Below are 72,089 nucleotides of genomic sequence, written 5' to 3' on the forward strand. Positions count from 1 at the left end.
AATATGTCCCTATTCAGATATATTAATAGGGTGGCGACTTCAAAGTTTTCTAAAATGCAAAGTCCAATGAGAGAATTTCGTGGGGTTCAGACCGTTAGTTAAGACAGTAAAAAATCGGATACTACAGTTTCCCATTGAGCGAACGGTATAGGACATAGTATAGGTTACAAGTCATTAGCAGGTCATTTGATTAAGGAAGCAAAGCTTTGGCATTTATCACACTTATTCATATAACTCCGAGCGTCTGCCAACATACTTGGCTAGTAAAAGCCCGCTCTAAATACCTTCAATGTAAAGTCCGCTTTGGATACCTTAATGGATTTCTTATATTATCTTGGCAGACTCCCAAGCTATTGCGGTATTTCAACAATGGGTAGGCTGAAAGATTTCTTGTACAATTCATCCTGATATATGATAATTTACCAACTTGCTTGCCGCTTCAGCTTCTTAGCTGACGTTGGATTCTCGAGAAGTTCTCCTGTCAACTTGTATGCTACCAACTTGTCGAACCATTTCCCCATGCTGGTTTATTCTATTGACGGTCATGCCTTTATCTTCGATGCTTTTCTCCTTTGGGACATCTATTGTGCTGGTCCTCTGAATACAAAATGAATCAGAGCTGGCTAATTTAGACAATGCATCTGCTTTCATGTTTTGAGCCTTAGGAATTGGTTGTACCTCAATGTGATTTAATTGAGCAATCATTTCCTTAGCTTTTTCAACATATTTGTGCATGTTGGCTTCTCTAACTTCAAATTATCCTTTATGATGTCCGCTAACCAACTGCGAATCCATTTTTTAGTGACACACTTTTGGCACCTGCTGCCAAGCACATTCTGAGATCGGTAATAGCTGCTGCTTCATACTCAGCCTCATTGTTTGAGACTGGGAAGGGAAATTTAATGGCGTACTCGTAGGTGTTCCCTCTAGGCTGGTCATTACAATCTCAGCTCCCGATCCGCTAACAGCAAAAGAGCCGTCCACTTTCAGCCACCAAGTTTCTTTTTCTTTCACCTCTCCCTCTTCATAGGAATAGGGATGGCAACAGGTGGGATTTAGGTCGGGTGAGTCATCACCCGCATCGATTACCCGGTTAGAGTGACTCTCATCCATCCATCCGTCACCCGTTTTACTCATCACCCGAAATCTATCCATCCATCACAACCGGTGATTCGGGTGCTTAACCGGGTGGTGGATCGAATGATGGGTGAGAAATGATCACCCGCATCCCACCCGGATCCGTCACCCGGTCTTCATCCGTTTATTACGGTTTTTTCACCCTTTTATTTAAACAGGATGGAGTGGGTTACTGGATATATACTGGATATTGCCAACCCTACATACGAAGCTTCTACGATGAAGACTTCTAGGGCCTATACCTTGATGGAGGTTATGGACTTGTACTGTAGATCATATTCTGACAACTCAACGACCCACTTTAGCAAACGGCTCGAGCTATCCATTTTATTTTCAAAGCTTTCTCTAATGGCTGGTTTTGTCAGGACTTGGATAGGATGACAATCAAAATATGGCATGAGCTTAATTCCTTGCGGCAATTATAACAGCTAATGTAGTCTTCTCGACCAGCTGATAGCGGCTCTCAAGATCGTTAAAAATTTGGCTGACAAAGTATATTGGTTGATGTCTCTTCTCCTTCTCCACTAACAAGACGACCGCGATCTTTTTGGACGAGGCCGAGATGTATAATTGTAATTTGTCCCCAACTTAAGGCCTTGTAATTGTGGGGAAGCTCTTCAAATATTCCTAGACGCTGAAAAAGCTTCAATTTACTCTTTACCCCACTCGAACATCTTGTTTCCTCTTAGCAGCGCCTAGAAAGGTAAGGCTTTGTCTGCTTACCTGGAGATGAATCGGTTGAAGGCCTCCATTCTTCTTGTCAACCTCTGGATGTCTTTAACACTCTTTAGCTTAGGTAAATCCATGATGGCTCCAACTTTGTCAGGATTAGCGTCAATTTCTCTTTTACTTACCATAAGCGCAATAATTTTCCAGCCCCTACTCCAAAGACACATTTCGTTGGGCTAAGCTTCATGTTATATCTTCTTAATGTGCTGAAAGTTTCTTCAAGGTCGCTTAGGTGTTCACGGTCAGTTTTTCTCTTGACAATGGAGGCGTCAACGTAAACTTCTATGTTCCACCCCTTTGGATCCATGAAGACCATATCGACCAACTTTTGATATGTTGCTTCTGCATTGCGGAGACTAAATGGCATAGTCTTGTAATTGTATACACCAAAATCTGTGATGAATGCTGCTTTTTTCCTGTCAGCCTCTAGTAGGCTGATCTGATGATGTCTAGAAAACGCATCCATGAAACTTAATAGAGCATGACCACTAGTGAATTCCACCAACTGATCTATTCTCGGAAGAGGATAACAATCTTTTGGACAAGTTCTGTTTAGATCTGTGAAATCTACGCATATTTTCCACTGGCCATTAGCTTTTTTCATCATGTCTACATTAGCCAACAATTCTGGATAATCACAAGATTCAATAAAGTCAGCTGCCAACAGTTTATCTACTTCATCTTTGATGGCTTTGTTTTTCTCAACGGAATAGCTCCGCTTCTTTTGTTTGACAGGACGGACTGCACTTTCAACGTTCAGTCGATGTACCATCATGGTCCGGTCTATTCCTGGCATCTCATCCGCCAAGAACGCAAAGACGTTAACGTTTTCTCAAAGGAGAGTCACCAGGTCGACTCTGACCTCTAGGTCCATGTCAATCCTGACAGCTAAAAGCTCTTGTTTTGTCTCCCCGTCAAGTTTACGTCTTGGCGTATCATCAGGCCTAGACTCCAACTCTTCCATATATACTTCCAACAATTCTTCATCTACCTTCTCAGATTCTTTTTCGTTTACTAGAGCTTTACTCTAGGCTCGCTTCTGCTTCCGCATTGGAGGACATAACTCTTCCACTGGGATTCTTCTTGTCAGCTGTTTTAGGGTGGTAAGACAACATGATTTTGCCATCTCCTGATTTCCTCTCATTTTTGTTGTCATAACTAGATTGGACACGTACAATAATATCAAATGGTAAGTAGATACTACATCTTGGACGTCATGGACAAAACTGACGCCCCACTATAGCATTATAGGCTCCTGGTACATCATTACCAAAAACTCTACCATTACATCCCTGACATCCTCATTTTCTCCACCCATGACCGACAACATTATGAGACCTTGATCACTGATGCTCCCGTGAACCCTATCACCGAATAGCGAATAAGCTTCAGATATTCTCGTCCAATCATCCATTTCTCAAAAGTTGACAAATAGGGTATGTTTGCAGAACTTCCTCCATCCACAAGGAGTCTATGAATTAGACCATTTGGTACCTTCAAAGTGATCACTGGAGGGTCATCATGGGGTTAGACAACATGCTTGGTGTCCTCCACAGTCAAAGACATGACTGGCATCACTAGTGGCTTTCTCCACTACATACTCTCATTGAAGTTTAATTGCTACCTAAACTCTTTTAGGCTTGCCTTAGCTCTATTCACACTGCCACCATGAATAGGGCCGCCACTTATGGATTTCTCCAATCCGTGACTGAACATTCTAGTTCCTTGGCTTTACTAAATCTCCATCCTTTGTCTGGGCCTTATACTGAATGAAGTAGCCCCTTCTTATCAGATCCTTTAAGTTATTTTTGAAGTGCCTATAATCCCCAGTAGTGTCTGTGATCACCATGAAAGTCACACCACTTGCTTTTGTTACGATTTTTATGGAACATCTGCTTTAGATGTTGCCACTTGTCACTGTTCTTGTTCATTGTATTTATTCGTGCTCTAGAGGTTATGAGCTAAGTGTACAAGTTAAATTTTTCTTTTCGTTCACCCCTATCAAAGTCATTCCCCTTCTTGACTACATTAGATTCTTGCTTCCTTTCTTCTCGGCCACGATCACCATCGCTAACCTTATATTTCTTCGTTTTCTCTTCCTTCATTTTTTACAGGCTCGCGGTGCTGACTGCTCGCGGCCTTATCAAATTCTTCACTCTTTAATAAATCATTTGCCTTTCCCAGAACGGGTCCCAGAGACATGAAGGTTTTGCGGCCCAGATAACTTCTGAACTTGGACCCCTCTCTCAGCCCATTCATTAAAGCTGACACAACCACGTCCTTCTGGAGACGAGGAATAGAGACCGCTTCCACATTCAAACAGCCAATGAAGTCTTGAAGATTTTTCCATTCACCTTTCTTGACAAAAAGCAATTCAGCAGTAGTGCGCTTTTGGGCGTTTTACTTACAAAATGAGTACCAAATATGGATGACAACTGAGAAAAGCTAGAGATAATTCCCGATTTTAAACTCTTAAACCATGTATTGGCCATCCCAGTTAGGGTAGATGGAAACACCTTACACCAGATGGCGTCCACCTAAATGTATAAGTACATGTGACCATCATATGATGCTATATGATCATATGGATCAGAGTTGTCATCATACTTGCAGGACGGCAACTTGATTCTTTGCATGAGGTGATTCAAGATTTATGGAATAAAGGGAGAGATATTTGGTTTGATCAGTAAGTGTCCACCAAACGAATAGCTACTAGCACCGGCTGTGCTGTATTCACGATGGGAAGGACCTCGATTCTCATCTTCATCTTCAGAATTATCAAGCTATTGGGTTTCGAGTAGTGATTCCTCATATCCATGTTGATCGAGATGCTTCTCGAATTGGCATCCCTCTCCAGTGAAGGTACACATCTTTCTTAGCGGAGTACCGTCAATGTTCCTACCAGTTAAAACTAGTGGTCGCTTGCGGTTTTCGACATTAGCATTCGGGGAAGGAGTGTTGTTAGGCTGAGGAGTTCCCGTCAATGTTTGGATGAAGGATGCTACAGTTTTCAGTTGCTCAGAAGAAAATTGAGTCAATTGAGCCAAATTGAATGGGACGCCATCAACGTCTTCCTGAGGAACATTGTTATTGGGGGTCTGCGCAGCATTGTTCTTGGGCGTCCTGAAGTGGAACTCAGGTGCCCCTACAAGTCCAACAATAAGGGGTTGGGAAGACCTGTGACCGGTTTCAATCCATGTGGTCTGCGACCTGTGTTGTTTGCTTCACCTATGACTGTTATCAGAAAGATGTGAAGCCCCCTTCTTCTAGTGCCAAGTTGTTCCGATTGTAGAACAGGTTAAAGGTCTTGAGAAGAGTCCTCCAAAGAGTGGAGTTGGCGTTCGCTGGTGAATAGCAACAAGGAAAGCAAACATAAACTACCCTCAGGGGGATGCGAGGAAACCCCCTCTGACGCTCAACCGAGCGCATTGACTTCATGATCTAGGGATGTCGTTTATACATTTGCGTCTCATATGATGTTTGTGGACTTCACACTAGCATCCACTAACAAGCTTGGGTGATACCCGTACACCTTTGCTTGGTTGGTAACGCCATGGTTGAAGATGAGCTGAGAGTGAGGAAGAAACAAAGGAGGAAGTGGTTTACAAATTCAGCGTCCCACATCGGTTGAATAACATAAGGGTGTGAGTTGAAAACTCTATAAAATAAATTTCTAACTTCCTAAACTTCTACGGTTGGGCTACTACTTGCTTGGACATAAATAAACAAGTGTTACATTGATACTTTAAATTATTAAATGTTTGGGCCTTAACCTTGGACTTGACTTGCATAGGTTAAAGTTTAATTTTCAACTTTTACGAGCTTTTCGAGCTCGAGCTCAAGCTGAGCTGTAACTTTGGGACTCAAGCTCGAACCGAGCTTGATATTTCAAGTTCGATAAGGTTCGAGCTCCAGACGAGCCGAGCCCAATCAAATATGTTTTAGAGCCGAGTCGAGTCGAGCCTGGATAGGTTTGGTCTCGGTTCGGCTCGTTAGCACCCCTTGACTTAAGTACTTGGAAAAACGTTGCTGGATTTGCACCATTGAATGTCCATGCCTTTTAATTTTTTTTCTAGAATCCAACAAGATTATGAGTCTTCCTTAATATGTGTTTATTACCTATATGTCACTACCCACTGTCAGGACAATATATTAAAAGTAAGTAGGAAATTGACAATAAATACGATAAAGTAATATATGCAAAATAAGAAAATAACATAAACGAAAATAAAAACTTCAATTATCCCATAACATTTCGGACAAAGCAAATTTATAAAATGGAAAACTCAATTCTTAAAGCATAAGACAACATATTAGATGATTATAAAGTAGTTCCTCCATAGCATATTGTTCGTCCCCTGTCTTTGTATATTCCCATATCATAGACACCATAACGCCACTCAGGTGCGTATTTCTCAGTTTGTTGTGGATTAACATACTGTCGATTGGCATCTAAAATTGTAAAGTTACGGCAATATGCAGTTAGTAGCAACTCCTCAGAGGGGTAGTAACCATTTCCCATGGGTGGAAGAGGTTGACCAGGTGGGCCATATGCTTCCCCACCAACTGCGACATAAGTAGCTGCATCTTGCATTGCAGTGAATATTTGATGCGGCCAAAATCCAATGATCGTACCACATAGTTCAAGCCACCAATTCTTGTTCTCAGCATCCTTCGCATTACATATCATGAAGAATAGCAAGTGGTCATTTGATTAGCTAAAATAAAAGCAAATGACACTTTAGTTTTCAGGATTTTAGATATTCATAATACCTGATAAACGAATAAACCTATGGCTCCTTGACGCCCTCCTCTTTTTGAGCCACCGGCAATTTCAGTATCTATTGGTATATCTTTATTGATGCTGACAAACCCAGGACATAATGTATTGAAACAATGATACTGGCCAACCTATAAAAAGACACATACACGGAAGCCAGTATAGTTATTTGATTTTTAGATAATTGTATACAACCTAATAATCTGAAAGTTATAGCCTTTAAAGAACAAATGAAAATATTGTAACTTACACTTAAAAATTGGAAAAGGTGCACAAGATTGTCCTTGTTTATTGTCGGGTTAACCTCCAATTATATAAAAGGGAATATGTTATCAACTAAATTAATTCAATTTGACTATGTAAGATTAATCATGTCGAGAGCATGACCTATTATTTCATTGAGAACTTACTGTCCAACCAACTTTTATCATGTCATTTTCATTCTGAAATATCATTTCTCCAGATGAGTACTGAGATGCTCCAATAGATAAATGATAGTCATTGAATATGCCGGTTGCCCCATAATATTTTGTAGTACTCGGATCAGAATTAGTTTGTACAATGGCAAACTGGAAAAATAAAAGCCCAAATTACTTTAGAGAAACAAGCATAAACAATTTGCAAAGTAAAACACTACTAAGTATGTATATTTGCTTCTCATAATTAAACCAAAACATGTATATTTTCTTATTTACATTAATGATGCAAGTCAAGAAATATATGCTTGAACTCCTGAGGAAACAATTTTTACTTGAAAATCAATTGTTGGTTAGTTGACTTTGGTCGTTAGGAAGTTAAAAGTATGTTTGTTTAAGTTAGCTATTACCAATGACTTTGACTTTGCTCTAATTTCTTCATCAAATATACAAGTTATTTACCAAAAATATTGGCCAAAACATTAATGGTATTATTAAAGCTTAAACTAAAATTCGCTTTCTAAATAAACTCATGGCTAATATTTTAACTTGTGAAACTAAAATATGCTACCTCATTGTTTTATTCACTACTGTAATTTCTATGCAAATACTACGATAGATCAGAAAGTCTTGACAAACATATAAAACAAATTTATGTAATATTTTATTAGGCTATCTAAATGCATTTTCCCAATATATTGGTTTTTTTCCTCAAAGATTTTCACCAATAGATATCTAGATATTTTAATGGTTATAGTTTTTCATTGAAAAGAGTAAATTAAAGTCAAAGCATTGCAACTAATAAATAATGGAGGGAGTATTTGATCAATTTATATAAATGATTACTAAACCCAAAAATATATTACACAAAACATCAGATCACATTTGACATAATACCATATGCCATTTGTCAAGATTGTTCTTCTCATAATATAGGTCTAGAACTTAAAGAGCTAGTTATTTCAAAACAATTGAACCTTGTACCTTGTCAAAAATCAAGGTCACTCTATTTAACAAAGCCATTGTTTCTTGTTGTTTGGTGTTGGGAGTTGATAAGTAAAATGTAAAAGTTCCTTTTCGCCTTTTAGGAGAGGCTTGGCTTTGGAAGTTTAAAAAATTGTTGCGGCGACTCTAAGGCAACTAGAGTGGTTGAGCAAAAACAATAAGGCGCTTGCTTAAGAGAGTGTGAGTCTTCAGGGTGTTCTCTTTCAAGTTTGTAGTCATGACGAAGCTGTGGGTTAGAATACTTTGCATCTTGGCAAAGCAACACCACAAGCTATAGATAATTGTTGAGAACCTCTTATTAAAAGTCTAAATCATAAAGCACACAATACATCTCAAAATCCCTCCACTTAAGTTGTTCCATGAATTTATTTCATATTTCTTTGAGTCTGATATTACAATGTTGTATCTCTTAATCCATTCTTGACTTTAATTCAAATCTGATTTTTTTTCTTGACTTCTATTTTCTTATTTTTCAAGTTCTTTCGATGGTTTTTTATGTTGGGTCTTTGGATTGTGAGTTGGAAATTTGTGTAGCATATGATTCCTAAGTTTGAAAATTGATATTCTTGAGGCTTTTGGGATTAACAGGTGTTTAACCTTTATGGTGGTATACAAAAATATGTGTATATGATTTACCAAAAATAAATGTGAGTAAGATGATTCTTTTCGTAATGACAAAATGGGGAAGAATATGTATGATGCTTATAGTCAAGCATAGTTAAATCTAAAACCTTAAATGATGAAAGTTCTTTGTATGATGGGATTATATTATATTAATATTTCTTTCATATACATGCATGACTTGTTTATTGAGAGGAATTAATATACATCATTTATTGTTTGATTTGTGATAAGCATTATTTGTTTGTCATCATCAAAAAGGGGAATATTGTTGAGTCATGTAGTGTTTTTATTATTGTAAACAAATGATGATTATCTAACTAACATATGTGTTTGAGATGTGCCTATTACATTAACATAGAACAAGTCATGGAAGGTTAAACATATCACATCATTAGGAGTTCATGGAAGAAATCCAATAAGTAAAGTTCCTGGGGAAGAAATCTGAAGAGAAAAGAAGTTTGAGTATACAGATGTGCTGCTAAACTTTATGTAAGTTTCTAAGATGGAACCAAGTATGAAGAGTTCAAGAAAAATGATATAGAAGCAAGCAGAAACAAAGTTCCTAGAAGAGTTCCTAGAAAGAACATGAAGAGAGCAATTCCTAGGTATATCCTAAGAGGAACATTGAATATGCAGTTCCTAAGTGGGAGCAGACCTAAGTATGAGTAGTTCCTGAGTAGCAGTAGTTCCTGAGTGGGAGTAGTTCCCGAGTGGGAGCTAGCAGTTCCTCGGTAGGAGTAGTTCTTAAGTTGGAGTAGTTCATGAGTGGAAGAGTTCCGGAATGGGAGCACTTCCTGATTGGGAGCGATTCCTGAAGTTTCGTAGTTGAAATAAGTAGTTCCTATTCAGGAACTATAAGTGATAAGTTCCTTAAAGGAAGCAGCACGTCGAAGTTCCAGAGTTGGGGATATCAACATGCGGTTCTTGAGTTGAAGCAACATGGAGCATGAAGGCAAAAAATACGAGTTTATATTTTAGGATTCATGTAAGTATATGGAAACGTGAAAGGTAATGTAACAAGGTGTTAAAAGAAACTTGTGGAACTTAGAGTCAAAAGTATATAAAAGTCAGTGAGTTTGTTGCATATTATTGTCTTAATCTATAGGATTGATTTAGAGTTTGTTTCTTAATAAATCTCTACTTGATTGATTGTTTTAAAATAATTTGCAATAGTTATTTTAGGATAAGTTTTAGTTTTAAAATAAAAGATAAATTCTGGTACTTAAACAAAATCGGTTTTAATTTAGGATTATGATTTTATATCTTTAGTTTCTTTAATCTTATCTTATCAGTTTTTGGAAATAAAAAGCCTAGATTTATATTACGTATAAGGAGTTTTTGTGAGTGCAGAAACTTGACGTGAGTTCCTGTACGAACAAGCACTCATGTACTTATGTCAAGTTTGTTAAAAAAGTTTTCAATAAAATATTTTTTCATAAGAAAATAAATAAAAAGTGAGTTTGGGAAAAATATCTCTTGGATTATATTTTGATAAATTGTTGCTTTTCTCCAAGTATCTATTTTTTTATTTCCTATTTTTACTCGATTCTATACTAATATATTAAAATGCGTGCATAAGAACGTCTATGTGCCATGTGGCACTCTCCTCTAACACTCTAAGGCGTATGCTCTATTTTCATGTCAAACGACCTCTCAAATAAATGATTAGAAGGTATCGAACACGTGATCTTTGAAAGGAAATTTGAGAGCTTAACCATTGATCCAACATAACATCTTTGATTAATATTTCAAAATAAAATATAATAAGGTTATTGTAATTATATCTCATTAATACTATACAAGTAGTTAGATATTTAACACATTAATGGTAATGATAATAGACTATTGTGGTCAATTTTTTCCTCACAAGACAAAAATCTAAGAGAAGAAACAACCCGGAGCATCGTCCGGGACACTCACTAGTTGTTTTATTAAAAACGTGACATAAGTTGTGCCCAATAAGTTGGTTGCTTCTTCCCCAAGTTTCTCCCAACTAACTTATCATGGGTTAGTGGACAAATAAGTGGAAGTGGTTCTCAACTCTTGAGCGTAATATAAATTGAGGCTTGTGTATTTATTTCATATTGTTTGGTTGGTGTCTTTCCATAGTGTCTGACTTATGTCATTACATAAGGTTTGACTTAAGGAATAACGCTATAAAAGAATTATATTTACTATTCCTTGTTTGAGGCAGTTCCTGTGAGTTTCAAGCTCCTACGAGTGACATGTTCCTTTACAGTTATTCAGTTTCTATATATATACTACAATTAAAACAAATTGCCAAGCATTTGTATTTGAGTTTGGGGTTAAAGGGTTTGAGTGAACTCTTGTAATGGGAACTTGGTAAGGGGTTTGAGTTAATTCTTGTATCAAGTTCAAGTTAAGAACTTGGGTAAGTTCTTATTGTTTATGCGTAGACTTGGGGTGAAGTCTATTCAGGGGGTGAAGGGTTTGAGTAAACCTTTTGTAAAGAGTTGTCGGAACTCTTGAGATACTTAGAGTAAAGTCTAGAGAGTCAAAGTTCCGAGTGGAACTTGTGAGAGAGTTGGAGTTCCGAGTGGAACTTGTGAGAGAGTTGGAGTTCCGAGTAGAACTTGCGCATGTAATAAGTTGTAACAGAGGAGGTTCTCTATTATTCTAAAGAGTTTAAATCCTAAGGAGGTCATGGTTTTTTTTCTTGTATTAAAACAAGAAGTTTCCACAAAAAAATCTCTCTTGCACTTTGAGTTCCTTATTGCTTATGTTTTAAATTCCGCATTATTTGTGTAATAAGTTCCACACTACAATTTACCCCCCTTCTTGTAATTTCTTCCGAATTAACATGAATTATATATTGGTTATAGATGACTACTACAAAGTATTCTCACGTTCTTATATACTAATAATCGAAATCACTGAAGCTCGTCTCTAATTGTAAGTACGCATTTCATAATATATTACTTATGATTTTCATATCATCCAAAGAAACTTGAATCATGCTATTTCTTATGATCCAACTATCATATAATTTTTTTCCCTAGACATTGTGAAAGGGAGTCTCAATTCCCACTTTACGTCAAAGTTATAATTACTTAGCTGCATATCATAACGTAGAAAAACAGGTCAGATTTTTTTTAAAAAAATTCGGCAACCTAAATGGCTACGTGTATTATTAGCTGTTAACAATAAAGCAACCGCTACTATTAGTAATGTTTAAAGAGGCGAAACCGCAACTATTACATCATGTATAACGGTACATGGCTTTGCAAAACTACAACTAGCTCTCCACTCTCTCTCATCTATTATCTTTCTTCAAGCTGCTGTCAAGAACTATATCTAAAAACACCCAACAATTCTTTATCATTCAAAACCCTCCCAAAACCCTATAGTGGCACATGTTACGAGTGAGTGTTATCATGCACCCTTTCGGTAATATGGGACGAAAAGAGAAGACGTTCGTTCCATCCGTAACTGGTTCGTTGGGACTAGATTCGTCTATAGGGCCTCAATCAACTGTAAGAGTAGAGAATATTGAAGTTTTGGAAGCTCGTGCCAATGGAACAGTAAAAGTGTCGAACCAAACAGAGAAGTCGCATGAGGTAGAAAAATAGGGAAGATCAAAGCATATAGAGGATGCTCTGAAGAAATGGCAAGGGTTCACTGACCACAATCGAATTTCTGATAAAGGTATGACGTTAATGTTTGTTGCTCCTACTATTATTGATGGATCTTTTACTGCAAAACTGGACAAAAATGAAGTTGAAAAACTAATGAAACATGGGAAAATGCAATAATCATGTATATATATAGTGGGTCAAAATCCTATCATAATATCCACGTCCGCCTATATTAAAGCTCAATAGGATATCATGAATGAACCATCTCTGTTTAAGCATGATGAAGGTTATTCTGTTATCCAAATGAAGTGTAGAGAAGATAGGAATTCAGGTATGTATTATGGTCCTCATCTATTCTATGGCAAATCTATGATTGTCAAACAGTGGACACCTAAGTTTGATTTTCATAAAGAATTCCTTAAGGTTGTTCCTATTTGGGTAAAATTTCCAAACCTTTCTCTTAATTGTTGGAGTGATAACTCTTTAAGTAGAACTGGTAGTGTGTTGGGAATTCCTAACTTTTTATGCAGATGAGTGTACAGCTGTCGTTTGTCAGGATTCTTGTTGAGATGGATGTTACAAAGGCCATCCCTCAGGAAATCCAAGTTAAAGACCCTATGGTAGAAAATTTGCTCAAGAAGTGGTGTACGACTGGCTCCCACTATATATTCTGTAAAACCTGTCAAATGATTGGGCATAATTGTGATGTTAAAAGGAAGGCTTCGGTTAAGGCTACTCAGAAATGGGTTTCTAAGGTGACAGGGCCATCATATCAGGGGGAAAAGAATGACCCAATAGTTGAAACCATGGATTTAGTAGATGATAATGAAGCTAAGGATCGACAGGAGGAGACTAATACTATATCTGATGATGGTGTTCCTACCAAGGTAGTAGATCTAAGCCCTGTTGGTGATCCTCCCTTGGTAGTAGAGCCTGTCATATATATAACACCTATTAGCACTCCTATACAGCAAACTGCAGAGATTGAAGAGCCTTGGAAAATTGTGACTATGAAGTCCAAAGGAAAGCAAGTTGCCTTTCAGGATACTAGGATGGTTAATTATAATACTGGATTTGACTTAGGGAGACCTAGGGGTGCTAGGGGACGAAATCCCTATTTATCATAATGAAGCTTGTGGCTTGGAATGTTAAGGGGTCGTAATGATCCTATTAAAATAAAGGAAGTTAAGGATTTTCTTCTGAAACAAAATATTGTTTGTTGTGCTTTGCTTGAAACCATAGTGAGAAGGACTAAAGTGGAAAAAATTCAGAAAAAACTTAGTAATCACAGGATTTGGAATAGTAACTATGACTTCTCTCCAAGAGGGAGAATTTAGGTTGGCAGGAGGCGTGGAGAGGTTAAAGCTATACTGCTGAAAAGTACAGAGCAATGTTTGACTTTATAGATTATAATGGGGACCTCAGTGTTCATTGTAATAGCAGTATATGGTCCACGTACTAAAAGTGACAAAAGAGAGTTATGAAGTGACCTATTGTATATCATAGCTGATTATTCTGGTCTTATCAACATTATAGGTGATTTCAATGCAGTTAACAGTTCTGCAGACATAATAAATGGAGTAGATGTAGTGAAGTAGATGCTCATAATTTTACTACATTTCTTCTGGAGTCTCAACTTATTAAAGCACCCAGTAGTGGATTGTTTTTCTCTTGGAACAATAGAGGATCTGTAACAGGAGGATTGACAAGGGGTTCATTAACGAGGAAATGCTATAGCTATTCTCTAACATCATGATTAATTACCTTCCTGGAGGTATTTATGACCCCACACCTCTGGTGGTTAGATTCTGCCAACAGGAGCAACCTAAAAGTAGGCCTTTTAAGTTCCTTAATATCATTGCTGCAGATGAAAGATTCATCCCAACAGTTCAAGGGGCTTGGAGGACTTTTATTGGGAGGCACAGGATGAAACAAGTGTGGGAGAACTTGCAGCAAGTTAAAATTGCAGTCAAAACTCTTCACTCTCATCATTACTCTCAGGCTCACAAGAAAGTCGAAGAGTTTATAGAGCATTTAAACCTGGTTCAACAAGATCCCAATATAAATGCTTGTGAAGAGGTGTAGATGCAGGAAAAGTCCTCATTTATAAATGAGATATTGGTCATATGTTGAAGAAAGCATTCTACATCATAAATCCAGAATAAATTGGCTTTCTTTGGGAGATTCTAACTCTTTATAACTGTAAAGATTCGATAAGCTAAGAACAAAATTAACTTGCTTTAGAATGACCAAGGAGACCTCATTATTACTGCTCTTGATGAGATCCAGCATGAGATGGTGAGCTTTTATAAAAAGCTACTTGGTACTTGTGCCCTCAGTCTTCCTTCTATTGATCTAGCTATTGTCAGGGCTGGTAGATCTTTGAGCATTGAGGCTAGAAGCTTTTTGATCCAAGCAGTTTCTCATGATGAAGTTGATAATGCTTTAGGGAAGATTGATGATAATAAAGCACCACGGGTGGACGGGTTTAATGCATTTTTCTTCAAGAAGAGATGGAGTGTCATTAAGAAGGATGTATACCAATCAGTGTTAGAATTATTTCACAAAGCTTTTATACATATGCCCATGAATATCACTCTCATTACTCTGATCCCTAAAGTAGACCAAGCTCTACTGTCAAAGGCCTTTAGACCCATAGCTTGTTGCACTATGTTATATAAAATTATAGCTAAGTTGCTTACTAATAAGCTTGATAAAGTGATTCATGAAGTGGTAATCCCTTCCGAGTCAGGTTTTATCCCAGATAGATTCATTGTAAATAACATTATCCTTGCAACGAAATGGTTAGGGGATACTCAAGAGCTCATGTTTCACCTAGATGTGTGATTAAAGTGGATATAAAGAAGGCTTATGACTCAGTTGAGTGGTCCTTCCTTGAAGCTATTATGTTAGAACCGGGTTTCCATAAGCAATGGGTAGATTGGATCATGGCTTGTGTTAGAAGTGTCTCATATTTAGTGCAACTAAATGGTTTACCTTCTAAACCATTTCAAGCTAAGAAAGGGCTCGGCCAAGGAGACCCTCTGTCTCCTTTTCTCTTTGCTTTAAGCATGGAATATTTGAGTAGATGTCTGGAAGATTTGAAAGATAATCATGATTTCAACTTTCACCCAAAATGTGAGAGAATTGCCCTCACTCATTTCATGCATGTTTGCTGATGATCTCTTGCTCTTTGTAGGGCCTGATCATGGCTCTATGACTAAGATCATGGCTGCTTTCAGAAAATTTTCTTGGGCATCTAGGTTAGAAGCTAGTGTTGATAAGAGATGTATCTATTTTGCTGGGTCTCTACTCAGAAGGCTAATGTTATTGTTACTGTTGTGTCTCTCCTAGTGGGTACTTTGCCTTTCAAGTATCTTGGTGTGCCTTTGGCAGCCAGGAAGTTTAATTTTTTTCGATGTAAGATTCTGGTTGATAAAATCACAGCTAGAGCTTAGTCTTGGATGGCTAAGTCTCTCGATCAGCTATGCTGGAAGACTTCAACTAATTACAAGTATACTTAGCAGCATTGCAAAACTACTGGACCCATAATTTCCTATGTCTAAGAAGCTCATTAAAGCTATTGAGATGGTCTGTAGAAGTTTCTTTTGGACAGGGAAAACTCTTAGAGTCTAAAAGATCTCCTGTGTCTTGGCATACTTTCTTTCATAATAAGTTTGCAGGGGGCCTGGAATCTTACTAACATGGTTGTCTGGAATAAAGATTTTGCTCTATCCTAGTCATCAACAAAGAGGCTAATTGCCTCTGTTGGCAGCTTTGTGGGCTATCTCTTTTAAAGTAGATAAGCTCTGGCTATAGTGGATCAATGCATACTACCTGAGAAGAGCTGATATTCACAATGTTGTTATAAGTAACAACATATCTTGGATCCTTAGGAAGATTGAAAAATCTAGGGATTTGATTGATAATATTGGTGGTTGGGAGTCTGTCACTCAGAATGTAAAATTCAGTATCAAAAAAGCATACAGGTTAATTAGAGAAGGTTAATTGGTAATAATCATGCAAGTCCAAAAAGTAAGTTTATTTTGTGGCTTGCACTTCAAAATAGACTGGCTACTTGTGATAGAGTTAGCAGATGGATTCCTGGTTGGAACCTAGGTTGTTGTTTATGTTCTACTGAAGTTGAGTTTGTGCAAAATTTATTCTTTCCGTGTTGATACTCATCTGAAGTGTGGACTAAGGTGTTGTAGTAGGTCAAAGTGAATCATACTCCTTATTTTTTATGATGAAAGCAGAATTATGATTGGTAAAGAAAAGAGTAAGAAGCATGATGATCAAGTTTTTGCGATCCTATTCACTGAAACTGTGTATGCCATTTGGAAGCAAAGAAAATGGAAACTTTTTGACAGTGGCAATCTACCTGTTCAAACACTTGTAAGAGAGATCATGTTTAACACTGCTTGTAACTGCAATGAGAAGCAAAAAAGTGTCATCATTCAGTAGATAAGGTCTTGAGACTGGCTATAGGCTTTGTGGCTCCTTCTGTTGTTCTATTTTGATGTTTTAGGCCATTTATGGCCTCTAGTTATGTTTGTCTAGGTTGTATCCCAATCACCATTTTTTTTTTTTTTTTCAATAACAACTTTGAATTGTCAAAAAAAAAAAAAATCTTTAAAGATCTCTCCATTCAACTTTTCATTGTTTGGTACAGGGGTATTAACGAGTCGAACAGAGACCGAACATACCCAGGCTCAGCTCGGCTCGAGAATGAGTGAGGTAGAGCTTGGCTCGAGCTCGAAGCTCGTCGAGCCTCAAAAATTTAGGCTCGGCTCGTGAAATTTAAATTTTAAAAATTCAAAGAAAATTTAGCTTTACATTAACCAAGACTTTAGATATAGCCCAATGTTTTGTCAAACTTTTTATAAGTATGGATGTCATGCTAATTTCCATTAAATATGGCAAACCCAAGAATCATACATTCTACTCCTATCTATACCCCCATATAATACAAGAGGTCCCTTATTATTCTTGCTTTCTCCCCAATGTGGGACTTTCAAAATCACAACAAAGGAACTCACTTAGGCTCTACAGCGAGCACAAGAAGAGATGGGTGCTTTTGATTTTTGTATCATGCGCCTTTTATATTTGGAGATGTAAAGTTTTGCTTTTGCCTCACCAATGTGGGACTTATAAACCTTAACTAAATAAGCTTAACATTAACCAAGACTTAAGATATAGGCCAATGTTTTGTCAAACTCTTTATAAGTATGGATGTTAGGCTAATTTTCATTAAATATAGCAAGCCCAACAATTATACATTCTACTCCTATCTATGCATGCCCATATAGTACAAGAGGTCCCTTGTCACTCTTGCTTCCTCCCCAATGTGGGACATTCAAAGTCCCAACAAAGGAACCCACTTAGGCTCTATAACGGGCACCAAGAATAGAGGGTGCAGTTGTTTTTCATATCATGTGCATTTTATATTTGGAGATGTGAAATTTTGCTTTTGCCTCACCGATATGGGACTTATAAACCTTAACTAAATAATTCACAAACACTGTGCATTGTTCCTTGTATTCCCAATATGGGTAGAAGAAAAATGATGGAATTATATATAGTAAAAGAATTAAATTTATGCTAATCCAAGTTTCTAGGCCTTGCATATTTAATGATTGTCCAACATTATAAAATAAGACAAATCAAACAAGAATTATAATGAACTTAAAGGGTAATAAGATTATATAGGGAAAACAAGGTTCGTGTTTACTTTTTCTATCGATGTGGGACAATACTTTTTTACATAAAGCTATCTAAAATATTTTACGAACATGTTTGCGAACTTTCGAGCCAAACTCTACTAGGCTCAGGGTCGGCTCTCTAAGGTCACAAGCCGGTCTCAAACTCGAGTCGAGCCCTCTCGAGCCGAGCTTTGACCGAGCCAAGCTCGAACAGTTTGCGAGCCACCCTGGCTCATTGACACCCCTAGTTTGGTAGTTCCCATATCAATAAATGAAACTTTTCTTTTCATAGGTTGCTATAAGCTTTTGGCTTATCTAGGATGTTTGCGTTTGGTTTTGGTGATTAATATACTTATCTAGGATGTTTGCGTTTGGTTTTGGTGTAATTGTTGTTCGGTCAACTTTGAAGTTTTTAAGGGAGTAATTTCACTGAGTTTGTAATTGATTTGCAGCTCCACATTAACTGCTACCCAAATTAACGATTTGCATTAACTGATACTCCGATTAGCGGCTTACGAGAGATAACTGTTAGTTTCAGTTGGGGTTCTAGGTAAGTAAGATAAAAGCCTAATTTCTCTCATGTTATCCTATGTAGAGATTGTAGACGGTATAAAGGAGAGTAATTTTGTATTTGATGTAGAGTGGGAATTAAAACTACCTTTGATATTTTATAAGGAAAAAATTTAATATTATATACAACCTAAAAGAAAATATGTTAAAAAAAGGGTAACAATATCATATTGTCACCGTAGCTAAATAGGAACACCTAGACTAGTCGATATAAATTAATAGTTGATCCAAAATATTCCTTCCTGATAACTAAATTTTTACAAATTAGTATAATTAATAAATCAATTGAATTTGAGTAGGTGAACTAAATTACTAATCCAACTAATAGCTTCCCATAAATTTACTACCATGATTTATGTTGACCGTGAAACACTTTATCTCCAATAAAAAAAACCCTAGCCTTCTCTCTTTTTTCTCTCTAAAACTCTAGTCTTCTCTACCCCTTCTTCATCAGTTAGGGGCTGCCATGGATGATTTCATCCATGGTAAGCCCCTTTTTCGCTTTTATTTTCAGTTTTTATTTGATTTTCTTGTTTTGTTGAATAAATTAGTATCTCTTTATGAGATTTCTTCAAACCCTATTATGGGGTTTTTAGTCTCTGTTATGGAGATCTCCTTCTCCCCTATGGGAGTTGTAAGTGTAGTTTTTTTGTTTTTAGGTATGAGAAATTGTTCTTATTGGTTGAAGTTTGAGACTCAATATGGAGGTATTGGAATCTCGGATGCGGTTAACATGGTTCGATCAAGAATGCTCTTCTCAAACTATGTCAGAATGATAGACTTCCTCATCAATACCTGTTTGATTCAGCAAATACAAGGGGGTTGCGATGTATTGCTCGATTTGGTTCATTATAGTTTCTTCGAAGACGAATTTGATTTAATCTTATTTAATTGTATCTTGTTTTTCTTTAATATCTATTGTAGATGCCGTTTGGTCTTCAATTAATGAAATTTCTCTTTAAAAAAAAAAAGCTTCCCATAAATTTCAAATTGAAAAATCAATACTTTTTTTTTGTCAAACTATAGGCTATAGCGACAAAAAAGAAAAACTTACATGCTGTCCAGGTTGGAGTTGTATAGAGTTTGGATTCGTCCTCCATATATAATCTTTTGTGAAACTCTTCATTTGGATCCAATCATCCTTGTGAACTCTTCTGATAGGCACTGTTCCAGTTGGACATCCCCCAAATTCTAGCTTTCGAAGATGACATTGTAAAGTTTTTTCATTGGATGCTGTAGCTTTTATACGTTCTTGACTATAACTAGGCATCATCTGAACCTCAAACAAGAAGCAAACCAAATTAAAACAAAGTTGGCATGACATTTAAAATTACAATGAAAGTAGAACATAAGACGATTAGATTGATCATGGAAGAGAGAGACTATCACGAACCTGAGGATGAAAAGTATGATTTTTCAGTAGTGGATGATCAAAAGCAGGTTGTTTGTAAAAGTTCACACAATCATATATGCCTCCATATTTAGTCTAAAATACAATCCAAAATCATCAAATGTCGTATGCATTGAGAATATTCAGTATTAAGATTGCAGATAAGAAGTTAAATATGAGTGTGTATGTGTTGGTTGTAACATGTTACAACATAATTTATTGTGTTACAACATCTTATATGTGTAAACTAAATGAGTGTTTCATATCATTATTACTCATTTTAAAGTTTTGGTATATTTCATATCATTTGACAGCTGTCTCATGCCATTTTCTATAAACTTGTTTCGTATTATTTGTAATTTATTTCATGTCATTATTACTAACTTTTGTGACATTTTTCACCAGACTTATATCATTTTGGAGTTTCTCCATGTCATTTCCCTATTTCATTATTATTTGTCAGCACCTTGTGTACCATATCAGTATTAACTACTCATTTATCTGTCATTCTTACTAACATTCAATGGCAGATCCAGAAAAAAAAATTATTGGGTCAAAGCGTAATTATTAAATTTTATCGAGGTCAAATGGTCAATTTTACAGGACAATAATCGAAATTTTGAAAGTGGATTTTTACAATATTACCAATTCAAGTGGAGTCAACTGACCCCACTTGTTTTTAAGTGGATTAGCCACTAGTATCATTTCACCTTATCTATACTAATATATTAAAAAGTGTTCCTAAGCAAGGAACTAGGCCACATGGTGCTTTCCCTTAGAGTGTTTAATTTATGTAAATAAGTATATAATAAAAAAAAAGAAATAGAAAATACACCTTATAATATTTGATCCCATGACCTCATGTTTATACACTAAAGTTCAAACCACCAAACCAAGTAATGTTTGGTGTTAAAATGTTAATAAATGAAAATTGTAATTACACGAGACATAGCCCGAGCCTAAAAACTAGTTTTATTATTATCCATTGGCTCCTTATGTAACATATCATTATTACTCTTCTCTGTGTTATTTTTTGTCAGCAAACTTGTACGCCCTCTGTTTTTTATTATTTTTCTCACTTTCCAATGTACAACTTTGAACTTTAATATCTTTCATTATATATTTATTAATATTTAAATTATAATGATTAAATATTAATAAAGTACTAACTGAGACGAATCAAACAAGACCCCACATGACTAAAATTTGTCTTATAAATTGAACTTTTTTTGAGTATGAATAGTATCAAGATTCCAAGTGAGAAAGATAAGAAAAAATGGAGGTAGTACTATTTTTCCTATTGTATTATTATTTGTTAACTTTTATATACAGTATCATTATTGCTTATATCTATGTCATTTTTACTCATTCTTATATCATTGTTACTCATATTTGTATCATTTTTCACATATTGTATTATTATTTATCAACTATTTACATATTATATCAGTTTTACACAAATTTATATCATTTATAAGAAAAATGATATCATTTCTCACTAAATGTGTATCTTTAATATTACATTCTATATTATTTTCAACTCCAAGTTTGTAACATTTTTTTCCAAAAACCTAGCTCATTTAAAACTAATATGTCTCATATTTTTAATTACTCTTTATTATTTTTAAATTAGTCTACCAATATAAAAAAACATAACATAAAAAATAGGTTTATTGTCTTACTAATAAGCAACCAAAAAACGGAGTTTACTGATCTTAGACCGCCATTGAAATCATCACTCATATTCTTCCTAATCTCATATTCAAATCCCTAAAATTATCAACTTTTCACTTTTTAACTCCAGTTTAGTTCTAATCCGTTTCTAATACTCCCTCCGTTTCCTAAAGATCTTCCCACTTACTGTTCCTACAGATACCAAGGAAAATCAAGTTGTGTGGGGCATGGTGTGAGTAAAGTAGGAGAGAGAAAGGGGTTAAGATAAATAAACAAATAAAAAAGGGTTAAAGTAGGAGAGAGAAAGAGAGTAAAATTGAATTAATAATGTCATGGTGGACCATATGATAATGACATGAGAGGGTAAATAGGAAAATTTGTTTTGCCAAATAAGGAATAAAGCAAAAGAGGAAAGATCTTTTGGAAACACCTTTCAAATGGAAACAGGGAAGATCTTTAGGAAACGGAGGGAGTATCTTTGAGTAAGGAAACCATTTTACAAATCCACCATTAGACCGTAGCCGTCATTTGACCAGAGAAAGGGAGAAAGCAGAGTAAGGCTTTGTTTGTGAGGGTCTCGAGGATATAATAATAATAATAATAATAATAATAATAATAATAATAATAATAATAATAATAATAATAATAATAATAATAATAATAATAATAATAATAATATTAATAATAATATTAATATTAATAATAATAATAATAATAATAATAACAATAATAATAATAATAACAATAACAATAATAATAATAATAATAATAATAAGAACAATAATATAATAATAATAACAATAATAATAATAACACTAATTATAATAATACTAACGATCTTTTCACCATATACTGCTAACAAATTTTTTTACACCGTATACCTTCGCAAGTTTTCAAATTCACCTATATCCTCCACTTTTCAAAAAATACATCGAACTACTCTTTTGACTAATGGTGTTAGACTTCTGTTAGCTGCGGGGGAGGGGGAGGGGGAGGGGGGGTGGTGGGACAGTGGGGGAAGGCGTAAGGCGTGGTGGTTGGGTAGTTAGGGTTAGGGTATTAGATTAGGGGGTTAGGGTTTGGATTTAGCTTAGGTTTAGGTTAGTTAATTAGGGTTAGGAGGAGACTAGGGGTTAATGACTAGCAAACTTTGACGTCTTTAGTCATTAAGGGTATTAGGTGGATGTATTTTTTGAAAAGTGGAGGGTATATGGTGAATTTCGAAACTTGTGAGAATATATGGTGAAAAAACCGTAATAATAATAATTATTATTATTATGATTATAATTCTTCTTATTGTTATTATTATTATCATCATCATCATCATCATCATTATTATTATTATTATTATTATTATTATTATTATTATTATTATTATTATTATTATTATTATTATTATACATGGGCGGATGGATGGACCTGGTAATGGGTAAAAAAAATTCATCCATTTTTGATACAGCCGGCCGTTAGCTAGTTCCAACCGTCACCCACTTCATTTCCGATTTTTAGGCATTTATATGGGGTGGGTGGATAACCCACTCACCTTTGGATACTTGTCAGCTCTATTTGCAAATTAGTTAAATAAGGCTTGAGTTAATGAGTTCTAAGTATAAGTTAGCATTCGACCAACTTATCATCATATGCATAATGTGGTGTTTGGTGGAGGAACTTAAATAAAATTAAAATCCAAAATTTGACTGAAATTGAGTTGGAGTAAAATATAGCGTCTGAGATCAGGTGCTGAAATTTTTTATTTTTTTATTTTATTTAGAAGCCTAAAAAGATATTTTCTTTTTATCTTTTTTAGCCTAAAAAGTTATTTCAGCTATAGTCATTTTACCAAACAGGTTATGGAATCAGCTAATTTATCAATTTCAGCATCTTAATAGTTTCAACGGCTACCTAATCAATTTCAGCCACTTTATCAGTTTTAGCTCCATTTCAACTAGTCATGATCAAGTAAAAATTTTAAAAGCTTTGTTGGTTGGAGCTCCAACAATGCTCGAGTACCTACAAGTCAACTCAGATACGTATGCAGCGCTATTGATCATGCCATGAAAATAAACTAACTAACCTCGATTGATTTAATGCTCAAGTTCCTCAAACGTCGATGTTCTTCTTTTGCTTTAGGTGATTGGGTACCTCTGGTTCCATGATTGAGTAGAAGTAACAACAAAGCCACCAAGTACACTAGTTTTTCGATAGTCATTTTTCTGCATGTCACCAAGGAAGCGAATCAAGCCATATGAACATAATTACAAGTGGAATTTTAAAGGAAACAATTACCCTCTCCGTTTTCAAAAAATCTTTTTACTTTTTATTTAAGTTTATTTTCAATAAAATCTTCCTATTTTGAGTTTATGTCTTATTTGGTAAAACTTTTTTCTCTTTCCATACTACCGTACTCTACTTGTTCCAATCATATAATTTTATACTATCTCGCAACTACAAATCCACAATCCCTCTCATATTTGTAAACAAAAAGAACCAACTTTTACCCTCTCTCCCCTCCTAATTGACTTCACATTGACTTCATATTGTTGCTAAAATAGATCGGAAAAATCCTTAGGATATGAATGCAATAGATGGTAAGAAATAAGGTTATATAGTTTATATTTGTATTTGTAATTTGAATTATAGTCTTCCATCTCCAAAAGACTTCTCATTTCTCCTTTTTCAAGTTTGTCAATTCACATTTTTGTCTCATTCACATCTTTAATTACTTATTAGTAAAAATAATAAAATTAAAGTTTAATTTTCGTAATGTACACAATGAGACGAATCAAACAACACTTCATTTAACTAAAATTTTTCTTGTATATTGGAAAAGAATTGAATTTTTTTCTTTATTTATTAATAGTGTCAAAATTAAAAATGTGAAATATATTGCGAGACAAAAGGAGTGGATAACTAAGTTAGCTATTAGTAATATGCTAGAAGACAAAGGTTTGGATAGGAGATTTTTAAGTTCATTTTTACTGATTAAAATAAAAGAGAAGCACAATATTGAGTATGATAATAATGTAACATAATGGGATGATTTTTGAAACGTAGCTTTTCGCTTCAACTGGGGGTTGTTTAGGATTCTGCCTACCTAAAGACACAAAAGTGTCACATAGAATCACAATATATTGGGCGCCCGCGAAAATTGAATACCGTCATGTGTTATCGTGTTTCGTCTTGGCAAGTTACCTAGTTGAAATTCACTTCACCAAGCTATCATTCTATTTTGTGATACAAAGTTATCCATCAATACTCATTAACAATCTGATGCTAACAAAAGCGTGTTCCTGAAAAACTCTTAAATTTTTTTTTACGTCCCTCTATATATAATATATATATATATATTTATATATATATATATATATAGTCTTTATCATCAATCATATATTTTAATATATGTACCACTGTTAAAAAAATATATATATACGCACTCTCTCAAAGCCTAAGTTTTCATTAATAAATAACTTATATTAGTATAACTGTGTAAAATTTAAAAGTAACCAAAAGACCGTTTTCTTAGAAAAGTCTAAAACTTATAATAACTATTTTATCACCTCTCAAGTGTTTGATTTAAGACATCAAACTTTATACTATTAATTGACTAGTTGTATCATGTGGAAAAACAACGAGCTGTAAGATATTTTTTTGATGTGATTAGATGGTGTAAACTTACGGAAATAAAATGATGAAAATGTAAGGGAGAGTAGATGTACCTCATAGTCCTCATAGAGTCTGAGCTGATAAGAAAAAGACTGATTCAAGTATAAATCCTGGTGATGAGGATGATGACTTGATTAGGAGGATGGGTATAAATACTAGAAGTGGCAGGGGAAAAGACATTATATTAGTGATTATGTTCCTTTTGTTTTCTTTTGAAATCATTATGGTGTTTCGTAAATGCTTTGATATTACTCCCTCCGTCCCATAATATAGTGCTCACTTCTCATTTTTCACAAGAATTAAGGAAAATGGAAAGAGTTTTAGGATTTCACAAAAATATATATTTAAGTAAATGTTTATTGGGTATTTTTGTCTTGGAACTAGTTTTTTCTTCTTTTTCCTTTAAAATAAAATGAAAGAGCAATAAATATACCTTGGAATTGTGTAAAATAATAAATAGGGGCACATATTTTAAAAGAAAGTAGGGGTATTTTGGAAAGTTTTATGTAGAAATGAAGGATAATTTAGTCCAAACAAATTGATAAAAAAGAAATAGGCACAACATTTTGGGACACTTAAAGAAGAATACAAGCACTATATTATGGGACGGAGGGAGTACTTCATTTGTCCCATAAATATGTAAATACATGTTGGAACATACATGTAATTTAATATGATAAGTTATAGTGGAATTTGAAAGATTATTATATAAAAAAGTAAATTTAATAATAGTAGGTTATGGGTATTTTTTTTATTGAACGAGAGAGAATGGTAAGCATTTTTTTATTGTTTCAATAAAGTGTGGGGCCAAAGAGATTTTTAGAACTAATATAAGGCCTTGTTTGGTTGACAAAACAAATCAGGGGAAGTGCAAATTCCTAGGAAGTAGAATTATATGAAGTTGTTTGGTTGGCAAAACTATGGGAATTTGCACTTCCTAGGAAGTTCTACTTCCCATTACCAACCAAACACAATTTTACACTTTCTAGGAATTTCAAATACATGGAAAAATAACTTCCTAGAAAGTATGACTTTCCATGTACAATCAAACAAGGCCTAATAATAATGAGGTGAGTTAAGCTAAAGATTGAGGTCCAACTTTTCAAATTTTTTACCATTTGCGACATATACCTTTTTCTTCACTTTCCGAGAGCTACTAATCACTTTATGGCTAAATTAAACCAACCATATAATCCCTCTAGTTAAACGGCAGGTTTTTTTCCCATTTTTTATCCAATAATTAAAAAGATCATATATATTCGTAAGAAAAATGACAAAATATGGTTAAATTGACATATTACTACGTATATGATATCATATAATTATATAATTTTCGAGTGATTTCCAAGCGCTACATAGGATCCCTATATCAAAAAATAAGTTGATAATGTAATTTTTTTAAAAAAATATAAATAAATAGAAAATAAAATATATATAGTGTCTACCCTCAAACTAAATTAGTAGATAAATATTGAGAGTTTCAGTAAAAAAAAATTAGGATAAGATTAGTAAAAAAAAAAGGTTAGTACACGTATTATAATCAAATTTTTATGTTTTTCAGTAATTAGATTTCTTAAGATTGTAAACCTTTATATTTAACGGAAGGTTTTAACATAAGAATTTTCACAAGCACACCCCTAAATACTATTGGGTAATTTTGATATGGTTATTGCTGGATTATATTTCTTTTGAATATATATAATTTTCTTATTATTTTGTGTATGTAAATGAAGATTAAAATTATGGTATTGCATTACTGCTAAAGTTAGAGGCGGCTTTTAGCATGTTCAACATGTTACACGGAACAGGGCCCCTTAATTGTGAGGGCCCCAAAATAGAAAAAGTTCAAGTAGTAAAAAGAAAAAGTTCATCTATTTATTTGGACTATTTTTTTTCATAATATGATTATATGAAGTATGGATGAGCTACTATATTGTTGAATTCTTCAAATATGAGATCGCACAGAGCCTCTATATAGTTTGAGACGGGCCTGGCTAAAGTCAGGAAACATGGCAACCTAATATCATTGTCAGAATCTAATAGTTTACTAAGTTAAGTTTAATTCAATTAAGTTTAATTAATTGTCACCAATAATCACAATTTATGTTTAGTTCAATATCTCTGCAACGTATGTTGCAACCATCAATCATGATGAATTCAACGATGCAATATTTGGGCACTTTAGTCATTGATTTTTCCTTTTTTTTAATGTTTTGTTTGCATTTAATTGCCTTTTTTATTATATGGTTGCTCATTTGGTTAATGGTGCGTTAGATTATGATTAACTCAACGAATTTGTGTTTGAGGTTCTAAAAGGTGAAAAAAAACATGTAGGTCCTAAAAGGTAAAAATGTGAAAGGCAGATCCAGATCTTTAGCTTAATTCCATTGAGACAATATAAAAATAAGAGCGTCGAAATTAACTTGGAACAAATGAAAAATAAAATTGTTCAAAACTATTATGCGATGGAGCACTAGTAGAATAAATGCTTGTTGTTGTGGTTATTAAGTGGTTATTGCGGCGGTTTTGGCCGCGCAGCAATTAAGTGTGTAGCAATAGATAATTAATATATTGCTGCAGTTTTTAACCGCAACAATATTTTAACATATTGCTGCGATTTCTAGCAAAACCCGCAGCAATATATTTATTTTATATTAAAAAAAATTAGTATATTGTTGCGGTTTCTAGGACAAACCGCAGCAATATACTATGTTTTATAATTAAAAATTAAGTATATTGCTGCGGTTTATAGTAGGACCCGCAGCAGTAGGCACTAGTCAGGTAAAAGAAATTATTCTTAAAAAATAAAAGAACAAAAAAAGAAAACATTAAACATTCCTAACTAAACCAACATGAAAAAACGGAGCTTCATAGGCAAAAGAAATTATAACCAAACCAATCTAAAAAATGAATCAGCATCAATAACAAAACCAGATCAAAAAAAATGAAACAGCATCAAAAACCAAAATTAAACTTAATATTAAACTAAAATATGAACTCTGATCTTAACATAATTTATTAAAAAAAACACAAAATTTAAACATCTGATCTAAATAAAAATGATAAAAATGATAAAAAATGAAAAAAAGGCAAAAAAAATGATATCTAAACAAAGCAAGCGGCGAGGTCTCGAATTGTGAGCGACAGTAAGGTCGACGGCGAGGTTTGGGACTGTGAGCGACGACGACTTGTGAGGTCTGCTAGCGACGATGATTTACGAGAAGACGAGTCAACGTCGGCGAGCAGATGAAGAATGAAGCGCCGACTCTTTGAAGATGCCGGTGAGCAGATGAAGAACGAGGCGCCGACTTTTTGAAGACGTCGGCGAGCAGGCGAACTGCGAGCCACGACGACGTGAAGACCTAGTGAGGTGAGTGAGGTGAGTGAGGTGCGAAGGTGAGCGAGAATGAGTTTGGAAGGATGAGAGAGGTGAGAAGGTGAGTGAGGATGAGAGAATTAAGAGGCGTGAGAGGAGAACGTGAAACCGCGCTCAACCAAACCCTAGTAGTTTTAAATATACCAAAACCGCAGCAATATATTAAAATAATACTCCCTCCGTCCCATAATATAAGTCCTGATTCTGTTTTTACGCGGGAATTAAGGTTAAATGGAATCTTGTTTTATTTGAATAAAAAAAATTATTTTTATTAAGAAACACTTGCATTGTTTTTTTCTTTTTAACAAAAAAAAAAAACTGTCATTTAATGTTGCATGGTTTAATGTGTAAAGGAGTTCAATGGGGTAAAAGATTCCATTTTGTCATTAATAATGGTGCGTTGGAAGCTGAAATTATGATGACATTTTGGGAATTAAACTATTTTCACGAGGGTATTTTGGGAATAATTATTGATTGAAAATAGAATAAGACTTATATTTTGGGACACCTTATAAGGAAACAAGACTTATATTATGGGACGGAGGGAGTATATTTTTTATATTATTTTAATATATTACTGCGGTTTTTGTCAGAAACCGCAACAATATATGTATTGGTCAAATAGTCAAACTTTTTCAAAAGTTATCCGCGATACTATATTGTTGCGGTTTTCGGCCGAAACTGCAGCAATATGGCTATTTTATATTTTTCCTTTCTTTTTATGTGATATATTGCTGCGTATGGGTAAAACCGCAGCAATAAACAATTATTCTACTAGTGGAGGAAGTACTTAATATCTTTGATTTTATCTTCGTACATAAATTGTTAAAGGCAGTATATTTTTGAAAATTTATGTTGTAGCATGCCAAATTAAAAGTTAAAATTTACAATTTATTCTAGAAAAAGGTTGTACTTATTAAAATAAGACGATACAAGAAACTAAAAGTGAAATCACAATGAGCATTTAAGTAAGGAAATCCTACAAGACACTCAACTTAAATAAAAAAAGATCCTTGTGATTTTCGAAAGTATCTAAACCATAATGAGTATTAAATGTTCGACTTGCGAACATGTGTCACAGTACACTAGATAAGAAACTTATTTTTAACATAAAAGTCATTTAAACAAAAATTACTTTGGAGATCATATAAATATATATGTTACTTATCCTAGACACATGTTAGCATTTGCCTTGATGAATGTTTTATATGGTATAACGAATTTCTTTACGATGCTTATAAATGATAACTATTCTTTCCACCCCTTCCCCAATTTATCTTTCGTGGTATTCAAAATACATCTTTGATCATTAAAAGATTTATCTTATTATTACAAATATAAGGTACAGAAAAACTCAACATTTAAAAGGTACAAATATAATAATGTGGACACTTAAAGCATGATTAAAAAGTTGGTTGAGATGGTAATTGTGTCATGTATGATAACAAGATGTCACATGTTCGAATTTTGTTGCAACCTAATCTTACTTTTTTTTAATTGATATGGCTTATGTACACATTAGATAATTCTAGTGGACTAACAGAGGTGTCACGTAGCGTGTATACATTGTCACGTATGCCTTTTAATATATTTGTATAGATTAGTTTAATCTATTTAATGACAAGTTTAACTCACTAAGTGACCACATTCTTTAATCTATCTAGTAAGTAGTTTAATCCATTCATTAAAACTGTCGGCTTATTTCTTAAAATTGTTTATTATTGTAATTCGAGATTGGAATGCACTTGTATCCTAGTAGGGACGGATATGCACTTTCTATGCTACTACAAACTTCTCAAGAGTTGTGGCCATGAAGGTGTTACATAAGAGTAAAAGCTGTAACTTTTTGCTTCTGCTTATTTATCAAACTTGTTCTACTATTATATGTGGTGTTATTCTAAATTTCTAACGTCCGACTGATTTTTACGATACCTTGAGCGCGCTATTGTTTTGTTCTGCTCATCGCTTTTGCTACTATTTTATATTGAAGCTCGTTGGTGTTGACTTGTTCAAACTATTATGCGATGGAGCACTAGTAGAATAAATGCTTGTTGTTGTGGTTATTAAGTGGTCATTGCGGCGGTTTTGGCCGCGCAGCAATTAAGTGTGTAGCAATAGATAATTAATATATTGCTGCAGTTTTTAACCGGAACAATATTTTAACATATTGCTGCGATTTCTAGCGAAACCCGCAGCAATATATTTATTTTATATTAAAAAAATTAGTATATGGTTGCGGTTTCTAGGACAAACCGCAGCAGTATACTATATGTTTTATAATTAAAAATTAAGTATATTGCTGCGGTTTATAGTAGGACCCGCAACAGTAGGCACTAGTCAGGTAAAAGAAATTATTCTTAAAAAATAAAAGAACAAAAAAAGAAAACATTAAACATTCCTAACTAAACCCACATGAAAAAAACGGAGCTTCATAGGCAAAAGAAACTATAACGAAACCAATCAAAAAAATGAATCAGCACCAATGACCAAACCAGATCAAAAAAATGAAACAGCATCAAAAACCAAAATTAAACTTAATATTAAACTAAAATATGAACTCTGTTCTTAACATAATTTATTAAAAAAACACAAGATTTAATTATCTGATCAAAATAAAAATGAAAAAAATGAAAAAAAAGGAAAAAATATCATATCTAAACAAAGCAAGCGGCGAGGTCTCGAACTGTGATCGACAGTAAGGTCGACGGCGAGGTTTGGGACTGTGAGCGACGACGACTTGTGAGGTCTGCTAGCGACGATGATTTGCGAGAAGACTAGACAACGCCGGCGAGCAGATGAAGAATGAAGCGCCGACTCTTTGAAGACGCCGGTGAGTAGATGAAGAATGAGGCGCCGACTTTTTGAAGACGTCGGCGAGCAGGCGAACTGCGAGCCACAACGATGTGAAGACCTAGTGAGGTGAGTGAGGTGAGAAGGTGAGCGAGAATGAGTTTGGGAGGATGAGAGAGGTGAGAACGTGAGTGAGGATGAGAGAATTAAGAGGCGTGAGAGGAGAACGTGAAACCGCGCTCAACCTAACCCTAGTAGTTTTAAATATATACCAAGGACATATTGTTGCGGTTTTGGCAAAAACCGCAGCAATATATTAAAATAATATATTTTTTATATTATTTCAATATATTACCGCGGTTTTTGTCAGAAACCGCAGCAATATATGTATTGGTCAAATAGTCAAACTTTTTCAAAAGTTATCCGCGATACTATATTGCTGCGGGTTTCGCCCGAAACTGCAGCAATATGGCTATTTTACATTTTGCCTTTCTTTTTACGTGATATATTGCTGCGTATGGGTAAAACCGCAACAATAAGCAATTATTCTACTAGTGGAGGAAGTACTTAGTATCTTTGATTTTATCTTCGTACATAAATTGTTAAAGGCGGTATATTTTTGAAAATTTATGTTATAGCATGCCAAATTAAAAGTTAAAATTTACAATTCATTCTAGAAAAAGGTTGTACTTATTAAAATAAGACGATACAAGAAACTAAAAGTGAAATCACAATGAGCATTTAAGTAAGGAAATCCTACAAGACACTCTACTTAAATAAAAAAAGATCCTTGTGATTTTCGAAAGTATCTAAACCATAATGAGTATTAAATGTTCGACCTTGCGAACACGTGTCACGGTACACTAGATAAGAAACTTATTTTTAACATAAAAGTCATTTCGACAAAAATTACTTTGGAGATCATATAAATATATATGTTACTTATCCAGGACACATGTTAGCATTTGCCTTGAATGTTTTATATGGTATAACGAATTTCTTTATGATGCTTATAAATGATAACTATTCTTTCCACCCCTTCCCCAATTTATCTTTCGTGGTATTCAAAATATATCTTTGATCATTAAAAGATTTATCTTATTATTATAAGGTACATAAAAACTCAACATTTAAAAGGTACAAATATAATAATGTGGACACTTAAAGCATGATTAAAAAGTTGGTTGAGATGGTAATTGTGTCATGTATGATAACAAGATGTCACGGGTTCGAATTTTGTTGCAACCTAATCTTACTTTTTTTTAATTGATATGACTTATGTACACATTAGATAATTCTAGTGGAGTAACAGAGGTGCCACGTAGCGTGTATACATTGTCACGCATGCCTTTTAATATATTTGTATAGATTAGTTTAATCTATTTAATGACAAGTTTAACTCACTAAGTGACCACATTCTTTAATCTATCTAGTAAGTAGTTTAATCCATTCATTAAGACTGTCGGCTTATTTCTTAAAATTGTTTATTATTGTAATTCGAGATTGGAATGCACTTGTATCCTAGTAGGGACGGATATGCACTTTCTATGCTACTAAGAACTTCTCAAGAGTTGTGGCCATGAAGGTGTTACATAGGAGTAAAAGCTGTAACTTTTTGCTTCTGCTGATTTATCGAACTTGTTCTACTATTATATGTGGTGTTATTCTAAATTTCTAACGTCCGACTGATTTTCACGATACCCCTGAGCTATTGTTTTGTTCTGCTCATCGCTTTTGCTACTGTTTTATATTGAAGCTCGTTAGTGTTGACTTGTCGGTATTTGTCTCAGACTCTCTCCTTAGACTTGGGATATTCACACCCTTAACTGCGCAGCCTCTACAGTTTGTTGTTGCGTAATCTACAGTATGTTTTGCTATTTTAGACCTGTTTTGGTTAGATTTGACTTCGGTAGGTTTTTGTTGTTTTTGTGGTTCTTGTTAGTTTTGGGCTTGCATGTCGTTGCAAGGCCTAGGTTCTTTTACATGCTTCAGGTTCTATAACAAATTGTTGGCTTTTGGTTTAATAATAAGAGTTATTTTTAAAGATTAGCATCTTAAATATTATCAAGAGAACTTCACCTCCTCTTCCTTTCTTTTCTCCTAAACCCTATCCTTCATTGTGAATTTTAAAGGGGTTCCATCGTATGTTATCGGTGGAAAGCCCCAAATCTTTGTTTCTTTTAAGTATTTTTGTTTCTTTGGTTATAATAATGTCTCCGACCACTATGACTTTGTTGTCTAATGTTTCAAATAAAATATGATGAAGTCTTGTAATAATTATAATTAACTAAAAATACTTCAACAAATATATAAATCGATCTCTAACACTCTTATGACGTAAATTACAAGAGAATATTGATATCATATTCTCTTACCACAATTCCTTTTAGGTATTGTTTTCAAACTCAGACCTTTCCATTTTTTTTTACTTATCACGTCGTAGCGTGAATTTTTCATTTTCTTAATGAATAAAAAATACGAAAAGTAGCAAAATAAATTATGAAATTTAAAAATAATAATATATTTGTTTATTGTAACTGACCCGAGGCATCTTTCGGGCAAAAAAAAACTAGTTATATATGATTGAATGGTGCTCAAGCTTGAAAACCTGGTGGTGCATTAAAGTTGTTGCGAGGTGGAGGAGGTGGATTGAGTTGTGCTTGGGTGTTCTTGCATGAGAATGCAGGATTATGCTTCCATCCCTCATTACACGTGTTAGAATAAGGATCATATGGCCGCTTTGGATTGAAATTATAAAGAGCATTGCCTTGCTCAATTGTCATCCCATCATTGTTGATTTGGCATTAAGTAGCAGCATGTCCTTGTACTCCACACATCTGACATGAGACCATCATAGATGAACCAACTTGGCGTTGATCAAACTTGTGAGATAGTGCCTGCATAGTATTAGTCAAAGTGGTTTGACGCATCAACATCATATTACCTGCCTTCTTAGCACGGTTCCGACCACTTGGATGGTAGTTGTCATTAGCCGCCATCTTCTCAATCAACTCATTTCGGTTGGATTCTTAGTCATAAGGGAACTCCCTGAAGCGACATCAATGTAGATATGAAATTCATGTGTCAAACCATTGTAGAAAGTTTGTATCAACATCCATTCAGGAATCCCGTGATGAGGGTATTGTCTTTGCAAACATAAAAACCTTCTTCATGCTTCATAGAACGATTCGTCTTCAGGTTGCTGAAAGGTTGCTAACTCATTCCTCAGCTTTGCGGTCTTTTCTTGCCCTAAAAACTTCACCAAGAATGCCTTGGCAAGTTTCTCCCATGTATCAAAAGATCTAACTTCTTCATCTCTCAACCACTCCCTTGCCCTATCTCATAGAGAGAAATGAAAAAAACGTAGTCGAATGCATCCTCACTCGCATTGTTGATTTTCACTGTATCGCATTTCTCCAAGAAACTGGTAATATGGCTCACAGGGCATTCATTGGGTAACCCTGCAAATGAATCGGTGGAGATGAACTGGATGAATTGAGGCTTAAGTTCAAAATTTGCAGCATATTGACTGTTGGTCGAACAATGCTCTATAATGCACTAGTTGTAGCCTTGTAGGGTCTGGTACACCATACTCCCAAAGTGTTTTAGTTGCCTGTTCACCCATTACTTTCTTCTTATTCTTAATCGTCTCTTTGTACTTCCTTGCTTGCGTGGAGTGCCTTTGATTTCAGGATCTAGAGGAATCTAATTCCGTGGACCTGTACGTCGAGTTTGCATGCAACAAAGAAAAAGAACTAGAATCAAAAGATCAAATATACAAGAAATAATAGCCGAAGCAACAAACTAAATAAAAATAAAAAAACTTAGCAAAAATAAATAATTTAAGCACTATTTGTCCCCGGCAATGGCGCAAAAATTTGAAAGGCGTGTCGCGTACCTAACAAAAATAACCTAACTATTCCTCCTAACTAATGTAGTCGGGCAAGTAAGGGTCGAATTGCACGAAACTAATTGACTCAAAGTAGTTAAATTGCTCTTATTAACACTAAGCAAGTAATCAAAATAAGTGACGACAACAACAACAACAACAACAACAACAACAACAACAACAACAACAATAACAATAACAACAACAACAACAGCAACAACAACAGCAACAACAACAGCAATAACAACAACAACAACAACAACAACAAACAGCAGCAACAACAACAGTAGCAACAACAACAGCAACAACAACAGCACCAACAACAGCAACAACAACAACAACAGCAACAACAACAACAGCAACAACAACATCAACAACAGCATCAACAACAACAACAACAACACAAGCAACAACAGCACCAACAGCAGCAGCAACAACAACAGCACCACCAACAACAACAACAGCAGCAACAACAACAGCAACAACAACAACAACACAAGCAACAACAGAATGGTCGATGCTTTTTTAATCCTAGCTGACTTATCACCAATTGGATCATTACATGATCAATAAGGCGCAACCATGATCGACACACAGAAAAATATGTAATCAGCAAAGTTGAGTACTCATATAATAAATAAAACATATAACCTACATGATACTAATAAGCATTAAATAATGGATAAATACTACCATAATTAAATAACAGACTCACTATACTAAACTTAACTCCACAAAACCAACATATTATATTATTATTAAATTTCAATAGTCAATGGACGAAGTACGGGCGCGAATCTGTACTCACACGACCAACGATATTGAGGCACTAATTAAATAAAATAGGACATTGTGATCAGTTCAGCCCCAAATAAAGTCATCGGCTACCACGATTTACTCCAACTCATACTAATCCAATACTTTACACGTGCACAAATCTAAAGCTTATTGCTATTCACTTTTCACTTTAAGTATTAGTATTTCAATTGATATTGCATGAATACACAAAAACTCCATTTTTTATCTTCGGATCAAATAATGTGATCATACAACTCAATTGACCTAAAATTAATCCCATTTATTTATTAACTCAGATCAACAACCAACCAAACCTTGATTTGTTGACTTAAATCCAACAACTAACCAACATGTCCATAGGTAAATATCCAACTTTACTAAACAAGGCTCATGGTCCTTATACGTAAATAAATAATATAATAAATTCAAGGGAACAACATGATACATTTCATGATCCAATAAACAATACATTTATGATCAATCCCTCATATGAACTAATGAAAATAAACGTTCCCAGCCCACATGTACAAACATATAATACTTTATCATAGACAACATGATTTACACAATAGTGAAAAACATGCAATTTCACTTAAATATAAGACATATATGAACTATAAAAAGTTCCCTGCACATGATACTATATCAATCCTAACCTTAGGGCATGATAATAGTCTAATAACACATAGGCATGTATGTACCTTGTGTAAACAATATGAGAGGGCACTTTAAACTCTTTAGAATTCACTCAAAGTAAAGTTTTCGCCTACCAATTATCAAAACATCCAAGTATTAATACTCTAATAAAATTACAGCAACTTTAAAACTTTAAATTGTCTTAAAAAGTATGTTAAAACACTTTTAAACACTAAAAATTCAACCTTTAGTATTCCTTAATATCGTACTACCAAAATAGTCATTTAAAACCCCTACAAATCATTACTTTAATATTTAAAATCCACTTAAAACAGATTGCATATAATATGAAATTTATAACTTTAATCAAGAATCACAAAAATTATAAATTTATTTATTAGAACAACAAGCTTTAATTATTAAACCACTAAAATAATATTTTAAAAATCAAAACTAATTATACAAATAATACAGAGAAAAAAGAGAGAAAATAAACCAAAGAGAAGAGAGGAGCAAGGCGCCGATGGGGGGGACGTTGGCTGGGTTGCAGCGCGGCTGGTGGTAGCCAAGGAGAATGAAGAGGAGAGAGAGAGAGAAATCGGGTGAGGAGAGGGAGAGAGAGTGAGCTGAGTGATGGGAGAGAGGAGAAAATTAAGGATTTGTCTTGTGAGGTAATAGGGTACTTATAGGTTCTCATTATAATCCAATAGATTAATGGGCTTGCTTGGTTAGTTTAATGAAAAATGACCATATGAAAAGGCTACAAAAGTTTGGGCTCATTTAACCCAATATTCATTTGTACTACTACTCAACTTATTTAAATTCATTGTTGACTCTAAAGGTCCAACTTTTAAAAAAAAAAAATTAAATACTTTGACTATTTAAAACATTGAATAATCATTGACCTTAAAATACTCAATACTCAAGAATTTAATTATTTAAATGCTAAAAATACTTATCAATATACTTTAAACATATTTATATAATTCATAAAATTATGGGCGATTAAAGTCTACCCCTCTTAAAAGAAGTTTCAATTTTTTTTACTCAAATCTTCCATTTGGAAATACTTGTGTCAAAATACAATTCGATGTAATTATAATATCGCTAAGTTCATCACTATAAACCATGAAAAATTATATATTCACTTATGTATAATTATTCACATGAATAATTACATAAGGATCAAATGAAATTAATCAAAATAATTAAATAAAATATTTCTCATTCGCGTACTAAAATGAATTCTTACTCAACTCAAATAACTAAATAATTACTTTTATTTCTCAAAAACAATACTAATAATATTTTTCTAATCCAAAAATTACCAAACTTATTCCTCAACAAAATAAAGATGCTAAAGAAACGAAATTTAAACTATTTTAGCTTAGCTACTTATTCAAGTATACTAATCTTAGAAAATGAATAAACACTCAATCGAGTAACAGAGTAAATATCTCATCTTCAAAATTTTCAATATCTTCAACATCATAATGATAATTTGGGTCTTCATCCCTAGTCGACATTTTAATTCTTTTCGGTGTGGTTCGTCTTCCTCTAACTTTGTATCACTATCCCTATCTAGATAAGATCTCCAAGTAGCGGTATAAATATCCTTTCGGGTTTGTTATCTAGCACGGTCAAATTCTCGAATTACTTCGTCATTGCTATCAGGATAACCTACATTTTAGATACGATGCATCTCAAGATCTAGCCTAGTATAGCTTTCAGTATCAGACTCCACGTTAGGCTCATTGTCACTAAGCAAAATAGGGTAGGAGTATCTTCCCACTCGGTCAGCTTTACTATAAGTCATGCCTAAGGGTCCATTTTGAACACGACATTTATAATAAACAATACTCTCATTTAGCTTATATCCCCAACAATAAATAATAGGCAATAATTTAAAGCCAAGAATAACATCAAAGAGTTAAGTAGGGAAGAAAAACATTGAACATACTTAATAGAAATTTAAATGCAGACATATCATATTTCTATCATATATGCCCTTCCTATTCTACCCACCTCTCAAAAAAATTTAATAAAGTAAATATGATGAAAGCTAAATTCATAGAAATAGTTTTCGACGAGCAAGATTTTCGAAATTAAGAAGTATCGAAAATAAATTACAAATTCAAATAATAACTTCCAAAAACAGAAAACCGAACAAGAAAAATAAAATGCTGACTAAAAAATTTCGAACCCAAATTTTTTTTTGCATCCTTTCTAAAAAAATATGTTTCAGTTTATCAAAAGTGATTTAATAATAATAATGAATAAGTAGGAACTTGCTTTCTTTGAATTACTTTTTAAATAACCAGGCGCCCAAAAAAGAAAAAATGATTGGCACGAGAGGCCAATAAAAACCTAAGTTCCAAGATACCACTTTGTAATACCCCGACAATTCTCTATTTTATAAGATACCTTTTTCCCACAAAATATAGAGAATCACCAAAGTATTATCGCCTGTGTGATAAGAAAAATTCTAAGTGGTAAGACCACATTTTGTTCATCGCCTAATTGTTCTTTCAACATTCATGATAGCCACGGATAGGAAAATAAAGGATTTAATCACTACACCAAGCTTCTACTATTTTCCAAGGAAAACGCATCATTTAAATAATGGTTTACATATTTGTTGAGGCTAGTATGGATGATTCTAATAATGTTTTATACTATAACAATTGTGTGGGTCTAGTGTCGTAACCCATGAAGTAGCCTTAAGTCACAAGTAGTGGCTTTAGTGTTGTTTCTTTGCTTGTGTGTACTTGTTGCCTAAAAACCTGTGAATACGGACAAAATAACCACACATTGTTGGAGTACACACTACTCGAACTTACTAGATTTGAGAACTCTAATTGTTCTAGAATCTTTAGCTTCTTTAGCCGAAGAGGAGTCAGATTCTCAGCAAATTTAGTACTATTAGTAAATAGAAGATTTGCATATGTAGTTTTGTGGTACTAATATAATTATGTGTAATTTCGAAACTAATTAAGTTTTTTTTTCATATATTAGGGGACTTGCAACATTGCCAAATGGCTGTGGTAAAGTCGATCAGCAACGTGACACAAACTTGTACATAATAGTTTTGGTGATTTATATAGCAATTACTATTATATTACTCTTATTGGCTATAATTTTTTCGTTATTATTATTTTGCCAAAAACTATGTACAACATAAATTATCAAAAAGTGTATATCAGAGGTATTTGTTACACAAATATTTTGTTGATAGACGAATTGAGTTTACTAATCAATATTGTGTCATATGCATCTGCCCTTTGAAGAAGGAGAGTTGCTTCGAATATTTCCGACATGCATGCATAACTTCCATTCCAAGAGTGATTGTTGGTGTCTGATTTTTAAGCATGATTATTCGGAGGGAATATGTACAATTGACTATATTAAATTTCTTATTTTTCGATAACTCTTATATCAACAAGTCTTGCGTGGACATCATTAATTCATTCAAAATATATAATGCATGGTTCAAGATCGATAAACTATGAAGTTTCTTAGATTAGTCTCATTGAATGTACATGCCTTTGGTTTTTTCTCTTTATATAATCCAACAAAGATTATGAATTTTCCTTAATATATCGATTGCGTATACGCCACTATAAGAAAAGTAATTAGAAAATTGACATTAAATACGATGAGATAATATGTGAAAAATTATATTGTTTTAAAATATATATATATATATAAGCTACAATTATCCCATACATAACATTTCAAAAAAAGTCAAATTATAAAATGAATAATAGGATTGTTAAAGCATACGACAAAATATTATATAATTATATAGTAGTTCCACCGAAGCATATTGTTCGTCCTTTGTCTTTAAATATTCCCATATCATAGATACCATAATGCCATTCAGGTGCAAATCTTTCAGTTTGCTGAGGATTAATATACTGATGATTTGCATCCAAAACTGTAAAGTTACGACAATATGCAGTTAGTACTAACTCCTCAGAGGGGTAGTAACCATTTCCCATGGGTGGAAGAGGTTGATCAGGTGGGCCATATGCTTCCCCACCAACTGCAACATAAGTAGCTGCATCTTGCATTGCCGTGAATAATTGGTGGGGCCAAAATCCAATGGTCGTACCACATAGGTCAAGCCACCAATTCTTGTTCTCAACATCCTTCGAATTTCATATCATGACCAATACACAATTATTATTAGCTAAAATAAAAGAAAATGAAACTTTAGTTTTCGGGATTTTAGATATGCTTAATACCTGGTAAACGAATAAACTTATGCCTCTTTGTTGCCCTCCTCTTTTGGAGCCACCGATAATTTGAGTATCTATTGGTATATCTTTATTGATGTTGACAAACCCAGGACATAATGTATTGAAACATTGATATTGTCCAACCTATAGAAAGACACGTAAATGCAAGCCAGACTAATTATTTAATTTGGATTTAATTGTATACAAGCTAATAATCGAATAGTTATAGCCTTCAAAGAATAAAATATTGTAAACTTACATTGAAATATTGGAAAAGGTGCACAAGATTGTCCTTGTTTATTGTCGGGTTAACCTCCAAAAATATAAAAGGGGAGATATTATCGACTTAAATAATTTAACTCAACTACGTAAGATTAATCATGTCGAGAGCATGGCATATTATTTGATTCAAAACTTACTGTCCAACCAACTTTTATCATGTCATTTCCATTCTGAAATATCATTTCTCCAGATGAGTACTGAGATGCTCCAACAGATAAATGATAGTCATTGAATATGCCAGTAGCCCCATAATATTTTGTAGTACTCGGATCAGAATTAGTTTGAAGAATGGCAAACTGGTAAAATAAAAGCCAAATTACTTTAGAGAAACAAACATTAACAATTTGCAAAAGTATAACACTACTAAGTATGTATATTGCTTCCCATAATAAAAAAAAATTATTTATGTTTGCTTATTTACATTGATGATGCAAGTCAAGAAATATACGTTTGAACTCTTGAGGAAATAGCTTTTAAATGAAAATCAATTGTTGGTTAGTTGATACTTTGCTTGTTAGGAAGAAGTACGTTTGTTTTAGTTAGCTATTAATGATTTTGACTTTGCTCTAGTTTCTTCATCAAATATACAAGTTATCTACCAAAAATATCGGCTAAAACATTAACGATATTAGTAAAGCCTAACTAAAATTCACTTTCTAAATAAATTCATGGTCAATATTTTAACTTATGAAACTTGCATATGCTACCTCATATCCTCATATTTTTTCCACTACTATGATTTCTTTGCAAATAGTAACATGCACCAAAGTGCATGTAGAGGATGGTGCGTCTTCTGCTAAACAATGCAGGTTTAATATTCTAAGAATCCATGATTTATTTTAAAACAAAATTTTATTTGTTTCCTTAAATTGTGCAACTTGTTTTACCTTTTTCAAATAATGGTTGTTGTCGATATTCCTTTTTTTGAATTTGAATTTGAAAGAAATCTGCTTTAGTTTAAACTATATGTTCATTTACAATATGTTCTTTTTATTACGATCTATGTTCTTTTATTGGAAAGAGTAAATTAAAGTCAAAAAATCTTTGCAACTAATAAAAAATAGAAGAAGTACTCCCTCCGTTTCTAAAGATCTTCCCTCTTTCCGTTTAAGGGTATTTCCAAAAGATCTTCCCTCTTTTGCTTTATTCCTTATTTGGCAAAACAAATTTCCCTATTTACCCTCTCATGTCACTATTAGGGGTATTCAATGTAGGATATCGGATCGGATCCGATCCGAAAATTCGGATATCCGAAAATTCCGGATCGGGGAAATTGCGATCCGAATCCGATCCAAAATTTTCGGATATCCGAACTTTTCGGATCGGATCACCGGGTTTTCGGATCGGATACCGGGTTTTCGGATCGGATCACCGGATTTTCGGATCGGGTCCGTTGAAATTTTTGAAAAATCCCGATCCGAAAACCCGAAATTTTTTCCGGATACCCGATCCGAAATATTCGAAATCTTAAAATCGGATCGGATATCCGAAATTTCGGATCGGATCGGCGGATTTTCAGATCGGATATTTCGGATCGGATATTTTTGCACACCCCTAGTCACTATCATATGGTCCACCATTACATTATTAATTCAATTTTACTCCCTTTCTCTCTCCTACTTTAACCTCTTTCTATTTGTTTATTTATCTTAAACCCTTTCTCTCTCCTAATTTACTCACACCATGCCCCACACAACTTGATTTTCCTTGGTATCTGTAGGAATAATAAGTGGGAAGATCTTTAGGAAACGGAGGGAGTATTTGATTACTGGATTTAAATGATTATTCGACCCAAACATAAACTATACAAAACATTATATCACACTTGACATAATACCAGTTGCCTTTGTGTTATCCTTTCTGCCATTTGTCAAGATTGCTCTTCTCATAATATAGGTCTAGAACTTAAAAGAGCTAGTTATTTTTCTACAATTGAACCTTACTTGCAGCTTGTAAAATCAAGCGCACTCTATTTAACAAAGCAATTGTTTCTTGTGCTTTGGTGTTGGGGGTTGAATAATGCTATTTCTTATTATCCAACTATAATATACAACCTACAAGAAAATAAGAAGTATTTTGGTTATTGTCACCGTAGCTATATAGCACCACCTAGACTAGTCGATATAAATTAATACTTGATCTAAAATATTACTTCCTGATTACAGGGGCGTTTGGTTTGGGGTTTTTAGGAAAAGGTGAGATAATAACTAGCTCAATTTCCTTACTTGTTGTTTGTTGAGACATATCAATCATTCCTTTTACCCTCTCCTTTCCCCTAAACTCCTCTACTTTCATTCCCCACCCACCCCCAAGGTTTCACTTACCCTTTCTTTCTTCTACCCCCTGGTGGCTTTGACCAATCATTGACCACTACCCCCAACGACCAACCCAGCCACACAACCACCACATCAGCCACACAACCCACCACCCCAACAACTGAACCACAACTCCAAGCCCCCAAACCACCTTGAACGCCATTGAAACCACCATGAACGCCACCTAAACCACCATGACAACGAATGAAACCACCACGTTAACCACCACCGCAACTCCGCAAGCACCCTAACCACCACCTAAAGCCACCGCACGCACCCTAGTTACCCCCTCCCCTTGAAAACCCTCATAACCCACTTGAAAAAAAAGCCCACCACCGTAAATATCCACCACTAAGGATGGGAAAACCTTTTCTTATCATAAACCGTGGCTTTAAAAGGTCAAATTCGACCATGAAAACTTCAGATTTGGAGATTTTATGGCCGAATTCGACCATTTAATAACCTCGAAGTTCACTTTTATGAAGGTGGTGAGATAATAGAGAAGAAATAGTGAGAAAGGGGAGACTGCGACGACATAGGGGCTGGGGGTGGACCGTTGGCGGGGATGGGGAAGCAGCGGCAGTGTTGAAGTGATGGTGGCGGCCGGGGTGCCGGGGTGAGGAAGGGTAGTGGCAGCCTACAACGCTTCAGGGAAGGCAGATATGGTGGAGGAATGGTGAGAGGAAGAAGAAAGGTGGAAGAAATATTATAGCAACCAAACAACCTTTTTAATCAAAGGGGTTTTGTTTCCTTTCCCCCTGTACCCCTTTCTTGATTCCATTCCCTTTACCATGTTGAAACCAAACGCCCCCTAAATGTTTACAACTTAGTATACTTAAGAAATCAATCCATACAAATATATTAAAAGATGTGCGTGACAGTGCCTACACGCCACGTGGCACCTCTCTTACTCCACTAGAATCGCCTAACGTGTACATAAGTCCTGTTAATTAACAAAAGTAAAATTTGCTTGCAACAAGATTTGAACCTGCGACCTCTTCCTATTATACATGACATAATTAGCATCTCAACCAACTTTTAATCATGCTTTAAGTATCCACATTATTATATTTGTATCTTTTAAATGTTGAGTTTTCCTTAATATAATTTAGTGAGAATGGAAAAAAATGTATAACAAATTCGGAAATACAATACCAACCCGGGGCAACGCCCGGACCCAAATACTAGTTTCATTTGAATAGGTGAACTGAATTACTAATCCAACTGATAGCTTACCATAAATTCCAAATTGAAAAATCCACACTTTTTTTCTAACACTATAGGCTATAGGGACAAAAAAAAAAGAAAAAAAGAAAAAAAGAAAAAAAAGAGAAACTTACATGCTGTCCAGGTTGGAGTGGTATAGAGTTTGGATTCGACCTCAATAAATAATCTTTTGTGAAATTCTTCATCTGGATCCAATCATCCTTGTTAGCTCTTCTAATAGGCACTGTTCCAGTTGGACATCCCCCAACTTCTAGCTTTTGAAGACGACATTTTAAATTATTGGATGTTGTACGTTTTATACGTTCTTGACTATAACTAGGTTTCATCTGACCTCAAACAAGAAGCAAACAAAAGTAAAAAAAAATAAAATAAATTGGCATGCCATTTTAAATTGAGATGAAAATAGAATTTAAGACGATTAGATTGATGATGGAAGAGAGACTAACACGAACCTGAGGATGAAAAGTATGATTTTTCAATAGTGGATGATCAAAAGCAGGTTGTTCATAAAAGTCCACACAGTCATATATGCCTCCATGTTTAGTCTGCAAAACAATTCAAAATTATCAAATATTGTATCCAATTACAATTAGAGTTGGCTTCGTGATATATATGAATTTTTTCCTTGAATAATGCAAAAGTGGATTTTAATTCCCAAAATATGTTCAAAAAAATTGAAATTCCCTGTGTACCGTCCACATAGGACAGCACACGAGAAACTGTTTTTTTTTTGTTTTATCCCACGAAAACCGCTACTCGAAGTAGCGGTTTTATTTTAAAATAAACCACTATTCTGAGTAGCGGTTTACCTGCGCAAAATATGGTAAGCACATATCAATTTCACTTCATTAATAAACCGCTACTTCAAGTAGCGGTTTAACCTAAGTTGAAAAAAAAAAAAAATTCTCGGCACTTGTAAACCGCTATTTCAAGTAGTGATTTTACTTAAGTTGGAAAAAAAAAAAAAATTATCGCGTGCCGTGCTACGTGGACGGTATGCAGGGGATTTTAATTTTTTTGGGCATATTTTGGGAATTAAAACCCACATTTGCATTATCCAAGGAAAAAATACTAATATATATGGCTTTCAATAAAGAAAAAAAGATGTATGTAGCATTAAGGATTCTACGTAAGAAATTAAAAATAAATATATCAAATAGTAACTAATCATTAATAACATTGTCCCACAAGTAATTTTGTCATAAATTTCTAAATTATTATTTCCTCCATTTTTTTAGTTGTACATGTTGAATTTTGACATTATTCATAAATTTCATTTTGACTTTGTTCACTTTCTATGCATAATAAAAAACACAATAATGTAAAATTTTGTTAGATTTAATTTCTTATATGTTTCATAATATCAACTTTTTATATTTTTTATTCATACATAATTAAAGATATTGATAATCAAAATTGTGTATTAGCAAACTTGTCAAGACATTTGGGTATAATTAAAAGAGATGGAAATATTCCTATTTCAGAAATTTTCTACTAAAAAAAACTTCAGAAATACAAACTTCAAAATCAATATAATAATCATAGAAATTAGTATCTATGGCGTGCATTGTCATCAATGAGAGGAAAGCGATCCTTTAACCTTTTTTTATATATACAATTTAAATATTACCTGCAGTTTTTATTAATGTACCTGTATTTTTTTTTTTTAAGATATTCTTTATTAGTTTATCTTTTGTTTCTATTTTTAAGAATGGGACCACTAACTTTCCATCAAACATACATTCAACTTTAACATAAAATTATTTCTCCTAAAACTTTGTGCAAAATAAACAGGTAAACTAATAAAGACTGGAGAGAGTATATTATTAACATGGGGGGATTGGTTGCATCTCTTACCCTCTATATAGATATTTACATTATTTGGCATTTGGGCTATGTATTGCTTCAATTTGATCTCTCATTTATTAATTTTGGTTTTTTTTTTGTCAAAAACGACCTTATAAAACATGAAATTTGTGAGAAAACATCTTATATAATTTTTTTTGCGAAAACAAATCTTAAACAATTTTTTTTTTTTGCAAGAGTAAAATTTATGCTAAATCCCTATCATTAATTCAAGGTTATAGCAAATTCTCATTATTAACCCAATTCCGATATTCGTCATGTCATGTGCAAGGCATGCTTAACAAAATTCATGACATGATCAATGTCGGAACCTCGAAGAAATAAGGTTTTTTCTTGCAAAAGAAAATTTATTAAAGATTTATTTTTGCAAAAAAAATTAAAAGAGTTTCTAACAAATTTCATATTTTGTACGATCTTTTTTTTTTTTTTTTTGACAAAAAAAAAAATCCAAAAGAAACAATACTTTCTCACCACCCTGGGCCCTGGCACCCTCCCACCATGCCCCCAAATTCGAGACGAAATTCGCCGGATTCAGTTCAAACATCAAATAACACCTGTCACGTCACCTCCTTCCAGGCTTGTATAGCAATTGATGAGAGTATTTTGCTGTGACCCATCTCCTCAAGAACTGTCAATTTTATCATATGAATCAATTTTGTAATAAGAATTCCATTAGAGTTATGAAAGAGAGCTTACAGAAGAAGCTATATTGTATCTATTTCTTTATTACAGCATATTTCTAGAGAGAGAATTAACTCTCATTATTACATCATCAAATGATTGTTCTGCTATTTATACAAGGTTATGCTTGTATCTGATTGGTCTAAGCTAAACTGCCCGGATTGCTGACATGGCATTGCCATAACAGAAATAACAGAAAAGGGCAATATCTTAGAATAGTAGGGCAGTACAATATTCTAGAAGTTCAGTTAGGAAGCTGTAGGATACAATGTGGTGAGCTGCATTATTGTAATCCTCATTGTAAGATTCAGAATTGTACAAAGAAGAGCAGCAAGCAGAACCAATCTCAGGACTACCTTTAAAACTCGTCAATTTTTCATTTCATAATTTCAAATCACAGAAAATTTTACTCTTTTCCTTGAACCCAGTACTTCTGAACTCGAAGAATTTGGCGCAAACTTAGCACATTTTGCTCTTCAAATAACATGCCATGGTACATAAATTCTAGGTTTTTCTACAATGCTTTGGAAACCTGCTTCAATTCTAAGTCATTTCGTAAAACTTGAAGTTGATTCCAAGTCCTAATCTTCAAAATCTGGGTATTTGAATGTGTTTAAACATAATGGAAGTTATTTTCTTGATGACTCTTTATTATTGCAGACTTGTAGTTTAGAAGTTGTCCCTTTACAAAGGAAGCATCTTATGATTTCGTTAACAACTCTGGAGATAAAATTGGGGAATTTATGCAGAAGATAGCATATGAGGGGACTGGGGAGAATATTGTCTGCTACACACCCTGATAGTGTGAGGCTAGGGTAGTACTTGAACTCATCATTGTCACTAGAAAGGATTAGTGATGGGGGTGGTTTCTGGTAGATTTGAAAGGAGAGAGAAAGTGGCTGGGTGGTTTTTGGTATATATATATTTTTTTAATAAGATAAGGAGAAATATTGAGAAGTTGGAAAAATAAAAGGGATCCCAACTTGCCAAGTGTAAAAATCGATTTCAGGACCTCTTGGAACCGGGAGGAAAATTCCAAACATTAGGTTATTCCCCAGTACTCTCAAAACTTGGGGTTTATGGTGAACTTTAGAAATAATATATGTATTTAGTGAACAAATCAATTTACGAGTGTATAGATTATTATTATTATGGATGATGGATGGAGCTGGTGATGGATTAAAAAAATTTCATCCATTTCCGACCCAACCGAGAACCAATTCTACCCGCTACCCATCACATTTCAGGTTCTTACCCATTTATATGGTGCGGGTGCGTGAATAATTCAATCACCCTTGAATAATGGTTAGCTCTACTTGCAAATTAATTAGTTGAATAAGGCTTGTCATATGCTTGAACTAGAATTTTTTGCACGCGATGCGTGCTTGAATTTTTTTTCAAAACAGAAACTCGATTTTCTTCGTCATAAGAGTCAAAATTTGAACATTTGATATACGAAGTATAATTGTATTTAGTTGCAAAATTTGATTAGTTTAGTTTCTGTCACTTAAGTCTCTCACTATTCTTTTTGTATTTTTTTTACTTTTCAAAGTTAAATTTTATGAGCAAAATAGACATTTTATTGAATTTATTTATCATGTCTAATATTATAATGTTTTAGTTGATTTTTGAATTAAGTATAGTACTTCATAAATTGTAAAGAAAGTTAACACTTTGATTTCAAGTCAACTTTTTGATAGGTTATGGTTTCTGAGTGATTGTTATAATTATATTTTTGGTATTTTTATTTGAAGCCACCTTTGATTTGTAAGTAAATTTGTAATTTAGAATGGGAAGTGGTTAACATAGTCTCTTCATTCGTGGACACCATAGCTCCCCCCCTTCCCTTATATAATAGAGATATGTTGTACTTCAATTCTTGAATGATATTTTACATAAGCATTTTTACCTTGATAATTAATCGCTATTATATAATAGAAAAAGATAGGTCCAAATATATGTAAAAATTTTATTATATATAGGAAACACTATAAAAAAGTAATAATTTTTTTTCTTGTCTAACTTCTAAATTCGGATTTCACTACAAATACACTTCTATTTTTTTTATCATGGCCCACCATTAATTGTGAATGGTTCTTGAGAATAGTGATTTGCAAGTAAAATTTTTGTAAATGTTTTTGTATATATTCACGTTCTAGGTTATTAGTTTTAGTTTGTATGTTAATTTTAAGCTTTGATAAAGTTTCCTGATTATTTGAGTGATTTGCGTGATTCTTATAACGTGATTTTCTCAATTATATGAGTGATTTGTAAAGTTTCTTCTTTTAAGTGATTTGTGAGTGAGTGTTGTAAATTAATTTGCAATAGTTTTGTTTGAAAGTCGATTTTGATTTTGACATTATTCCTTTTGTAATTTATAAAAGGAAGGGGGGCAAAATAGGCATTTCAAAAGAGGACACCATTGCTCCCCCCTTCCCTTATTATATAAGGGAAGGGGGGAGCAATGATGTCCTCTTTTGAAACGCCTATTTTGCCCCCCTTTCCTTTCTAAATTACAAAAGGAATGTTAAAATCAAAATCGGCACTTAAAGAAAACTAGCGAAAATTAATTTACAACACTCACTCACAAATTACCTAAAGAAGAAACTTTACAAATCACTCATACAATTGAGAAAATCACGTTATAAAAATCGCGCAAATCACTCAAATTATCAGGAAACTTTATTAAAACTTAAAATTAGCATATAAACTAAAACTAATAACCTAAAATGTCAATACATACAAAAACATTTACAAAAATTTTCTTACAAATCACTATTCTCAAGAACCATTCACAATTACATACTCACAAAAGTTACCTATAAACACAAAACTGAGAAGAACATAAGATTTTGACGGCGATATCACACATTCATCCATCGGCAATTTGCGAACTTTCAAAAAGGTACATAACTCTTTTAACCTTCAAAATTATTTCACATTAGTGAAATAAACAATAGCAACTTAGTCGACTGTTATGTAGTTAAAAAATGGAGATGATAGCAATGAGTTCAAAAGGGGTTTTATACAATCAGACTTAAATTTAATTCATTTTCATATAAAATAAATTTATTTTTTTCTTAAAAAATGCCAATATTAAAATTTTTACCCGCAAAAAATCCATGTTCAGAAATAAATTTTGAAAAATAAAAAACAATATCGAACTTTTGCAAAAATCCATATTCAGAAAAAAAACTACATTAATTTCCGAAAAGTAATGATTTTTGTTTTTCTAAAATAAATTACAATATCAAATTGTGTATGAAAAATTTAAAATTTCATTTCAAATATAATTGAAGCTCAAAGTGTTAAAATTTAGAAAAGGACAAGATTTAAAATGATGAAAATTTTAAATTTTAATGTGTGAAAACAGAATTTAGAAGTTAGACAAGGAAAAAAAAACTGAAATTAGTTTATACTTTTCGGTTACAATTTTGGGATCATGGATCAAATTTAACCCTTGCTAATGTCCAAAAAAGGTAGAATTTGTTTTTTTTTTAAATGAGACACGCATCACGTGCGTAAATTGGTGTCCTCTTTTGGAATACCTACGTGTGCTCAAGTCGAATAGAATTTGTTTTTTTTTTAAATGAGGCACGCATTCACGTTCTAGGTAGAATTTAACCCTTGCTAATGTCCTTTTATAATTAGGTAATGGATTAAAAAAATTAATTAGTTGAATAAGGCTTATCACTCACCCTTGATTAATTAATTAGCTTGAGTTCTATGTATAAGTTAGCATTCGACCAACTTATCATATGCTTAACTAGTCAGGATCAAGTAAAAAATTTAAAAGTTCTATTCGTTCGAGCTCTAGCAATGCTCGACATCTATAATCCTTAACTTATCAAGACCAATTTAAATACGCTTAAAGCCAATTCGATATGCATGCAACCATATTGACAGTAGCGGATCCAGGAATTGAGTTATTTGGGTTTGAAGTAGTTCAAATATAAATTTTAAATTACGAGTTTTAATTTTTCAAAGAAAAGGAAACTTTAAACAACTATATTTAGCAAAGATTTCATTCTTTATAATAAACTATAGAGTTATTGACCTGTATCAAATTTTTCCATTTTAAAAATTAATATTTGCACATTTAGTTTACAAATGTAAATATAGAAATTTATGAATATATGAACATTAGTCCTTTTCATTTTAACAAATTTCTCATTGCATATCATATATATATTTGAGTAGTGAACCAAGTAATCAATATAGTAAATTTTAAGTAACTAATTATATTTAGTGATTAATAATTATTTAAACAAAGGAAATGGCAAGAGGATGGAAAAGAAACCAAATTCATTAGCTTCTATTGTATTTGTACTTGGTGGAAGAGAGAGATTTATAAAATAAAAAAAAGCTAAAAAATAAAGGGATGATTCAAAAAAGGGAAAAAAGAAGAATAACCAACCTCGATTGATTTAATGCTCAGCTTCCTCAAAAGTTGATGTTGTTTATCCAAATCACGTTCTTCTGCTTTTAGTGATTGAGTAACTCTCGTTCCATAATTAAGTAGAAGTAACAATAAAGCCACCAAGTACACTAGACTTTTTATAGCCATTTTTCTGCAAGTAACCAAGGAGAACATATGAACATAATTACAAGTGAAATTTTAAAGGTAACCGTTACACCCTCCCTTTTCTAGAAATCTTTTTACTTTTCATTTATGTTTATTTTCAAAAAAATCTTTCTACCTTTCACTTTATGTTTTATAATATATTATAACTCAGATTATAATTTACTGTATAAAAAAGTTTAAAAGAAACTTGAAAATCATTTCCTCGATCAAAAATACCCAATGTTTATATTAATTTTTTTTCACTTTTCTTAAGTGTTTGATTTAATACATCAAACTTCACACTATTAAATGACTGGCTAGATCAATCGAAAAAACATATAACTGTAAGATTTTATGATGTGATTATATGGTATAAACCTAAGGAAATAGAATGATGAAAATGTAAGGGAGAGTAGATGTACCTCATATAGTCTGAGCTGGTAAGAAAAACACTCGGTCAAGTATAAATCAAGGTGATGAGGATGATGAGCATAAATCCTAGAAGTGGCAGGGGAATGGGACATTTATAGTGAATTTTTTTTTTTTTTAAATCATTAATAATGTTATGTTTGGGAATGAGCATTTTATTTTTAAATGTGAAATTGGGCCAAAGGACATGTTTGAGAAATCCATAAATTTGGAATTGGAATTGGCCCAATTCCAACCAAATTCCAACCTTTATAATAATAGCCCAATTTTAAGAATTTTAAAATTCTATGTGCAACGGTGTCATTTGCAAATTGCTAAACTTTAACGGGGCGTTTGGTTCACAAAAGGGAAAGGGTAAGGGTTTAAGAAACGGAAACAAGGAGAATGGAAAGGCAAACCCTTAGATTTACTATGTTGTTTGTTTAAGACATCTAAGGAAAACCTTATTATATCACCATCACTCCTCCACCACCACCACCACCACCACCCCACTTTTACTTCAAAATAAAATCACTTTGTAGCCACCCCCATCCCTTTTTTCGGCGGCGTCTCCCCCACCACCGTCATCTCCTTTCAACGGCGCCTCCCTCACCCCCTTCTCCTTCCTTCGGTGTTGTTTTTGCTGCTGCCCCCACCCCCTTCTCCTTCCTTCGGTGTTGTTGTTGCTGCCCCACCCCTTCTCCTTCCTTCGGCGTTTGATTTTGGTTTAGGGTAGTGGGTGGGTTTTCGGGTTTGGTAGTGGTAGTGGGTTTTCGAGAATATGGGTGGCTTTTTGGATGCGGTGGTGGTGTTTTGGGGTGCAGTGGTGGTGTTTTCGGGAATGGGGGTGGGTTTTCGGGTGCGGTGGTGGTGTTTTCGGGTTTGGGGGTGGGTGAATCTCCGGCAGGTGGTTGGCGTGGGGCCATTGTCGGCGGTGGGCGTGGTTTTGGTGGTGAGGGTGGCGATGAGAGGTGGTGTCGGTGGCTAAGGTAGTGGGGCGGTGGTTGGTGTGGTGGTTTAGTGGTTGGGATGGTTGTTCTGGTGGTTGGGGTGGTGGTCAATCATTAGTCAAAGTGACCATGGAGTAGAGGAGGGAAAGGGTAAGTGAAACCTTGGGAGGGGGGGTGTGGGTAATGGAAGTAGAGGAGTTTGGGGGAAAGGGAAGGGTAAAGGGAATGATTAAAATGTGCTAACAAACAACAAGTAAGGGAATCAACCTATTTGTTTCCCTTACCCTTTCCTAAAAACCTCAAACCAAACGCCCCCTAACTATTTTCTACTTTCCCCTTCAAGTTTCAACAGATTCCTAACTTTTTCTCTCCTCAATTATAAACCCTAGCTTTATCTCCTCCATTAACGAATCTCTTAGCTTTCTTTTCTTTCATTAACGAATCTCTAGCTTCTAACTATTCGGTCTCCACTCTGTAAATTCTATGGTAAGCCAAACAATGGACATTGATGGATTTGAAATTCGAAATTCTTAAGTTTACCAAACAATGAATTTGATTTTAGATTCCATGATTTGAGATTACAAATTTCAAATGAATCATTAAATGCTCATTCCAAATACTACCTACGGTGTTTTGTGGACATATATAGAAATTCATGATAAAATTATACATCCATCAGTGTTGGTATGCTTTCTTATTACTCTATATTTTTTTTGGGTTTCCTTTTGAGAACCCATGGTAAGATTAATTTCCTGTGAGCTGCCCTCGCACAGAACCATTCACCCAAAGGCCCAACAAGCCCCAAATTCGATATAATTTGTAAGAAAAATGTAAAGATATGGTTAAGCTAACATATTACTATGTAAATGTTATTGTATCATTATAATTTTTCGAGTGACTTCCAAGCGCTACATAGGATGTTCATATCACAAAAATAAATTGCTAATGATAATTTAATATAAATATAAATAATTTCCAAATGACGTATATAGTATGTAGACTCACACTAAATTAGTAGATAATATATTTCAGTAAAAATATTTAGAATAAGATCAGTAAAAAAAAGGTAGTAGTACGCGTATTATAATCTAAATTTCACATTCTCCCATAATTAGAGTTCTTAAGATTATAAACCTTCATTTTTTTTGGCAATTCAAAGTTTTTATTGAAAACCAAAAAAAAATATTTGTGTTTAGTTACAACCTACTCTCAGGCTAACACAAGAAAACGTCAACTCCCAGCAACAAAATAAACCTTCATATTTAACCGAAGGTTTTTACATAAGAATTTTCACAAGCACACACACCGTTGTACTTTTGGGTCATTTTGATATGGGTTGTAACTTATTTTTGTTTTGGATTTAATAATTTTCTTATTATTTTTTGTATGTAGATGAAGATTAAAATTATTGTTATGTATGGCGTTATTGCTAAACTTAGGAAAACATGGCAACCTAATATCACTATTAGCATCCAATAATCCATTAAGTTTAGTCAAATTTAGTTCAATTCAACTACTTACCACTGATCACAGTTTAAAGTTTAGTTCAATAACCTTACAACATATGTTGTAACCATCAGTCGTACTGAATTCAACAGAGTAATACTTGGGCACTTTAATCTATCATTGCTTGTTTTTTGTTTGCATTTAATTGCATTTTTTAATTATAGTACAAAAATTATTAAAAGAGACGGTCTAATTTTAATATAAAAGTAGACCTAGTTACTAAATGAATTAAACTAGTCACCAAATGAAATTAACCTACTCACTATTGGGCTAATTCTCTTTTTAATATTGGGCTTACCATTGCCTAATTATAATTTAAAAGTAGGCGGTCTCTTACAAGACAAACTCATTATAGTATTGCTCATTTGGTTAATGATGGGTTAGATTGTGGTTAACTCACAACATTTTTGTTTGAGGTCCCGAAATGCGAAAAAAAATGTGTAGGTCCTAAAAGATTAAAATGTGAAAGGAGGATCTTTAGCTTAACTCCGGTGAAAAAATATAAAAAACTAAAGTGTTCAAATTGATTTCGAACACATAAAAAAAATTCTTCAAATTATTATGCGGTGGAGGGAGTACTTAATATTTTTGATTTTATCTTCTTATATAAATTCTTAAGGCTGCATATTTTTGAAAATTTATGTTATAGTTATGCCAAATTAAAGGTTCAATTTTACGATTCATTCTAGAAAAAGGCTACACTTATTGATATAAGGGCCTGTTCTCCCCAGCTTATTTTCAGTTCAGTTCAGTTCAGTTCAATTCAGTTCAGTTCAATTCAGTTCAGTTCAGATCAGTTCAGATAAGTTCAGTTCAGTTCAGATCAGTTCAGTTCAGTTCAGCTCTTAACAATACTTTTACTCTCACATATCACTCTTCAGTTCAGTTCAGTTCAATTCAGTTCTGTTCAGATCAGTTCAGTTCAGTTCGGTTCAGTTTAGATCAGTTCAGTTCAGTTCAGTTCAGTTCAGTTCAGTTCAGTTCAGATCAGTTCAGTTTAGTTCAGTTCAGTTCAGTTCAGTTCAGTTCAGTTCAGTCCAGTTGTTTCATGTCGAAGAGAACAGGCCCTAAGACAATACAAGCAAGAAACAAAAAGCGAAATCACAATGAACATTTAAGTAAGGAAATCCTACAAGATACTCTATTTAAAGATAAGATCCTTGCAATATTGGAAAGTATCTTTGACTTTGCTAACAGGTGCCCGGGACATTGAATAAGAAACTTATTTTAACAAAAGTTATTTAAACAAAAATTACTTTGGGAGAGTAAAATATAAATATATGTTCCTCAATATCCAGCGTCCCATGACACATGTTAGCATTAGCCTTAAAAGTTTTATATGGTATAATCAATTTTGTTATGATGCTTACAAATAATAATCTCTATTATATAAGGGAAGGAGGGAGCAATGGTGTCCTCTTTTGAAACGCCTATTCTGCCCCCCTTCTCCTTCTAAATTACAAAAGGAATGTCAAAATAAAAATACCGAAAATAAATTTACAACACTCACTCACAAATCACTTAAAAGAAAAACTTTACAAATCACCCATACAATTGAGAAAATCACGTTATAAAAATCACGCAAATCACTCAAATAATCAGGAAACTTTATTAAAACTTAAAATTAATATACAAACTAAAACTAATAACCTAGAACGTCAATACATACAAAAACATTTACAAAAATTTACTTACAAATCACTATTCTCAAGAACCATTCACAATTAATGGTGGGTCATGATAAAAAATAGAGGTGTATTTGTAGTGAAATCAGAATTTAGAAATTAGACAAGGAAAAAAATTATTTACTTTTTTATAGTGTTTCCTATATATAATGAAACTTTACATATATTTGGACGTATTTTTTCTATTATATAATAGCGATAAATTATCAAGGTAAAAAGGTTTATATAATATCATTCAAGAATTAAAGTACAACATATCTCTATTATATAAGGGAAGGGGGACTATGGTGTCCCCGAATGAAGAGACTATTTACCCCTTCCCATTCTAAATTACAAATTCACTTACAAATCAAAGGGGCTTCAAAAAAAATATCAAAAATATAATATAACAATAACTCACAAGTCAACTAAAATCATAAAATTGCATAATTTACGTTATGCAAATCACTAAAATGAGGAAACTTTACAAAAACTTAAAAATTCACTTACAAACTACAACCTATGAAAAAATTGACTTGAAATCAAAGTGTCTACTTTCTTTACAATTTATGAAGTACTGTACTTAATTCAAAAATCAACTAAAAAATTATAATATTAGAAATCATAAATAAATTCAAAAAAATTTCTATTTTATTCATAGAATTTAACTTTGAAAAGTAAAAAAAAAAACAAAAAAAATGGTGAGAGACTTAAGTGACATAAACTAAACCAATCAAATTTTGCAACTAAAAACAATTATACTTCGTATGTCTAATGTTCAAATTTTGACTCTTATGCCGAAAAAATTTGAGTTTTTGTTCGAAAAAAAAATTCAAGCACGCATCGCGTGCAAAAAATTCTAGTGATTCCTTATGTCCCTTATTTATTCTCAATTTATTTTTGTGGTCTCCAATACACATCTTTGACTATTAAAAGCTTTATAATTATTCTTACAAATTATAAAAAGTTTATATTTGAGGAAAGTTTAAATCAAAATTCACGAAAATTTGAGGAAAATTTTATATTAAAAACTTTATCTTACTATTAAAAAATGACTTAACTGAAATTAACGCATGAAATTGGATTCAAATTATGAAAGAAAGCATATATATATATTTGGTATATCTTAGGATAAGATTGATTGCAACAAATTATGGTACGAAATTGGGTACAAGTTTGAAGAAGATTTGCAATTTAGCTAGCATTCTTTGAAATGTAGATTAGGGGCAATGAGAGGGAAGAGGGAAAAAAAAGAAAAGAGAGAACCAATAGGAATAGTAGAAGGAGAAAGGCCTTATAAGGAAGAGGATATTTTAGATATTTTGGAGAATTATGTTTAGTAAATGAAGGTTGCATTTAACAATTATGTTGTCTTTTAAAATTTTATGTCATAGTTACCCTCCAAGTAAAAGTTAATACAATAAGAAGTAAAATGACAAATGCCAATAAAAATTTAAATAAAGGAATCTTAGAAGATATTTTATTAATAGAAAAGATCCTTGTATTATTATATTGAATCCAAACCATGATAACTATATTTATTTTTATGGCTATAATGACTTTCGTTTTGATGCTAATAACTACTCCCTCATCGTTTGCTTAAATTTTTTTTAATAAACGCATCTTTGAATATTAATAGTTTTAAATTCTAACTAATTCTTGTCTCGAGTCATACGTTCTGGATTATCTACTGATATGTATTTGAACTATTCAAAAATAGAAATATTTGTCTTTAAATGATTTTTCCCCCCACAAAGACCAACATGAGTATTTTAGTGTAGTTTATTAGTGCATTAGCATATCAAATTAGAGGTCATGGGTTCGAGTCTTGAAACACACATTTTTATTGTTTAATGTCTCATTTGATTGTGTGGGGGAGGGAAGAGTACATGTGCAGGGCCGGCTATTGGCATGTGCAAACATACCAATAGCACATGGCCTCTAATTACTAGGGCCCAAAACTGTTATTGAAGCCCAATCTTCCCTAATCCAGTTATTTCACACGTGCTGCTTCGTTCTCCCGTGAAAGCTGCTATTCTACTTCAAAGTTCCTCTAAATTTGTGTAAAGATTCGAACCTTCCAAATTCCTTTAAAATTCTAATTTAATAATTTATCATTAATGCTCTTGTTTTAACCGAACTTTGCTTTAATCACTCTCACTTTCTTCTCTGAATTATCAATCAACAATGATTCTCATCACTGTCAAAGGAAGACATAGGCTATGTTCAGTTCACCTTATTTTTGCTTATGTCAGATCTAATCAGATCAGATCAGAAAAAATAAGTTCAGATCAGATCAGTTCAGATTATGCTTATATATAAAAATCATTATATCTTTCATTACATATTAGTAAAAATTATAATAATTGAATATTAATAAAGTACTCATTGAGACGAATCAAACAAGACCCCACATGACTATATTTTTTCTTATATATTGAGAAAAATCTAAAAGATAAGATCTTGTAATCAGAAAAAATTAGTTCATATCAGATCAGATCAGAAAAAATAAGTTCAGATCAGATCAGATAAGTTCAGATCAGAAAATTTCAGGTGAACTAAACATAGCCATAATGCCATTTTCTCCTTAATTAACCTATTAATACTCAATAAGCATATTGCCCCTTAGAGTATATACCAAACCTAAACTTTTTTTTTTTCAAAAAACAACAATGTCAGATTCAGAATTAATTTTTTAGAGAAAAAAGATTTATACATATCTTCATTCTAATGATGTTTAAGCATTCTTCATGTCTCACGCAAAAGAGACTGCACTTTTGGAGCTTTGGATTTTCCCCATTTCAAAAACTTAATGCCTGCTTGGCTTCATTCTTTCAGTTCTTGGTGAAAAAGTATGTTCCTTTTTGTTTTCTTTAATAGAATTTCTGTTGAACCCTAGTTTTGATAATGACAAAGAAACAAAGGAACAAACTAAGTAGTGAACTAATGAATTATTTAAGTGTATGGTGTCTAAGGTATCAATGCAAGGAACTGGGAGAATACGAAGTCAATGAAGTCAAGAGAGGATTTCAAAGGCTAAGTAAAGAAGTTTCTATGTTGATACTGGAGCAAGCATTGGATCAAGAATAATAGAAGCTAGGCGTTTTATTTTCTAGTTCCAATGTAAAGGAACAAAGAAAGAATGGTAAGGAACTGTGGCAGAATATTTGAGAATGAAGCGTTTGTTCCTTTGTAAGGAACAAACTAAGTGGCACTTAGCAAATATGTTAAAGGAACTGAACTAATATAAGGAACTAGACTTAGGCGTGTACTTAGTGTAACGGTTAAAATGATAATGGAGTAAGTCATGCCTAGATTATAGGAAATTAGTTATTTATAATTTCAAATGATAAAATCAGTTTTAAAAAGAAAATCTGTTTTGGAAAAGATTTTATTTTTCGGAAAATAAGAAAATAAATATCCGGTTGTTAGAAAGATTTTATTTCAAAGATATTATTTTCTTAAAGATTAGAAATTCAGATTTAAAGATAAAAAGAGTTTATAAAAACTGATTTTCGGATAATGCTCAAGGAACTCCTATTATTTAGGAGTAATGGCTGCATTTTATCCACGTTCATTTATAGTTCATGGGATCATGGGACATGATTAAAACGTGTTCCTTAGGGGAAGGAACATCATGGGTAAATGGATTAAAACGTGTACTCTAACATTAATCCCACGTTCTTCATGATTAACACTATAAATATAGAAGTCTAGATAAGTTCCAAAGTGTGTCTGACTAAGTAATTAAGTGAGTTTAACTTATTAAGTGTCAGTGCCTTCATTCTTTCATAATAGCCATTTGTTCTTTGCCTTCTTACTCTAATTCCACTAAGCTTATTTCGATCAATTGTATTTTGGTTTTTGGGGTAAGGGAACTTTGAGTGAAGTTCTGTAAGAGAAAGGCTTTGAGTGAAGCTTGTATGTGTGAGAAAACTTCGAGTGAAGTTGAGAGAACTGCTGTTAAGGGAACAGTGGTTCAGGAACTTGAGTTTAGGAACTCAAGGTGTGGCTCGAGTTAGAATTAGGTTGTAACAGAGTTGTTTGGCCTAATTAGTGAAAGTGTTGAGTTTAAAATCCCTAGTGGTCGAGGTTGTTTCTTCTTGTTGGGCCCAAGAAGTTTTTCCTCGTAAAAATCCCTTGTGTTCCTTTAGCTTGTTTATTCGTTTAAGTTTTAATTTCCGCAAAAAGTTACGTTTATTTCTACACCTACAATTCACCCCCCCTCTTGTAGTGTTCCTAGGGAAATAACAATTTCAGTTATTTTGAGTTTAAGATATCAAAATACTTCGTATTAGCTTTTTTATAGTTATTTTGTTTATATAAATTTTGGAGGATGACTTGCTTCATCGTCATTATCAATCACATGCTGCACAGTATTATGATTTAACTTAGATGCTTTTATATACTAATGCTTGCAATCAATAGTATTAATGGGTCTAGGCCTTTAATGGATCATTATCAAAAGTATTAAGTATTAATCAAAATCATCAAAAGTACTAGACCTAGACCTTTGCATCTAAGTGTGTAGAAAAAGTATTAGAATTGACTAGGTTTTACATGAAAATGTAAACTAGACCTAGGATTTGAATTGGGCTTTTATGGGCTTAATTTCGGACTTGGTCTTGTACTGGTTTGAAATTAGACTTGTCTAGGGCTTACATGGAGATGCAAACTAGAACCAAGTTTGGAATTGGGTCATTATGTGCTTAACTTTGAAATGGAATAAAGAAGCACATGGACTTAACTCTAGAATGGGCTGGGATTAGACTTAGATTAGGCCTACATAGGCTTAACATAGACAAGGATTCACATAAATATGCAAGTGGGCCCAGATTTTGACATAAGCTAAACTTACATGGGCTTAGAATGAATGCATGGACTCTAACGCGCATGAGCCTAACACGAATGCATATGGACTACAATGCACATGGCCTTAAAATGAATGCATATATATGGATTTGGATTGAGTTGATTAAATTGACTTGATTAGATTGGTTGGATTGAGTTTAGAATTTTAAAAATTCATTTTTCTTTGAAGGGACCCTTTTGTTTTTATCCTTTGTTGGAAAAGATGATGATGTATTAATGATGGACTAGTTTTGCAAAGATATGGACAAGATTGTCGCAGATAGCCACACTTTCTTTAAGAATGTGCATACATGCGCCAATAGTCAAACCTTGGAAACAAAAATCAGGACGGAACATATCAAGCTCCTTTACTTGAATTTAACCTTGTGCACATCTCGAATGGCCAAGATCGAAGCTTTGTTATTTGCATAATTCAAAGCTTTAATCTTTAACTCATCTTCAATATTAGCAATAAATTCTGGAACCTCTTCCACAGTTTTATCATCAACAAGAACTACTTTTGTTTCTTCATCTAAACATGTAGTTTGTTGTTGTAAATATAGTTCAATCTTCGCATTATTCTTTTGAATTCGTGCCCATACATCGTCAAGTGTTGATGGACTCCTAAAACCTAGTTGAAATCTTTCAAATCTTTTAAACCCACTTGCAACTCATGTCTCCATCCACTGGAACTCATAAATTTTAAATTGACAGAAAACTGCCACCAACTACCATCGAAATTGCAGATGTCAAAATACAATAAAAACTACTCGAAATATTATGCAATTTTGTCAAACGATATCCCTATGTGTCTAGAACCCTCGACCCAAATACATCAAAATTACCCAGCCAAGTGATTGCAGTTTCAATTCTTCCGAAACTGTTTCAGATTTACCCGGTTCTAGACCACTTCAAAAAAAAAAACAATTTCGAATATATACCAAATCAACTTCAAATCTTACAAAATGTTAGGAGCATAAACTAGACAATTAGTGGTCCAATATAGGCACTCGAATCACACAAAAATTCGATTGGAGGTGGGAGAAAGAGTTGTTCAAAGCTTCCTCAAAAATCTGTCTGTTACAGGAGATTTTCTTTTTCCTTCTTTTTCTCCAAGAATGTCTAAGTACCAAGGGGACTTAGATGCCTTTTTTATGATACCAGATGATGCGTTTAAGCTAGGAATTTAACTTTTGGTGTCAAATTTCCTTACTGCCTAAAAAAGTTCTTATTGCGATTTAGTTTAATCTTGAGCAGCTTTCTTTGGACATGATCAGTTGCTTCTAGGAATTCATAGTTTCTTGGGATGATATGTGTCACAAAAGAGCTTGTGGGGGTCTTAATTTGAAAGAAATCATCAATTGAAATAAAGCTGCAATTGGAAAACACTTTTGGGGTTTACCTTAAAAACAAGATATATAGATTGTGGATTAAATGCTTCATGCTTATTACATTAAACGAAGTGATATCTAGACTATGGTGATTCCTATGAGACTTTTTTGGGCAATGAAGAAAATAATGGAAGCCAGAACTCAATTAGAGAATTATGATAACTGTATATAGTTCATTATTCATAATGAGAAGTTTTCTATTAAGAGACTTTTTTTTGGTTTTTGAGAAGGGATAAACATCATGTCCCTTGGAGGAGGATTGTTTGCAACAGCAGAGGTAGCCCTAGAGCTATCTTCATATCTTGGCTTCTTCTTCATGGCAGATTGAGCACTAAAGACAAATTACTTCAATGGGGTCTAATTGATGATGATACATGTGTTTTATGTAATCAAGAACTTGTAACACATGAACATCTATTCTTTTAATGCAGCTACAATCAAGGCATCTGCTCTGCCTGCCTTAATGATTCACTCTACTAAAATCAGTTATACTTTATCTGAAGTTATTGTTGCTACTGTTAATCAGAGTAGAGGGAACATGGGGGAAACACCAACTATACAATATGCTCTTTGTTGAAAGTGTCTTATCATATTTGGCTACAAAGAAACAAGAAGATTTTTTATGACAATCTCATGATCCCTCAACAGGCTTATAGAAGTATCATTTCTAATATTGCTTGTACAGGTAATGTAAAACTTAATCAGTTGCTATTGATGTAATGTGGTTTTACTTAGAGGTTAGCTGGCGGTAGGTTTGTGCTACCATCGCTTGACTGAGTCTGTTCACTCTGTTTGGGTTCCTTTTTTGTTTGGTTGGGGCCGTGCTCTTCTTTTCTTGCTGGATAGTAGGGATTGAAGGAGTTTTTGTTGTTGTTTTATGCCTTTGCTGGTGTGCAGGGTTTGATTAGGGATGGCTTTTGATTTGCTTGCTCCCAATCCCTTCATAGAAGGTGGGGTGGGGGGAGCTTGCTTTCCTTGGCTTTTCTCCCTTGTAGTTGTTAGGTTGTATCGATTTCTTTTTTCTTTTTTTGGTTATCAATAATATCTTTGAATTGTTAAAAAAAAAAAGTTTCATGTGCTTCAAATTGCAAATGGTAAAATTATGTAACTAAAGAAGAGTGTAAATGAGTTATATCATATTATAGTAGTGAAAAAACCTAGTTAAAGAACTCAAATAGAGCATAAGTTATTAGGAGGGAAATATATTTTAAATATTTTTCTTTAACTATCAATTTACTTGGTTATTATCTCTTAATAAATAAAGTATTAATTATGTATAGATATAAATACGATCTGGATTAACCTACTGGGCAGCCTGATTATATCATTTTCTGTATGAAATTTATTGGGTTCGATAAGGAAGTTGTGGTAGAAGGAAAAATTTGATGTCCGTGTAAGAATTGTAAGGTTGATAAAAAGCCCGTAAATGAAGTAGAACGACATATTTTGTTTAAAGGGTTTTTTTAAGTCTTACACGAGTTGGTTTTTTCATAGTAATATAGATTCTTTCAGCTTAAGTTTGAGATTAATGAAGGGAGCAATAGTATAGAATCATTAGTACAAATGACGATTTACATCGGATCCCAAACCCTTTTGCGTCGGATTGGGGTCCGATAAAAATCGTCGGATTGCCAAAATATAATCAGCATCGGATGCGCATTTGCCAATCAAACAGGGTTAGTTGGCCGAGATGATATAGGTGTACTACTTTAGATCAACTTTTGGAGTTGATCTAACTTTAAAGGATATAAATGATGCACAAGAAAATGACGAATGGTTTGGAAAATCCATCACCTATGAAGAGCGCCTATGGGTGTTTATTCCTCAACACAAGAAGAATTTAAGTATAAGAAGTTACTAGAAACTTCTAATATGGAACATTACGAGGGCTGTACTACTTTTTCAAAATTATCTTTTTATTACACTTGTTTCACTTGAAATGTATGAATTATTGGTCTGTCGAGGCTTATCAAACTTGACTCCATAGGTTTGCTTTATGTGATTTCGCACGTGTGAATAACTTGTACTCTATTAATTATGGTGTAACAGTTACACCATTAATTATGACGTAACAGTTACACCTACCACTTTTACTTTTTACATAGTAGATTATGAGCATGGAATCTACCGGCTAAATAGATATAGTTATGTCTAGTAGATCAAATGATACACCTAAACACAATGGAGTACAATACACACACATAGACCTATTCAATTCTACTTTTGAATCTAGAACTTAAAGTCTTTCTCAAGTTTCCCACAACTAATATGATTTTTGGATAGCAACCCTCATTACCTTGGAGAAATATCCTGATATTTTGAGATAGTACATAATCAAAAGATAAAAAGATTTTGATCAGAATATAAATATTTGATTGTGCCCCATAAGATATACTATATATCGCTATATTTTTCTCCATGTCGGCATGCTAGCTTAGAGCCAAATGGTAAATGCCATAGGATAGAGTTTGCCAGTCTGGTCAAATGTTATAATTTCATAGATAAATAATATACGACTAAATAAAATAGAATTTATAAGGAACTTCACAGAGAATAGTGGCAGCCCTAAGAGAAACAATAAATTTAAAATCCATATTATATCCATCCCAATGTACATTAAATGCTACAAATTACACAAAGAATATATTTTCCCACATTAAGATATAAGGACACATACTTTGGATTATACTAAATTATTCATAAAAAGATCAAAACCATAAGTTTATAGAAAATATCTCTATAAGTTTATAACTTGGTCAACCAGACCACAAACATACCGACATACATCTCTATGAGTTGATAAAAGGGTAAATCTCATACCTCACATTACAACTACCACCAACCGTCCTCCCACCTTGAGATCCATCACAACAAGTTGGCAACTTATTTATGGCTTCATCAAGGCAAATCTTACAATTTTTACTCGAAAGATCCCGAGTACACTGAGCTAACCCATACAAGTTAGTGAACGTATCAAGCTTCATTTCGCCCGCAGCGTAAAGTTTCCTAGCACTAGCACTTTCATTAGCTAACTGGCTCAATAATCCTTTCACCTTCTGGTTAAACAAAGATGGAGCATTGCTAATATTCGCGACGTTCGATAATTGAAATTCATTTTTGTTATCAATTTGGCCAAAGAAATTTTGGTCTATATACTTTAAGAAACAATTGTCATACCATATAATGCCACCTTTGTTGTAAGGACAACGCTTGCGGATTTCGGTACGAGCATCATAGACACAGGTAGTACAATCTGTAGAGTTTACGTCGCCTCGGCAAAGGGCAAGTCCATAGACTTGAGATGGGTTTTGGCCAGTTGATGCGAGAGAAAATCCTGAAGGAGAAGTTTTGCGTTGAAGAAGGGTTAAGAGTGTGTTTAGGTTAGTATCATAAGGGGTATTGAGAGTGAAGTTTCCAGAAGTGGATAAGCAGAAATGGTAGAGTGGATTTACTGCAAAAGTAGTTTGGAGGAAAGTGAACGATAATAGAAAGATAAAAGGGGTGATTTTAATGGAAGACATGGTAGATTGTTGAGTTTGAATGTGATGAACCAATAAAATAAACTAATAATGATATATGATATTATATAGGCGTCTTCAAGAAACTAAAATTTTTTGTATTGAAGGACAAAGGAAGACAAAAAGAAAGTGGGGTTCCGTTTCAAAATTGGTATAGAATTTAATGTTTACTGAATTATTCAAATATATCATACGTACTAGTTGACTAGTAGTACTTTGGCTATGTTTGGCAACACTGGCTGAAATGGAGCTGAAACTGATAAGGTGACTGAAACTGATTAGGTAGCAGCTGAAACTGTTAAGGTGCTGAAACTGATAAGCTAGCTGATTGCATAACCTGTTTGGTAAAATTATTTATGACTGTAGCTGAAATTTTAAATCAACATATCATTATATTTTGCAGAAATAAAATTATTATTAATATAAAACATATATTGTACTTTATTTTAAAATACAATCATTGTGCTTTCCAAATCAAAGAAGAGCAATGTCATCACGAACTTTTTCCATTTCTTTAGAAGTCTCTCTTGACGTTTCATTGTTTCTAGCATGGATAACGTCGGGAAGTTCTTCACAAGGCATGTAATCAGGATTCTCATCGACCATTCTAAAGATAAGGTCCTCTGTAGAATTTTTTCGTATGTAGTTATGCAAGGCAAAAGCGGCCATAATGACATCAAGTTGAGTCTCGACACTGAATTGTGGCATTTGCCCTAATATCTTCCATCTTTTTTTCAAAACTCCAAATGATCTCTCAATACAACTTCGTAGGGATGAATGAGATCGATTAAAGGCTTCTCTTTCATTAGTCGGTGGCATATTCGTGAATTCATCCTTGTGGTACCTTGTTTTCGGGTATGGTACCAAATAGCCTTTTCTGTCCGGATATCCTTTGTCCACCAAGTAGTACTTACCTGTGATAGAATTATCAAAATTAAAATAATTTACGAATTTAAATTTTTATCATTAGCACTATGTATAAAACATTCATACCTTCTGGGGGTTTCGGAAAGTTCAGTTCTTGTGTATTAAGTGCATGAAGAAAAACCCGAGTGTCATGAGCGGATCCTTCCCATCCAAGAGAAATAAAAGTGAAACACATATCAAAATCACATGTTGCCATGACATTGAAAGTAGGGTTTCCTTTTCTCCCTCTATAACGCAATTGCTCTGTCTCGGGTATACATGCATTTATGTGTGTTCCATCAATGCATCCAATAGCGTCCTTTTATTATTTAAAGAAATGCTTTAGAAACATTAATTCTAAGAGATGACAATGTTAGAGATGATAATAATACCTATGTTCTACTATATAATTGTGACTATATATGATAAGGTTAAGTATTTTTACCTTGAAATAAGGCATGTATCTTGGATCATATTCAATCTGAGGTGGTATACCTGGGAAACTTGCATCCTGTGGTTTTATGATATCGCGTGCAAGACCCATATAAGCCCTCGTTCTACCACTAATAGCTTCCAGAACTTCATGAAATGCTCTACTAATAGTCTCACCAGAACGTTGAAATCGCTCAGCAACATCTCTATTAGAAATACCTAAGGCAAGAGTATATACGAAGATGCCGACCTTTTCAATAACAGCCATCTTTTTACTTTCTCTTAATCCATACTTGGCTTGTAGTTCTTCACATAGTTGTTTGAACACACTCGATTCCATCCTAAAAGCATTAATACATCGTATATAATGTCCACTCAAAACATCTGTCACCCATTGTTCACCTGTCAGGATGGAAGTCATGCACGGTTCTTTGTATATGTACTTATAAAAATATGTTGCTACTAGACCTGTAGTACATGTTGTCATAATCCAAAATAACTTGCGTCTTTTCTTCTTTCTGCGTTCAATGTCCATAATGTTCACCTATTGATCAGAAAGAATGACCATATATGATTTTCAATCAAACGTACAATAATCTTAAAAGAAGAAAGTTTTTCTCGTACATAAGTGAATAATAAAAATAAAGAAAAGCATTGTTCGTGAATCAAACACTAACATGAGAAAAAAAAATGCATATAACTAATTCACTAACTTATTCTATAATTTAACAATAACAATAAACTCTAACATTTCACTTGTCTTTGGTCTCCATATACTTTAACCAAGTCATTCTTGATTCATCATCATCCATGTGAATAAATAATTCTCTTTTTGCACTATCCTCAATCAAATTGACCAAAAAGCACCACATATCACTATATTTAAGGAGTCCACATCCACTAGTAGTCATTCGACTAACAATAGCCATAGCTTGAGCAACACTACCATCTTTAGAAGAACCATGTGTGTTTGCTACATTCGGAAGATTGGTGTCAGCCTCCATCAATTCTAAAGCTCGATTACAACTACTAACCATAGTGTTAATTTGACTAGATAACATAGCTGATCCACTTGATTGTCTTCCCCTACGCTTCATTAGGACTGGTTTTGTAGTCTTTTTCCCACATTTTTGAGGTTGTTTAGAATTACAGTCGTGCCCCCATCGTGATTGGATGCTTGGTTAGGATCTTTAGTATTAGAAGCACCACAAACACCAACATTAGGTGATTCAGCACTATAACCACTACTAGGGTTAAAACCAGGTACTTGAGACGTGACATCCATTAGTAAGTTACTATAAAAACCTCGCTCTTGATTTTCCAAGGTACCTAGTCTATTATCCAAATCATCCAAACTAGGATAATGGGATGGATAAATAGAATCATTATCAATCTCATAATCTTCATCAACATTATTCTCATTCTTATCTCCACCACTTCTTTCATCCTGTTTCATACTTGATGGATCAATATTAGTTGACACAACATTAGCACCTGTAGCATAACCATCTTGAAATAATTGATTCCATAAATCTTCTATGGCAGGAAGCAATCCTTTATTTCGAAACTTCTTTACCTCACGTTTCTCCTACAAAAAGTGAAAGTGTAAATTTTTTTTACTATAATTCACCATACTTATTTTTATAGTGTAATTCAAATAAAGAAAATTATACTAACCATAATTTTTTTTTCACAATCATTTGAGGCTTGTATCTTTCCTGTCACTGAATCCCACCCAAGGCCAGTTTCTCCTGTTTTCAAGAACTTCCAAAGCCGCCAATCTCTCTTCATTGAATCATACTTATTCTTTAAAGATTTTACTGGACATTTTCGACTTAGTTCATTCTCCAACTGTTTCTGAACTAAGGACACTTAACTCCTTGTCCTCGCCCTTTTTCACAAAAGATGCGATTAAATTTCACAGAAGAGTACCATCTCATCATCTGACCATATATAGTTTCCTTCTTTTGCATCATTTGTTGTTGCCATCTACCACACATTTTCATAAACCGAGAAATATTTCTTAATGACACTTACAAAAAATATTATCACACAAATACAAAGTAGATTGAACTAGTACACAATGATTTGCAAGAAGAGAATTATCATTATATAAACGACTAAAATAATTTACCCCCATATATGCTATATGGACCAATATATATGCAAGCTGACTACCGACATGATAGAGTAACATAACATGCATGCATATGATGATTTACCTTAAATCTGTTTTTATTTTATTTTTCCTTTTCGGCAATTGTGATGTATCGAAGATTATCCATTATGTTAGCTTCCTCAGTTTTCCAACTCAAATTATTGCTCAAAGATGAACCGTTGACTAGTAATATCTCATACCTCCAGTACATGATGGACCATAAGTCCATACTTATTAGACATGCATGCCATAGAAACACAAAACAAAGAAAAAGCCATTGTTCAGCGCACGCTTTGAAGCAAGCATCCCAACAATAATTTGGTTATCACTTTCCTGAATTTTGTTATCTATATTTCCTAGGTTATTGGAAATTATGCGGCAACACTACTCAATAAAAACCAAAACATTAAACATCTATGTGATATATATGTAGGCTGCAGCAACACAGATTAAAATCATTCAACTGATGAGAAGCATCAAAATTACAAGCTTTCACCATATAAGCAAGAATGACGGCATAATTGAGAAGAAAGGGAAAAAAATAATTTTATCAATAATAACAAATATCACAACTCTATTCATAATAAATCAATGATACATACCTGCAAAACTGAAAGTTTGAATTTTTTTTGATCTCTAACCTCTGTAGAATGACGGTAGAATTGAGGAGAAAAGCAAAAAATAATCTTTAAGCATGTATTAGGGTTATTAAATATTTAAGAAAATATCTTTTAGATTTAAAAAGATAAAAAGAAAATAAAAAAAATTTCAGCACCTGATCTCAGACGCTATATTTTACTCCAACTCAATTTCAGTCCATTTTTGGACTTAAATTTTATTTAAGTTCCTCCACCAAACACCACTAATCATATAAGGTGACTTAACATTGTAGCACCTTATCATTTAAGTCACCTGAAATGCGTCCCCAAACAGAGCCTTTGTGGCATTGGACATTTAGTCGACAAAAACCCACCACGCCCATAAAAACAACCTGAACGATAATCAACTCCTATATAAAATTAGTATATTAGTGATTCATAATTGCCCACAACTGACCTAATATTAACCAATAAATGATATGACATGATATTTCTCAATCAAACCCCACTATTATTGAAGCCACCCGGCTTGTCCTGCGCCGAATCGGCATAATTGATACTGATTACAACACGATCAGTTCTGAAAGAAAAAATGAACCGATCTGAACAGATTAATCTAGAGGACTACATTAAACAAATAGAACACTGTCTCAATATGACTGCATTTGGACCCATGACCTGGTTAAATAATATTTTATAAAAGCCCATCAAGTAGTCAAAGAGACATCAGGGGCGGTTCTTGGGCCATGCAGTATAGGCGACGGAATAGGGCCCCCAAAATACAAGGGCCCCAAAATATATGTTTATATCAAATGTTTGATAGAAAGACAAAAGTAAATTGTTTGGAGCAGTGGTAAAGTTGTAAGGGAAGGGAAAGTGGAACGCAAGTTCAATTCTTGGCAACAACCAAAATTTAGTGTTTTAATTCTTTTTGAATGTTTCCGACATAACTATCACGCGGGCCACATCGTATTTATTAGGTAAATTTTACTTACTTTTTTCTTTTGTTGATTTAAGTCGGTCAATTTTCATATTCCCCAAACTACATTAATGGTAATTTCTCCTCACAACTCTCTCTCCTCTTAACTTTCTCTTTCTACTTATCTTTCCAAGAAAAGTATTTTCTATATTAATAATTAATTATCATAATGATCCTATATTCTTTTGACTTTCTATGGTTCATATGATATAAATATTTAATCACTTCTCTCAACTCTGTCTTTTTATTCAATCACTCCTTTTTTTATATCTAAATATCTGTTTGTTTACAATTTTTTGATATACTGAAAAAATATCCTTTTGGACATGGAAAAAACTTTTTAAGTAGATGTATTTATAATTTTAATATGGTGTAATTAGACATTTTTCAATATCAAAGTAACTTTTTTTAAATTGAGAATCATATATCTTTTATAAATTACAAAAGGCCCAATTATAAAGAGTGTATAGGGCCCCCGTTATGTTTTCCCCGCCCTTGAGAGACATGATGACAAAAAACCCATCAGTCTTTTCGAGTTTAAAATAATCTCACCATTAAAAGGACCAAAGACAACTTTCTTAAAAGTTGGGATGTTCTACATTAGGTTCTTCTGTTTGGGGAACCACCAACACTTTAAAAGGATTCAATCTCATCAATAAACATATATTCAATTCTCGCCTATAAAAATTCTACTCACTCTCTCTACCTCAACCTCAACTGATTTGAGAGTCGGAGGGAGTTTCCGAAAAAACCCTGGGCCAATTTAACTGTATTTT

At 33.5% G+C, this 72,089-nt stretch overlaps 3 protein-coding genes and 1 long non-coding RNA gene across 6 annotated transcripts; all 4 read right to left on the reverse strand.

Moving 5' to 3' along the window:
* Positions 1-6,084: 6,084 nt before the first annotated feature.
* LOC104898741 (uncharacterized) lies at positions 6,085-25,462 on the reverse strand. Of its 2 annotated transcripts, XM_010685843.4 has the most exons (8): positions 25,340-25,462; positions 23,698-23,836; positions 19,953-20,045; positions 19,614-19,832; positions 7,057-7,215; positions 6,897-6,950; positions 6,640-6,777; positions 6,085-6,538 (listed from the first exon to the last, which is right to left on the reverse strand). In XM_010685843.4, exons 1-8 carry the CDS (start codon positions 25,351-25,353, stop codon positions 6,188-6,190), a joined length of 1,167 nt encoding a protein of 388 aa, XP_010684145.1. In that variant the 5' UTR covers positions 25,354-25,462; the 3' UTR covers positions 6,085-6,187. The 2 variants fall into 2 exon arrangements, with proteins under 2 accessions (XP_010684145.1, XP_048489616.1); XM_048633659.2 differs by lacking the exons at positions 6,897-6,950; positions 7,057-7,215.
* A 15,113-nt stretch (positions 25,463-40,575) lies between these two features.
* On the reverse strand, positions 40,576-51,954 carry LOC104898742 (uncharacterized). Its single transcript, XR_008967124.1, has 7 exons — positions 51,805-51,954; positions 45,257-45,385; positions 44,892-45,172; positions 44,378-44,447; positions 41,436-41,594; positions 41,023-41,160; positions 40,576-40,926 (listed from the first exon to the last, which is right to left on the reverse strand). It is a non-coding gene; the product is annotated as an uncharacterized LOC104898742 (long non-coding RNA).
* Positions 51,955-65,292: 13,338 nt separating this feature from the next.
* Positions 65,293-66,385, reverse strand: LOC104898678 (cysteine-rich repeat secretory protein 38). Its single transcript, XM_010685783.4, has one exon. It carries the CDS (start codon positions 66,240-66,242, stop codon positions 65,511-65,513), a length of 732 nt encoding a protein of 243 aa, XP_010684085.1. The 5' UTR covers positions 66,243-66,385; the 3' UTR covers positions 65,293-65,510.
* A 328-nt stretch (positions 66,386-66,713) lies between these two features.
* LOC104892229 (protein ALP1-like) lies at positions 66,714-68,719 on the reverse strand. Of its 2 annotated transcripts, XM_057396387.1 has the most exons (4): positions 68,046-68,719; positions 67,591-67,979; positions 67,233-67,464; positions 66,714-67,153 (listed from the first exon to the last, which is right to left on the reverse strand). In XM_057396387.1, the coding sequence occupies exons 1-4, from the start codon at positions 68,110-68,112 to the stop codon at positions 66,714-66,716; spliced, it is 1,128 nt and encodes a 375-aa protein (XP_057252370.1). In that variant the 5' UTR covers positions 68,113-68,719. The 2 variants fall into 2 exon arrangements, with proteins under 2 accessions (XP_057252370.1, XP_057252369.1); XM_057396386.1 differs by having other exon boundaries at positions 67,591-68,719.
* Positions 68,720-72,089: the final 3,370 nt, after the last annotated feature.

The sequence above is a fragment of the Beta vulgaris genome, chromosome 7 (assembly GCF_026745355.1).
Source record: "Beta vulgaris subsp. vulgaris cultivar EL10 chromosome 7, EL10.2, whole genome shotgun sequence".
NCBI lineage: Eukaryota > Viridiplantae > Streptophyta > Magnoliopsida > Caryophyllales > Amaranthaceae > Beta > Beta vulgaris.

What these genes read in the sequence shown, in the direction of transcription:
- LOC104892229 (XM_057396386.1), bottom strand. Translation starts at nt 68,112, where the DNA reads ATGGACATTGAACGCAGAAAGAAGAAAAGACGCAAGTTATTTTGGATT. An exon ending in GATACATGCCTTATTTCAAG is followed by an intron (nt 67,465 to 67,590) that starts GTAAAAATACTT and finishes AAATAATAAAAG; the next exon opens with GACGCTATTGGATGCATTGA. An exon ending in CTTTCCGAAACCCCCAGAAG is followed by an intron (nt 67,154 to 67,232) that starts GTATGAATGTTT and finishes ATTCTATCACAG; the next exon opens with GTAAGTACTACTTGGTGGAC.
- LOC104898741 (XM_010685843.4), bottom strand. An exon ending in ATCATACTTTTCATCCTCAG is followed by an intron (nt 19,833 to 19,952) that starts GTTCGTGATAGT and finishes TTTGAGGTTCAG; the next exon opens with ATGATGCCTAGTTATAGTCA. An exon ending in ACCTTTTCCAATTTTTAAGT is followed by an intron (nt 6,778 to 6,896) that starts GTAAGTTACAAT and finishes GTCTTTTTATAG; the next exon opens with GTTGGCCAGTATCATTGTTT.
- LOC104898678 (XM_010685783.4), bottom strand. Translation starts at nt 66,242, where the DNA reads ATGTCTTCCATTAAAATCACCCCTTTTATCTTTCTATTATCGTTCACT.